Below are 72,089 nucleotides of genomic sequence, written 5' to 3'. Positions count from 1 at the left end.
CTGGCATCACCATTTGGCAAGTTTCTGTTGACCATTAACATGGATGCAAAAAATGGAATCAAGGATGAAAAGGAACAAGGTGTTGCTTGAAATCACACTCTCTTGGTTTTATGACTTCTTTGCTGCTAAATTGCAGGTTTTTGTTGTAGCTGCATGATAATATAAGTTGTGGTAAGATAACTAAGCTTAGCTTTCTTGAACCTATTGTAAATTTAGAAAATAAAGTGACTTTTTACTATCCCAGAAAATTCTCAAGAAAAGATTGATCTGCTTAGTACAAAAGGTTTCCAGCCTTAAATTAAAATATGATGAAAACATGCGACAACTTACTCGATTACTTAGTATCATCAATTATCTTTCTCCTTATCCAATGAGATATGATTATGTTGTTTTTTTTTTAAACTCCAATTTTACAGTTGCACACCTATAGAATCTTGCCCCAACTACCAATAATTGCTTGCACCTTGAAAATGATAGTTCAGAAATATGACGAGCAAAACTAAGAAAAGAAAACTCTCACAAATTATCAAGCAAATCCAACATTTTTCTAACATAGTTAGTGCTAAACATCATCCATATGGTTTCATGACATGCAGAGCAAGGGAATAATGAAAATAGCTCTTTACATTTGTATTCTCACCAATTGTCATTTTCCTAAAATAAATAGGCATGCTCATAACACAACCCAAACCAAGATGTTTAAACTTTGATAAACGGCATCTTGGTTTCAAGAATTGACAAAGCCACAATAATCATAGATTATCGAGAGGCATGCCCTCCAAAGAGGTACCTTTAAGCTGATGACCAGATTTAGTCTAAATAAAGAACTTGTCATATTGCCAATGGTATTATAATTTAGTAGCATGCAAGCTCTCCTATAAGTGAGAGGTCGTAGGTTTGATCTCACTTATAATTTTAGGTTATTAGTGCTTGCCTTTCTAATTTAAAAAAAATTGTGATGTTGAATCTTCTATTAAAAAAAACAGCAATAAAAAGAAGAATTAAATTAGGAATACTTTTCCTTTAAGTTTGAGGTATTCAAAGCCCAATTTATTTGAGCCCAGGATAATTTTAGTTACAAAAATCTTCATCATGCCCAGTTTAGTCACTTCCTAGTGTGCACAAGGTCAGGACAAACTTGTTGCCTCACTTTGTTTGATATGGTTATATAATTGATTCAAATTCAAATATTATCATACCCAATTAAAAATAGTTCTCCCAAGACTCTCTTGGGTTGCTTTTTTTTTTACTATCTTTTTTTTGTTATGATAACTTGTTATATGATTTTCTATTTAAATCAAATTTAAATATTATCAAGCCCAATTGAAGATAACTTCTTTAAAACAATTTCTGCATTTACACCAACTCAATTTTAAGACCTCATGCATAAGCAGCCATAGTCCCTTTCACTATGCCCTATGCCTGTTGGTTTTTTGCATTACTTTATTTTATATAATTTTTCTGCGTTACTTTTGTATGAAAGCTTAGCTTTCCTTTTCGAATTTAAAAAGAAAGGAAGGAAGGAAGGAAAGCCCAAATAAATTCCGGTAAGTAAACGCCCAAATGAATATGGGAATTTGTCTTTCGCGTGCAAAAGGGTGTGATGGACATTTCCTTCCTATTTGTCAACATACATTAACTGGCAATCATCAGCATCGCAGCTTCCGATTTTCCACCTTCTTCGCAATTACTATGTATGTTCATGAGTTTAAATAATAATTACACAAACATCACCCATATTTAGGAAGAAAGTGACGGACATTAATGTTGTAATTTTGATTTAGAGTACTAATAATATGATTCATACTATAAGATAAAGTTAACAAACCTTATAAAAAATATTAGTTATAATTTTAAAATTACGAAAAGATAATTTGTAACTTTTCAATTTTACCCTTGTAACTTTTCAATTTTACCCTTCTTTAAAATTAATGACAATAATAAATTATTGTTTATGAATTCAAATAATAATAAATAAATAAGAGGTAAAATTAAAAAAGCATTAATTATTCTAACTTTATTTTATATTGCGCACAAAATAAGCTTTCTAACTTTGTTTTATTGAAGGATTGTTAGAGGGAGTATGTTATTAATTATATTTTTGACATATAGTTTGCATTCTCGTGCATGCAAACCTACAGAGATTTTAAACCAAAATATCGCAAAAAACACGGTTTGAAATGGAAGATTAAGAAGGTGAGTAAATATCACGTTTAAAAGAAGAAAATAGATGTCGTTAAATCTTAATGGACACGTCTCTCCTAATGAAATATCTTTTAGAATGTTAATCTTGATCACATCTCAAGTTTGAAATATTATATGGTTTGTATTAATTATATTATTATTTTATTTTATTTTATTATTTTGCTAAGGGGACGGCTTCATTCTCTCTTCTTCTTCTTCTTCTTGTTTTTTTTTTTCTTTTTTCTACTTTTTTGACGACTTCATTCTCCGACGTCCATGAATGCTCTTACAAATATTTAAAAAAAAAAGAGGCAAGATTTAAGGTTGGCTTCTATTCCCACTTTATGTTTTTAAAAACTATTTTATAATAAAATTTTTAAAATTGTGTCAAAACAAAATAAAAGAAATATATATTTGATTGTGTTAATTTAAAAAAATTTAGAAAAAAAAATCAATGGATACTGATAACTAAGAACGCCCAATAGTGGTGGCCTTATAATAATTAATGCTTAAAGTAATTATAATTTTTAATAATCAAATATGATATATTTTGAAAATAAAAATAAAAGAAAACAGATTTAAGAAGTTTTCTTTTTTTGAAAAAATAAAAAAACTGTTTTTGAAAACAGAAACAAAGCAAGCTTTGAAGAATTTAGTTTTATATACTTAATATACTCTTATTTAATCAAATCAAATTAAAATAGGTGTGGATTTTAATATTTTAATAATATTAATAGCAAGAGTTTGTTGAAAAGTAAATGCTATATAAAATATACACATGTATTAATTTAACTGAAAATAAGCATTTTAAATATATAAAGTTAAGCATATAAGTTTTTTTTTTATTGATATTGGTGTGATTTTAACAAGGTTCATGGTGGTTTCAGGCTTTCAGCAATGGCGGGAGGAGAGAGGAGAGTCGCAGGGCCTATGGAAAGAAATTTAAAATAAGGATATTTTGGTAAATCTCTAATGAAAATTAATTACAATTAAAGTCTTGGGGACTTTAATTTGGAGTCATTTGGGCATTCCACGAGACTTATTAGTAATTAAAATTTATGATTGGGACTTCTGCGTGATTTTTCTTATTACTTACTCCCTCTCTCATACTTCTTTTGATTCTATTTATAAGTCATTTTTATTATATTTTATCAAAATTAAGAAAACCTTAAACTTTATTAAGTTTGCCTTAAATTTAACAAGTTTTTATTTTTACACCTAATAAATATTTTTAGATCTGATTACTGATATTTTTATTGAAAACATTTAATAAGAGTAAAAATTTAAAGAGAAGTTTTGAAAATTAAAAAATAATTTATGAATAATATCAATTTTTTTCTTCTTTCTCTATCCCATAAATAGGACTAGAAGAGTAAATCATAAACCATGACACTTTTTTGAAGAAAAACTCACATCACAATAAATATCATTAAATATATCTAACAATTTTATTCTTTAAAATAAAAATATAAATTTTTAAAAATACTTTTCATTAATGTGTTGAAAAAAAAGAGGGATGCATGGGAATTAAACATAAAAGAGAATAGTTTTGCAATAAGCCCGTTTAATAAAACTTTAATTTTTTTTAAAATATCTTATATTTTAATACTCCAAATCTCCTATAATTTGTGATAGAAGGAGTATGTTCTACTCCTTCCGTTCAAAATTGTAAGACATTTTTAATTAAATTTTATCTTCTAATAAAGTAGTTATTTACTTTTTAACTAACCATATCTTTCCATATTTATCCATATTAAACACATTACAATAAATGTAAAATTATTATTAATAGGAACACTTTTAAAAAAAGACAATAATTGTACTTAAAAGACTAAAAATATTTTATATTTTTTAATATCCAACTCCTTAAAAAATGCTTTATATTTTTAAATGGAGGGAGTATAATTAAACGTGCTAGCTCCAATTTTCAAAAATGAAACAAAACTTGAAAATTTTTTTTGTCCTTAATATAAAATGAAGTTAGAGTAATTAATAACTTTTTTTTCAAATTAAAGCTCTCATTTATTTATTATTTTTAACATTTAGATAACAATTTATTATAATTATTAATTATAAAGAGGGGTAAAATTAGAAATTTTATTTTTATATAATTTTAAGGTTATAACTAAATTTTCTTAATAAACAAAAGATTAATTAACTTTGTCTCATATTAAGGATCAAAGAAAGTATTTAACTAATTGATGAGGAAAGTTGGTTAAGTTGATTATTTGTCATTATTAGGTAAAAAAATTCGTTACTTTACTAGTTTCTTCAAATAACCCTTTTTAATGAGGATATTAAATGTTTGAGAATAAAAAAAGAATGAGGAAAACTACAACATTAATGAGTTTAATTTAAAAAAAAATTTATATACTTAACATTATATACTTAAGTATCTATTTTTAATAAAATATCATTTATAGATTATTTATTGTATAATAAATTCTTGTTATTAATATATTAACACATTAAAGTTAATTTATTTGATTGATTAAATATAAGTATATTAATGATGTGTCTAGCTTGTAGGGGAAAATAAGAAAGAAAGGAAATGAAGGAAAGAAAAGAGAAAACTAGATGAATATAATTTTCTCTTCTTGTGCTTTGGCTGAGGAAGAGAAAATTTGTTAATTTTATAAAAACAATAATAACACTGTCATTTATAAAAATATTAATATATAATAAAATATAATATTTTAACTTAATATTTATTTATATAATAATATCTATCACATATTATTGATTGAATAAAATATAATTACAAAATATAATAATTTCATTTAAAGTTCCCGAGTTCGACACCAAAAATATGATAACAAAATTATTTTATTTAATTTAAAATTTTCTTTATTAAATTATTAAATATATAATACTCTTAAAACTTGATAGAAAATAAAAGGATCCTAGCTTATACATGTGTTCGAGACAAAAAGCTCATGCATGAATGAAATGATACCCAACAGTTATACTTCTGTTGTAGAGAGAAAGTTATAATAAGACTGGAGGAAGAGGAAGCAACGAAAAAATTAGTGATAAATTTTAAAATAATTTATTTTGTAAATCTTCCTATATTTAAAGAAAAAATTTAAAGGGTAAAAATACGTAAATCTCATTTATTATTTTCCTTTCATTTTTCCTTTCTTTCACTTTTTTCTCCTTAGATAAAGAAAAATGACATTTTTTTCCCACCTTTTCTTTTCACTTTTCTTTTCCCTCACTAATCTCCCATGTCGAGCACAATTTAAGCATATAAAACTAAATACTTAAGTTTTTCTTTAAAAAAATATTAAATAAACGATACAGAGAATATTGAAATAATATTATTAAAAACAGCAGTTAATATTTACTGTTTCCCGAACGAACATTCCATTTCGCTGGTTGCCTTGAGAAACATTAGACAAGTTCGATCCACCAACCGAACAAATTAAGAACGTATCAACACATTAATCAAATACTCTCTCCTGTCCCCGGTCCCTGTTATAGATACTCCGTGCCGCTTTAAAATATAAACGGATTTAAATAATAACGTGTATTAATAAAATTCTAATTCTCATGTGGATATATATATATATATATATATTATCTTTGGTTTCAATTTATGATGAGTGTGAAAAAAGTCATGAATTCACAAATACCAAAATCTAAATTAATAAATACAAGGGATAAAATAAGAAAATATTTTTTTATAAATACTTAGTTACTTATATTTTGAATTAAAATTGATTGAGAGAAAAATACACACGTTTTGAATTGAAGGAAATAAAAAGCACATGACTTACAAACATAAAAACACATGAAAGATTATTTGTTTTCAATTTTTTTTTGTTTTACCCTTATTCTCAATTTATCGTATATTATCGATTTCTTTCTTCGTATTATTAATAGTGGTAAAGTTAAATTTTTTTATTTTAAAGCGTGTTTAATGATTAATGGTTTTTTGATTCTAGTGAAATAAATAAAAATGCCTTATAACAAACACTCAAGGGAGAATTAATTAATTTGTTTTTGACCAGCTAATTAATCTGTTTTTAACCCAGTGACGTATAGTACCATACTCAACTTATTGTAGCGGCAGAATAGATAATTAATGAAGTCATGTTATGGAGGGGGGAAATACTTTCTCCTCCATTTTATATAAAGTGCTTTTAATTGGGTCACACACATCAATGAAAATTTATTACTTAGTTAAGAGAAAATATAATCTTTGATTCTTATAATTTTCCGAGCTTTACTTTTAATTCCTATAATTTTTTAAATATTTTTAATTTTTATAATAGAGCTGGCAAAATGAGCCGGCCCATTTAAATTCAAAAATAATTAGGATTAAGCAGCTAAATTAGAGGATATAAATAAATTTTGGGCTTAAAAAAGGCTGGCTCTTTGTGAAAAAAATTATTTGGATACCAATATCACGTCTCATAATTTAAAAAAAGTTAGATGTTGGACCGGTGAAAAAATGATCAACATTAATTTTCAATTCTTTCAAGAATGGCTGTTGATATTTTTAGTATTTCAATCACTACTATAACTAGTGAATCAGTTTTTAATATTAGTTTACATGTTTTAACAAGAAATTAAAGCTCTTTTTTTTTCAAATAACGTTAAACCTATTGTTTATACTCATAACTAGTTGGATGATTTTGATAATGTTGCTATGGTATTAAATTTGAATGTTTAAACTTTATAAATTTATTGTGGACTTATTTAAATTTATTTTTTAGACTTAATTTTATTTGTAATATCCTCTTTTGGAATCATAAGTGTTAGGCTTTTAAATTTAAAAACAATATTATCCTACAACCCTAAGGGCCAAGGCCAAGCTTGGAAATCATGAGTCCTAAAGCAATTTTAGACTTTTCAGATCCATCCCTTTTAAGTCCTAATCCTTTAAAGGCCACCTCTAATTGCCAACTTTACCTTGCAAGGACAAACAATATTACAAAAATTAAAATTATAGGGATCTGTAAAATAAACATAACCCAACCTTTTTAAAATTATAGAAATTAAAAATATTAAGAAAAATAAGAGGATTAAAATTAAAACTTGATGAAACTATAAAAATTGATGATTGTGTTTTCCTTCTTAATCAAAATCTCATTAAATTACAATAATTTTTTAATTTTACACCTATAATGTCAATTAATAGCATGGTGGTGATAGGTAAAATTCATACTTGATATATTTTCTTTTTTTTAGGATAAGAGTAAAATTATTTAAAAATATCACTTCCTATATTTAAGAATAAAACCAGAGTAGGAATCGACGAAAAATAAACTTTTACTATTTTAAACCAACACTACAATTTACAACATCAAGGAGTCCTTACGTCTATATTCTGTTTGCTTGACCAGTTACACGGTGACGGTGATACCCACACAAACAGACACATCGCACTGACACTTCTCTTATATTCTTATTATCTCCCTGTCTCCTCAAACTCATGCACTCTTCTTTTCTTTTGTATTCTTTGTCGCCGCACAGACGACAACACGCTTCTCCTCAAGTCGGTGATGTCTTTTAACCCTCCTCTCACCGACTAATTAATCTTTCCACTTTTTTAATTTTTTAACCTTCTAAATGACTTTTTGAATTTTTTTTTAATAATCAACATCATGTTGATGGGAAAACTTGCGTGTAACCAGCTTTGCCTTGTGCTTTGAAACATTCTTTTTGTCCATATCCTCTCGGAAGCCTTGGCTGCCTAGCCATCGAATCCATATCCAATGTTTCATGCTTGTTACATCATTCCATTGTAAAATAATTTAATTTTTAAAAAATAATTCTTTCACGATTCATTTCACCACCTTTAAAATATATTCTTTATGATAATGATTGAAACTGAGTTTTTTATTTTTTATTTTCAAAACTTGTCCTAAAAAAATTTACTTAGCTAGATTTTTGTTCAACAAATCATGTCAGAGTTTGAACAAGTTAGATTATAGATCTCTTCAAACCTACTTAAAAAAAATCTATAGAATAGGCTTGTGGGAATTTACAATATAGTTTATTTAAACTCTAACATGATATATTTAACAAAAATTTGTATAAAAAAAATATGCAAAGTAACTTTTTAAAATAAATTCTAAAAATAAAAAATTAAAAAATAATTTAAGTCATTATTATAAAAAATAAATCTAAAGTTGTGAAATAAAGTGTGACAAAATTATTTTTTAAAATTAAAATATTTAATAACATGACGAGACATGTAACATTGGATATAGTTTGAATATTTTGAATGGGGCATTACTGAGGCACGTTAAAATAGAGGAATATGAAAAGATCTTTATTTGTATTTTATCTCACCACCCAACTTTTATGACACTTTACATGGCTATACCCACACTAGAGCCAGGCAAATTGGCTTAACCCAATAGGCCAGCTTATTAGCCTGTCATTTTTGTTGTTCGAGTTAGCAAAATGAACTTGTTTTAGAAAATGAATTGGGTTGGTCTAAACCATGGAATTATGTGGGTTACTAACTTGCTTTAATTTTTTTTTTCCACATACATTTGCTACACACTGCTCGCTAGTCGACAAACAAGTGACAACGCCATGGTCCACACACACTGGTCCAATGAGTTGAGATTGAGATGAGAGTCCAACATCACTAATGAGTGATGACCCAATCCAGTTGAGACAAAGTACAGCCACCCACAAAGGCTAAAACGCACAACACAAAATGCTAAAACCCTATTCCATGACAAAGCACATTGCCTTTGCCTCAGTCTCTCTTTCTTAGTCAGCTGCTCAAGCTTAGGTTTACCTTTCTAGTTTAATCTCTTTGCCTTATTCTCTCATAGTCTCATTCTCAGTTAGTTACTCAAGCTCAGGCTTAGCTCTTTGGTTTGGTCTCGTCTCTAGTTCTCTGGTATGCTCAATGCCTCAACAAGATCGCAAATCGCTATACGCTGCTCAGCTACTCAAGCTCTTCTCACTCTTCCATCTTTGTTTAGCTCACTATTGCTATTTGCCTGACTTCACTTCTTTGCCTAAGCTCTCAGCTCGTCCTTGTTGTTCAAGTCTTCACCTTCGTTCTTGCCATCTCTTGCTCTTGCAATCTCGTTGACTCAATTTCGTTCCCTCTTCCTCCCTTTTCTCACACTCAAGTAGGCTACTCGATTGCATCTAATTCTTCCTTAGTTCAATTGTTTTCTTTAATTAGTGAACCATAGTCTATAGACACTTAACGTATATGGAGATTTTTGATTTTTTATTTATATTTTTTTAGATAAAATGTCCGTTACATCTAAAAGGATTGATTCCATGGACAATGAGTTAGACTTTAAAGTCTTTGAAATTGATGATGAGCTAGAGTTAAAAATTTTGTTATTTAAAAAAAATAGAATTTTGGTGCATTTATGCGGGCTAGCCGGCTGGAAAATGAATTGGGTTGGATTTCTCAACTTGTTTTAATAGATGGACTAGCCCAACCTAACTTGCAAAAATGCTAGCTCCTGTTGGCTAACTTGCAACTTGTTTGCCTAATGCTAACGCATATACTACTCTTATTTTCTCTTCCTCTCATCGCACTCGCACTCTCATTTTTTTTCTTCTTCCTTGGTGCAATACTTTACTCTGCTATCTCAAATCGATTTCTTTTCCCACATCATTTTAGAATTTTACTTCATTGGTCTTATGTTAGAGGAATTTTACTGTCTCAAAATATAAAATAATTTAGCAAAAATAATTTTTTATTAATGATACTTTTTTTTACATTACACCTCATGTAGAGAGAAAATTAAAATGATTATAGATTTAAAATCATATTAAATGAAGAGTATTTTTAAAAGTTTATAGTCGTTATTAAATTTTATTGATATGAATTTTCTTTCATCCACCATCTTATAACAGTGGACAGTGGTTGATAAAAATAGCAAAGAATTTTTTTTTACTACTCCCTGTGTCAAAAAAGGTAAGGTATTTTTAACTAAATTTTATCTCAATAAAATAGTTACTTGTCTTTAAACTAATCATATTTTTTATATTTATCCCTATTTAGTATAGTGTTTCACTTAAAAATAAATATAAAATAATTTATTTAATAAAAATATTTAAAAATAATAATAATTACACTTTAAAATATTAAAAATATATTATATTTTTTAATATCTAACCTATCAAAAAAATACTTCATATATTTTAAGGGATGTTTAATTTGTTGGTGATATTTTTTTGATAATTTCAACAACAGGAGGTCACAAAGTCAATCCCACGAGAGGCAAGTAGGGTTCTTACATGGTACTCCTTTCGTCCTAAACTAAAAGACATTTTTAGGTAAAATCTCACATACTAATAAAGCTTATTAAATACACTTTACAACCTTATTTTTTTAAGATAAAATATAAACTTTTAAAAATATCTTTCATTTAATACTTCACTGATAAAAGAATAATGGAGAGAGAGAATACGTGATAAATATAATATTGAAAAAGTATAATTAATAAAACTTTATTTCTATAAAATGTCTTATATTTTGAGATGATAAATCTTTCCTAAAAGTGTTTTATAATTTGGGATTGAGGGAGTATTTTTTTTTGGCAATTTCTTATCTTATCTCTTTCTAAATGCATTATTATAAAAATCCATAAATTGATTCCATTGGAAAATTATATACAATTACTAATTAAAAACTAAACAATCATAATAGGCTTTAATTTAGTCCATGCATGCAATATATTATAGCTGTCTTCCTTTTTGCGGCCTGTTCAAATGGCTCGAAGAAAAAAAAAATAAAATAAAAAATACAAGGACTGTATGTACACCATTGCACTGTGAAGTTATTTATTGGGTGGGTATGCAAATTTTTTGTGTAAAGAAAATTTAAATATTCTCCTAACTTGATATACTTTCTCTGTTAAAAAATGTAAGGTATTTTTTAAGGAGTTGAATGTTAAAAAATATAAAATATTTTTAATTTTTCGAGGCGTAATTATTACCTTTTTTTTCAAAAGTGCCCCTATTGATAATGACTTTATATTTATTATAGGGTGTTTAATAGAGGTGAATATGAAAAGATATGGTTAGTTTAAAAGTAAATAACTACTTTATTGGGAGTGAGATTCAGTAAAAACATGCCTTATTTTTTTAACGGAAGGAGTATCAAGTTTTGTATTGGAAAAGAAATACTCCAGCTTCCTTAAAAAATATAAGTCATTTTTAATCAAACCTCACCCCAATAAAATAGTTATTTATTTTTAAACTATTACAATCTTTCTATATTTACTCCAAATTATTTAAAATATTTTACTCTAAAATAAATATAATGTGATTTATTTATTGAGTATTTTTTAAAGAAAAATAATGCTTATACCTTAAAACACTAAATATGGTTTATATTTTTTAATGAATAAGTCCTTAATTCTCCATAATGGTCCTTAACTGAAATTCGGGGGGATCTTTCACGTTCCGGTTAAATTAATAAGGATAACCATTATCACTGGTCTCCCATTTGGAAACATCATCGAAAGACAATGATAAGTACACATTTTATAGGTAAATAGATATGGATTTTAGAATATTTGATTATATTTATTAATTATTAATATTTCATATCTATTTAACCAATTTTTTTATATATTTTCCCTTAATTAGATTTTCTTCCAAATCTACACATGTTAGTCTTTTTTCTAATGAAAAAATCTTATATAATTGGCCTTATATACTTAAAGTGCTTCTTTCCAATTAAATTAAGACATGTAGATTATGAAAACAAACTCTTATTATTAATATTATTAATATATTAAAATTCAATTAACTTAATTTGAATGGATAAAAGTATATTTAATGTATAAGGCTAAGTATATTTTGTTTTCATTTTATTGTGCAGGGAAGATTTGAAAAAAGAAATTAGAGAATAGAAGAAGAATCAAAAGATGATGTTTTAAATATATAGAGCAAAATACAACAACCTTTCATCCATTTCACCTTAATTACAGAGACATTCGTTCAATTTTTTAAAATAATATAAACCTCCTTTGAAATTAAAATTTACATAGCACATACATCTCCTCTATTTTAAAGATCTCATTTTTATCTATCCAACCATTAATTAACTATTAAATTATATATTTCGAAATAAAATACCATTCTTTAACATAAATGTTATTTAAGAGCATTTAAGTTTTCAAACAATAATTATAATATGAAAGTTGACAACAGAAATTTAAATTTAAATATTTTTTAAAAAATATATAAGTTTAAGAGTAATTTATGTAAGCATATTTATAATTTTTTTAAATTTTAAATATATAAGTTGACAAAAATAATATTTCAAACATATAAAAATAAAAATTTATTTTATTTGAAAATTTTTGGCAAAAAATTAATATAATAAGAGATGATTAACTAATATAATTTATTTTTAGTTTATTAATTTTAATATTTTGTAAAATTTTTATGTAAATATGACCATAACATTTTTAAAATATGAGGAAAGAGAAGGCATTATGAGGGAAAATTAATAATCTTAATTTTTTTACAGATTTTAATTAATATAATAACACATTTTAGAACTTAAATAGAATATTTTAAAAATATTAAAATGTGTGTGCGCACGCGCGCGCATGCGCGCGTGTGTGTGAGAGAGAGGGATGAGAAAAACTTGTATAATTAGTTTTATATACTAAAGGGGCTTGTTTATAATTAAGGAAAAATTACTATGAGGTCTTATAGAAACATTTAAAATACCCTAAAGTCTCATGAAATTATCAAACCAAGTCTCTAGAGACTTAAGGGTAAATAAGCTTAAAGATGCAATTATTAATTTGCCCCTTGGAATTAAAATAAATTTTTTCCTATGCAAATGTCTCACATAATTCATAATCAACGATACTAAAGATCAAGGTACGTAAAACCGGACCGGTCATTAAACCGGTCATGGCACTGGGTCACGGGTTAGTGGTTCAATCAGGGTTGAACCGGGGGTTGAACCGGTGGCAAACCGGTCATGATTAAAATAATACAATTTAAATAAAAAGACATTAATTATAAAAACATTCAACCAAATCCAACCACTCAAAAGTCTAACAATAATAAAATACTATATTTTTGGACTTAGCATACTCTATCTCTAATTTTTTATTTTTTGACTTTAATTTTACTTTTTTTTGTTATTTTTTTCCGAACTCAGAGCTGTGAAAAATTAAAAATGAAAAAAAAAAATCAAAAACGACGTCGTTTTGGGGTAAAAGTCTGAAAAAATATTAACCCGGTTAACCCAGTCAACCCACCAGGTTATCCGGGTTATACCGGGTTGAACCCGGGTTGACCGGGTTACACCGGTTCACTCCTTCACCGGGTTAAGTGCAAACCCAGACCGGACAGGGGACCGGTTCACCGGTTTCCGGGTTGACCCGGCCGGTCCGGTCCGGTTTTCAATACTATGCTAAAGATTGTTATATAACCACAATTACTAAATATCCATTATTGTTGATCAGAGTAAGGTAATTTTCACTTCCTCATATCCAAGACTACTACCTTTGTCTTCATTTGAGCGACTTAGGCATCTGCCATCTGCTATTGCAAGACTTCATTGAGAGAAAAAGTACAGTGATTGATGAACTGGTAGATAACTCTTTTGCATTAATGAATGACTCTTGTACATTAATGATTTCATTATTGTTTGAGGGTGGAATAATGACTTCATGAGTGTTCATTCGTTTTGCATAGCTAATACGTATAGAAAAATCTAGTGCAACATTGATCTGTTGAAAAATATGTGATATGAAATTACACTACGTGTTCTCAATAATGTATGCTTGTGTTATTATTGTGCTATAGATAGTTATCAATACACTATGTTGTGTAGGTTAACCTATAAGATGGAAAATTCTTCTGAAAAACATACATTATGTTATGGTTTTCGTTTTCTCATATAGGGGGACATTTTATAGATGATGTCTAAGCATTTGGTGTAAGATTGATTTGTTGAAAAATATTTGTTATAAAATAACACTGCGAGTTATCAATAGTGTATGCTAGTGTTGTCATTATGCTATGTGTATTTGTCAATACACTGTGTGCGGTGCATGATGGAATTAATAAGTATAGGTTATCACAATAAGAACAATCGCATAAGATAGTGATTTATCATAGTAATTGATATTGTTGTTGTACCTTATAAGGCTGATTTGTGATGCAAGATGACCTCCATAAAAAGAAGATAGAATACTTGTGGTGGCTACTGGATCATCAAAATTATGTGAAGGAGTGCAAAGCCATGTCCTTGTTAGCAAGATCTCGAGAAAGCAAGAAGAGGAAATTGAAGGGCTAATTAATTCATGAATTGATTGTAGAATAGAACTTGATTGATGATTATGTACTTGTGTATAGTTAACTTAGTAAATACTATTATGAATGTTGATTTCAAATTTATAAATGTGGCTAATAGTTTGTTTTATTAATCACATGTTAACATGTGGCCAAGAGTGATTGATAAGTGGCCAATGGTTATTAACAAGTTATGTGTATCAATTTATTAGGTTGTAAAATTTTACAAGTTATAATACTCATTGACAACTTTTCATTAGCCATTGACTATAAGGAAATGACCATTGATAAGTGCGAATATATTAGATGTAATAGTTTTCTTTAAAATGAATAAGTTATAATACTCCATTGACATCTTGCCAATGAATATTGACTGCAGAGAAATTGCTATTGACAAGTGAGACATTGGTCATTGACAAGAACAAATATATCAAGTTCAAAAATTCCCTTTAAAGAACAAGTTATGAGAATCTATTGACAACTTGCCAAAGGCCGTTAACTATAAGGAAATGAATATTGATAAGTGAGACATTGGCCATTAATAAATGATAAAGTTCTTAGTATATGAATTTCTTTCCAAAGTGCACAAGTTAATTGATGTTGATATTGACAACAAGTTAGCTCGTATTGACAACATATAAATTGGCAATAACAATGTTTCATAGCAAAAAATATGAATGAATGGACATGCACCGAAAAAAAAGTTCCATGTGCATTAAAAAAAAAATACACTTGTCTCTAACATTCACTAGCATGGAATATTAAATGGTTCTTGCAAGTTTTGGAAGTATGGCCAGTCTCATAGTATCTTCTATAATAATAAATCTTTTTTTTTTTGAATTTGAGATTCCCTTCTTTTATCCCTTGGGAGGTCTTCTAGTTATTGAGCCTCCAAGAAAGTTTGGGTCAACAAATTTGTCATTATCAATGCTCTTGGACTTGGACAATCATGTGTGGCTATTGCATATGCTACAATATTTGATGAACATCCCTTAACCTTGCAATTCATAATGATCTTGTCTATATTATTCTTCATAAACTTATATGAAAACTTGTGTAAAATGTTGTGCTTGTATAATGCTTGCCTAAAGTCCCCACCATTGGAAAAAGTTTGCCCTTTACCTGTAAACAAATTCCTTTCATTTCATATAATTTATTTCAAGTATTGGTGTAGATACCATTTCAAGTTTTCCCTTCACCTTAAAACAAATCTTTCCTATAATTAATGGTATCATTCTTTTAAACTCTTCTATGTTGTCCCTTCTTTTATTGTTCTTGTTCTTATACCTCCCACATTTTGCATATTTTCTTGGTAGGCATCATCTAGAAAATGTCCCCTTATATGAAAAAACATAATAGATTTTTTCTAAAAGACTTTCTATCTTACAGGTCAACCTGCACCACACACTGTGTATTAACAATTATCCATAGATAATGACAACAAATGCATAAATTATTGACAACACGTAGTGTTATTTTACAATAAATATTTTTCAACAAATAATTCTCACACTAGATTCTTGGGCATCATTTAGAAAATATCCTCCTATATGAAAAAAAAACATAATATATGTTTTCCAAAAGAATTTTCCATCTTATAAGTTAATTTACACTACACATAGTGTATTGACAATTACCATAACATAATGACAATACAAACATAAATTATTGACAACACATAGTGTTCTTTCATAACAAAGATTTTTTAACACATACATCTTGCACCACAATCCTTCCATACCTATTAACTATGTGAAATAGACTTGCATAGCTATGCGAAAATTAACCAAAATCATATAGGTTAGATTGCCTTGAACCAATGAACACCCACAACATGCATACCCACGAGGAGAGAAACAGACATGCGAAACCTCATTATTCTACCCTCAAACAATAATAACCCAATTGAAATCATTAACAGGGGACATATTCAGCACAAGTTAGTTACTCGATTTAGCAGTCATTGATCAAAATGGCAATGCTCTTCTTTTTTTTTCTGAACAAAATCCTATAGTCATGAACACCTAATTTACTTAGATGATTGAAATAGCAGCAATCATAGATACGAGGAAGTGAGAATTACCCTACCTTGATCATTGATTATGAATATGCAGCAACCATCGAAAATGATCAATAGTCATGAATCATGGATCATGTGACATGTGTGCATAAAATCTCCTTTAACTTAAGAGGGGTAAATTGATCATTACCTTTTAAAACTTATTCACTCCTGAGTGAGAGAGAGAGAGAGAGAGTCGTACCACGATAGAGGAGAATTGATATTGATAATGGATTAATAAGAGGCGCGGACGCATGTGATGAGGGGGCGAGAAGAATATATCGTGAAGACAGTAAAAACTAAAATGAGATTTCAAATCAAATAAAGTCCAAAGAAAAATAATACTCCCTTCGTCTTAAATTATAAGATACTTTTAAATAAAATCTCACATATCAATAAACTTATTAAATATACTTTATAACCTTACTTTTTCAAAATAAAAATATAAACTTTTAAAAATACCCTTCATTTAATACTCTATTGATAGAAGGATATCGAAGAGAGAGAATATATGAAAAGGATAATAATAAAAAAGTATAATTAATAAAATCTTATTTTTATCAAAGTGTCTTATATTTTGATATGCTTAAGCTTCCCTTAAAATTATCTTATAATTTGATGTGGAGGGTGTATAATGATATTTTAGATTATTAGAAAGATTAGGAAATATTGTGTACAAAATATTATAAATAAGAGTTTCAAAGGCTGTTCAAATGGATCCAATCACTTATATATGTATCTTTTTAAGTATTTTTTTCAAGATATTTAAAGAACTCATAAAAACATCTTGAAAGCTGAAAACAACATTATTGAGGAATTTTTTATATTATAATTATTTCTTTTTTATTTCTTAATTTTTTTTGTGATCATCTATCATGATTGGAGAATGATATTATTTATTAATTTTATTTTATGTTTCTAAAATACTCAATTAAGGTTGGGATGTAGCCAACTAAAGAGCTTGTTTCCACTTTTTTTTGATTATATGCATTTATATTTATACATATATTTTTATTTTTTTAATTATATCTACTTCTCTATTTAATCAAATTACAGGTAATCTTTATGAATAGGGAGGTGATGAACAGAGAACTTAAATTTATAAAAATAGACATAAATAATTAGGTTAGGGATAGTTATAAAAATTTGTGATGAATTAAAAGTTAAAACTATAAATTCATGGTTTAATTAGTTGATAGGGCATTATTGTAAGAACAAATTCAACACTAGCTAAAAAATGATTAATAATTTGGGATAATATTATGATATTTTAAGAATAGCTACCATTATAATTTATTAAAGAATCAATTTAAATAGTAGAAAGTAGTGACTGGTCGGCTTTCCTTGTCTTTATTTTTCCCTTATTTTTATTTTTTATACATTTTATCGAATAATTTATTTCATTCATTTCACCTATTTGAATTGGTAAAAGCACAATCTCAATCTCTCAGGGAGACTTAAAATATTCTGAGCAATTAATTATTGTGATCCCTATGCTTACGGGAATGATCAAGAGACTTAATTAAAAGGTCGGCCACAAAGCACATGAAAACATTGGAAAAGCATATCTTATTATTAATTTGATTAGATGTACTTATTATGTCATAGTTTATAAGACACTTTTTAAATAAAAATTAACATATCAATAAAATTGATTAAACGCTAGTCAAAAAAATAAAATTTATTAAATACTCTTATTTGAAATCTTATTCTTTTAAAACACAAATATAAATTTTCTAAAATATTATTCATTTAATATAACTTTATATATGAAATACTGCTAAATAGAAAGAGAGAATGCAATAAAAAGGAAAGGATAATATTTAAACAATTATAATTAATACAACCTTATTTTTAATCAAACTACCTTTTTTTTAACCAAGGATAATATCTTATTAATATATACACCAGTATTCAAAAGGCCAATTCCTGCTCAGCTTCTTGGCACATTCAAGCCCCTCCTCTGGTCGTTTTGGAAATATTGGATTTGAGAATCTAGAAATGGAGTAGGTCCGCACACACAAACGTTTGGTAGGACTTTTCACCTGGATTAGGTACTTTCATGTAATTAATCAAGTGCCACGCATCGAATTACCATCCTTAATTATTTGTAGAGGGCTCAGAAATTCTGATATATCTTGCCTTTTTCCTCGGTCACATTTAACTCTCTTAAGACGCTTTTTTAAAAAAAAAAAATTATGATAACTCTCTTAAGACTCTTACCGTAGACTAAAATGAAGACTTTTTTCCAAAGAGATAATCATCACTACTATAAATTAGAGAAATCGTTCGAGCATATTGACGCATACATAGATTGAATATGATGAACCTCCAGATTTATTACTCTCTCATTCTTCTTCTGTACATAATCCATTCATCCACCTCTACATCCACACACATGCCATCTCTTGATAACTACTTGATTGCTTGCGGTTCTTCTCAAAACATTACTCATCATGGTCGAACTTTTCTTCCTGATTCTCAACATCCCTCTGTTAGATCTGATTATGAACATTCTGATTCTCTATCTAATTCTTCTATCTCTGTCTCTCCGATTTACCAATCTGCAAGAACTTTCACAGCCTCAGCTTCTTACAACTTTGACGTCAACCACAAGGGCTGGCATTTCATCCGACTCTACTTTCATCCTCTTTCTGAACGGTTAGCTTCTGTCTCATTCAGTGTCGTCACTGAAACCCACGTTCTTCTTGATAGCTTTAGATTCAACACTTCTGATAATAAATCTTACTCATCGTTCAGGGAGTATGCGATATATGTGAATACTAACCTTTTAATCCTCACTTTTGTTCCTTCTAGCGATTCCGATATTGCATTTGTGAATGCCATTGAGGTTCTTTCTGTCCCAGACGAGGTATTCTCTTTTAATCATACCTTATCTTTCCCAATGTTCAAAGATGTTTCTCTTGAAACCATGTACCGCTTGAACATGGGAGGTCCCTCTTTTGTCCCTTGTCAAAATGACACTCTTTTCAGAGTTTGGGAAGAGGACGATAAGTACCTCAAGCACAATCCTTCAGCTCTTAATCTTTCTGTGAACCCACACTCCGCAAAAGCCTTTCAAAAAAACATGTCAAGCGCGTCCAATTTGACTTGGGTCTTCCCTGTCAATCCAAAGTTCAAATACATTCTGAGAATTCATTTCTGCGATATGATTAGCAAGTCCAGAAACAGCTTGTTTTTCAACGTGTACGTAAATTCTGATCTTGTCATGAAAAATCTAAATCTATCAGCATTTACTCATGATGTTGGCGTTCCATACGTCATCGACTGTGTCACCAATATCACTTCTGAAGATTCAGATACATTATTGAGTGTCACTGCCGAAGCTAGCGGCTTTGATCATCAGAGCCTTAAAGCTACGTTGAACGGGCTAGAGATTATGAAGATGAGAAACGCCATGAGAAGCTTGGATGAGCTGTCCTCTCATGATAATAATATAACTCCAAAAAAGTCAGCTTTGAAAATCCCAAAAGTAGCAATAATCCTCTTGAGCAGTTGCATGGCTGCTGCTTCTTTGTTCGTAGGTGCTTTTTATTATTGTCGATGCCTAAGAGCTGGTAGTTCCAAATCCAATAACGGAAATGTAAGACTCAGAATATTCACTTTCCAGGAGATTCAAGAAGCAACCAACAATTTCGATGAGAGATATCATATCGGAAATGGTGGTTTTGGGAAAGTGTTCATGGGACATCTCAAAGATGGTACGAAGGTTGCGATCAAGAGAGCAAACCCTCAATCCAATCAAGGCATTGCCGAGTTCCAGAACGAGATCAAATTCTTATCGAAACTTCGTCACCAAAATCTCGTCTCTCTTCTCGGATACTGCTACGAGGATAAGCAAATGGCTCTGGTTTATGCCTACATGGCAGGTGGGTCTCTCAACAGCCATCTCCACGGGGAAAACGTCGTCGTTCCACTGACATGGAAGCAAAGGCTTGAGATTTGCATAGGAGCTGCAAGAGGGCTTCATTATCTTCACACTGGAGCTTCTCAAAGCATAATCCACAGAGACGTGAAGTCAGCGAATATTCTGTTGGATGAGAACTTTGTTGCCAAAGTTTCAGACTTTGGGATCTCACGGAACGGCCCATCTTCTGATAAGTCCCACGTGAGCACTATTGTGAAGGGAAGCTTTGGCTACTTAGATCCTGAGTACTTCAGAACGCAGCATTTAACAGAGAAATCAGATGTGTTTTCATTTGGAATGGTGCTTCTGGAAGTTCTATGTGGGAGGCCTGCTCTGAATTGTTCTCTGCCAGACGAAGAAAAAAATTTGGCAAGCTGGGCATTAAGCAAAGTCGAAAACGACGAGTCGTCGCTGCAAGAGATAATAGAGCCGAGTCTAATTGGGAAGGCGAATCATGAATCTTTGAAGGTGGTGTGGGAATTGGCTAACATGTGCTTGGAGCGAAGGATCAACAGACCAACAATGGGATACATCATGTTATGCTTGCAAGATGCTCTTTACCTTCATCTCAGTACAGAAAATGAAGCCTAGCTAGTAGCTACTGAAGAAATTGAATTCGTCTTCGTTAATAGTCCAGTTAATTAAATATTGTTGTTCCAGTACGAGTGTGTTTGTGTAGGGTTGGTCATTGATTTGAATTTTTAAATATGGGATGGCCGGTCAGTTGGTTAATTGATAATGTTCATGCATGCATGTACAGAAGGTGTATATAACTTCCTTAATTACTGGTTGCGTCTTTTAAATTAGCAACCATGTGTGAGTGCTGTTAATATGTGATGTTTAACTTGTAATTAATGGTAAAAAAAGTCAATTTTATGTTCTCTAATCCCATTTACCGGATGCATCTTATTATCTGATATATATATATATATATTGAATCTTGTAAATATATATGAAGAGCATTAATTTATATATGATTAGAAAACTATATTACTTTTTAAATATGCATGATTTAGAAATGATATATGATCATGTAAACAACTTCAATTAGTTATTAAATAAAAATGAATTAATATATCAATATATTATACAAAAATAAATTAAATGACAGTATATATTATTGTTGGAGTAAATTGGCTCAATGGTCATGGAAAATACAATTTTCATAAATTATGAATGAGGTTTTTGAATATTTTAAAATATAACTCATTCACTAAATTAATTAGAGGTTTTTTTTTTATTCACAGAACAAATACATTATTAAAATGCTTTACATAAATTGATTCATGAATATATTTCTCATAACTAAGTAAATGATTTTAACTCTGAATTAACTAAATCAAATTCTTGTACACACATTCATCATATTTCTCTCCTTTTCACAATAATTCTTTCCCTTTCTTGGTGGGCGGAGGAACCAAGGTGATATTTATATGTTGCTTTCTCATTGTCACACTCTTTTGCAAGAGATATCCCCAACATGACTAGTTCAATTTTGTGCCTCTGTAAGTGAGTCTCATTACTAGGCTTCCTTGTGTGAAAATGAATATAAGCCTAAAACTTTCATTATAGAGAGGTATTTGATTTTCTGTGATAATTTAAGATGTCTAGAATTTTTTACAGCCCATATTTGATCTGTTTTGAGCAAATGATTTTTTTTTTTTTGAGTTTTTGATCCACAATATTTTATCAATAATATACAAATAAACCATATTAGTGAAAAATTATCAACACTATTTAATCTTATAAATATGAAAATGCTTAATCTCATCATTTCTTATGATAAAAAATGAGATTTATTAGTTTAAGTATTTAATTTTTTATGGTAAGCGAAGATGTCCAAGATGTCCAAGATTTTTTTACTAACCGTGTTTAATCTATTTTGGATAAATAATTATGTTTTTTTTATGTTTCTGACTTACAATAGTATATCAGTGATATATAATTGTATATTACTAATAAACCATATTAGGAAAAAATTATCAATATCATTTAATTTTGTAAATACAAATATGCTTAATCTTGTTATTTTTTTTTTGAAAGATGGTCAAATACAGCTCTCTTTCATCTTTAAGTATTTAAAAGAAGGTTTTTGTCCAAAAAATATATTTAAAAGAAGGTCATATTATTTGCAAAGAGGATAATTTTATCATATAAAGCTCAACTAAATATGAAAATGATTATAACATAAAATATAACAAATGTTAGGTAATTTATTAGGTTTGGTTTATAACATGAATTATACATGTGAAAGCTCTTTTGTTGTTGGTCAGCACGGATCCTGCGTTTGTATGGGGCTGATCAAAAAATAATAATAAATCACCGGTAGTATTCCAAATTTAAACTTAAACTTAAGGAGGGTTACACTTTACAGTTAATTTGCAAATCCAATAAATTTCAGTTTGTGCCCAATAATTTTGTTTCCCGATCATTTTGTGCAATTTCGTCCACTAATTAACTCCGCACGTCTGAGATGTTAAAATGTTATTTCTGTTACGTTTGAACAGCTTTCAATATTTTAAAAAAATATATCTGACAATGGTCAATATCTACATAATAGCTCAATTAAGTTGGGATATTTACTTCTACCAAAAAAGAAAATTGGGACATTTACCGATTCTGTCAAAAAATAATCAATTAGAACATTATTTAAAATACGTGTCAAGCTAAGTTAATTGAGTTTTACTGAGTCAAGTAATTAATTATTTTTGGACAAAGAAAAATAGTCAAATAACTGTTAAATCCCTAATAAATTTGGAGTTTTAGTTAGCCCAGATGAAAAGGTTTAGCTGCCTCCACCAAAACGTGAAACCAAACAACCGCAAATATATATCAAAGCTATTGGTCCAATTATATATACTATATAGATTAATATGCTAACTCCAGGTTATGCAAATTAAAAAATAAAAGATATAATAAATTGAATATAAATCTCAAAGTAAATAATTTAACTTTTCTTAGGATATTGTAATTGATAAATTAAATGAGTTAATCCACTTTTAACAAGAAAAATCATCTATAATATCCCATAAAAAAGATAATTACAAAGCCATCTAAAACTAGCTCAGAAGATTAAGGTGAGGTGAGAGGTGGGTAAAAGTAAGAGGTTGCGTTCTTTGTTAGTGTATCAAAAGAACGAGTTAAACAATAAATGAGTCCATAAATTTTAAATTTAGAAATGTAAGTTTGCAATCTTAGGCTCTTTTTTTATACAATATTTTTTTTTAATTTTAAAAATAGTGCAATCTAACTTATACCCTTAATAAATATTAATTTTAACGATTAGTTGATAAAAAAATTACATAAAATAACATCAAAAATTACAAAAAAAATCCAAAATATACAGAAAATTACCACAAAAATTACCCACAAGGACAAAGAAATTTTTTGTTTTGGCTTATTTTTTGTAATTTTATAGTTAATTAATAGTCAAAGTTAATATTTATTAACGATAAAGATTAAATTGCACTGTTTTCAAAAGTTGAAGGAAAACATATATAAAAAAAGAGGCTAATTAACTATTTATCCTTGAAAGAAGAGATAATTTACATGTAGGTTCATCAACATTAATGAGATATAATAATTTTGTTTTAATTTGTGGTTTTCCTTTCCTTAGTTAATTTCTCGGTACTTTCATGCCTCGTTTTGGTCTTGTTTGGTTTGTAAAATCAGGAATATAAAATGCGAGGAGATATACATTTTAGTTTGACTTTTTAGGATATCTATCACATATTCAAATTGCTTTCACTTTGAGTTTGAAATAATGACCATTCAAGCCTACTTGAGCCGCCCCGCCACCCCTCCACCCCCATCTTTTCTTTTCCCCCTCCCCTTCACGTTCGGACAATACATGACTTTGGCTTGATCTAAACTCTGATCTCTTCTATAAAAAAGATTAGATAACTCATAATTTGGTTTAGTTTAAGTTTAATTTAAAGTTGAATAAGATCAAACTTGATTCATAAAAGTTGAAGACTAATCTTGATAGTCTAGTACTCTATTTTACATTTTTTTCTCTTTTGCTCTATAAGAGGAAATAATTCATTTCAACTTGATAAATTCAATTAAAATAACAAAAATACTTATACTTATAATCATATAAAATTTATTACAAAGCATTGACAGCTAATTATTATAAATCAATTTATTTTATCACACTATAATTATAATTATATTAAAGCAGCTATTACTATATTAAAATAATTATATGAAATCGGACCAAATCAAGTGGTCTGAAAGTTCAATCTTTTGTTCAGTCCAATCCAAAAATAAAGTCTAATCTTATTGGATTTTTAGTCCTTTGGGTCAATTTTTTTATAAGACTCGACTAGATTTGATTTGTTTAGGTTTGATCAAGTTGTACAAGACTATAAGACTTTTGCACAACATAACCTTCACATGTGTCTCTCCATTTTCTACATTTATCAAATTTTGGTGCATTCATTTTTTGTGCGTATTTTATCAAATATTTTTAAAAAAATTTCTCCTGAACTATTCATATCATGCATTTTTTATTTGCTAAAAGTTCATTTGGTGAAAGTTTGTCTAACAAAAGTCAATTGTTGTAATGAAATTTATATTTAAATATATTTTTTAAGTATTTAAAAAATGTGATTAAGATTTTAAATAACATAAAATTCAATCTATAATACTAAAAACTTGATATCTAGTCATCTATACCTTTTTAATTTGTAATTTTAAAAAATATGATAAAAATTTGTAATTTTTATTATACATTAATGCTAAAAATTAACATAATTAATTATTCAATTTATAATGCTAAAAACTTGATACCTAATATTATTATTAAAATGATAATTATAATTTTAATGAATTAACTATTTTTTAAATAAAAGAATAAGAGATTAAATTTGAAGTAGTATAGTCAAATAACATCCCACTTTTCAAAAGTTTTAAATAGTTACATTTTTCAGATCTACTTCCAGCCGCTGTTTAGTTGTGCTTTTAGAATGTAATTTTTTACAAAATATTTTACCCAAATAATATAATTTTTAACATCCTAAAAATAAAATATTGCTCTCTGAATGTGAAAAGTAAGATTTTCAAATGGACCCGTCGTTGAAAAGCTTTTTTTTATTTGGGAAACCTCAAGTTAAGGTCTAATCTTAGGTTTGTCATCATTTTTGATATGTAAACTTTACTCTAGATGATTTTTTTAAATAAGAATATTTATGTGAATATATTTTAAATTTCAATTTCATTAAAGCCCCTCGAAACTTACATGATATATTTTATCTAATTCAAGGAACTTTACTTAAATGAATTTCCTCACATGGAACTATTTAACGTCATTCTCTTTTTTTAAGGGTAAATAAGTAAACCATCTCTTAAACTTTAGGTCCAATAGCACTATAGATTTCAAACTTATTTGTTATGTAAATTATTTTTTTAATTTTGAAAAACGATGCAATCTGGCCTAGCCATTAATTAAATTTAATTTTAACTGTCAGTTAATCATAAAATAATAAAAAATAACTTCAAAAATTATAGAAAAGAACAAAAAGAATAAAATAAAGGATCCAAAAAAATTACAAAAAATAATCCAATTTTTTTTGTTGCTTTTATGTAATTTTTCAAATCTTTTTTTTATCATTTTTAAGTAATTAATGATTAAAGTTAACTTTATTAATGACAGGGCCAAAATATATCATTTTCAAAAGCCAATTTAAAGATGATATTATTGGATCTAAAATTTAAAGATGTTTACTTACCCAATTTTTAATATTCTTGGTCTGTTTTTTGGTTACAATAAAGCAGCAGGCTGAAAGCTCAACCTTTGAAAGGCCTCTTGGGCTTGATGGACTTAGAAAATGGAAATAACATTGACTGGATCCAGGCTCAGGCCCATTTCTTCGTTTTTCGGTTTTGAGTTTCACGCGCTCAACAGTCAACAGAACGGCATATAATCTTTCCCTCTTGATTCTTGAACCTTGGTTTTGTTGACCTCTTTACCCTTCACGAGTTCGCCTCTTGCTTGCTTCTAACCCGGAAATAAAATAAATAAATAAATAAATAATAAAATAGAGTTCGCCGGTCGGGTTAGAGAACGTTCGCATCCAATGACTGTAAGCCCTCTTCTCGTTGTCGCATTCCTGGTTTTCTTTCTCTTTTCAACTGTCTTCGTATGATTTCTCAGTGGTTCAACTGTGCCCATTGAATGTTTGTTTGATCTGTTCTTGCGGGGAGGAATTTAGGATACTGTGATCGGTTTCTGCAGAAAAATGCTGAAAAAGATATGCGCATTTAATTACGCAGTGATGAGTTAAAAGTTGGTTTTGTTCGTTTGGTGGACTGAGAATACAACTTCGACTTTTGGTGGATTTTCTTTTGCTGACATCTAGTTTAGGATGGATTGGTAGAATTTTAAAGGGTTGTGAAGTTAAGCACGTCACTAGGGCAGGAACTGTGGTTCTTTTCATTTCTTTTTTGGAAACCTAGATTGGAATTATGGAAACTCCATCTTCTCAGGGATCCATTTCAAAGCGGGCTTTAAGAAGGAAATCTAATTTGCGGAACTATGATGAGAATCTGATGGATGAATTGTTTGAAAAAGAGTTAGGCGGTGGTTTGAAAAAGAAGAGTAGGACTAAAGAAGATATAGAGAAGGAGACTGAAACTGAGGCCATGATTGCTTTTTCTCTTGGGTTTCCAATCGATGCGCTTCTTGAGGACGAGATTAAAGCTGGGGTTGTGAGACAATTGGGTGGAAAGGAGCAGAATGATTATATCGTTATAAGGAATCATATATTAGCTAGATGGAGAAGTAATGTAAGGACGTGGTTAGCCAAAGGGCAGATAAGAGAAACTGTTAGCAGTGAGTGTGAACATTTGATAAACTCTGCTTATAATTTTCTTTTGTATAATGGGTACATAAATTTTGGAGTTTCACAGTCAATCATTTCTCAGATTCCTGAGGCATCCGAAGGGTCTGTAATTATTGTAGGTGCTGGTCTTGCTGGGTTAGCAGCAGCAAGGCAGCTCATGTCATTTGGTTACAAGGTAGTAGTACTAGAAGGTAGGAACCGGCCTGGTGGAAGAGTATATACTCAAAAGGTGGGACTTGAGGACAAAGTTGCTGCCATGGATCTTGGTGGGAGTGTTATTACTGGCATTCACGCAAATCCTCTTGGAGTTTTGGCTCGGCAGCTTTCTATACCACTTCATAAGGTCAGAGACAATTGCCCTTTGTACAAGCCAGATGGAGCACCAGTTGACAGGGCAATGGATTCAAGTGTTGAATTCATTTTCAATAAATTGCTAGACAAAGTTATGGAATTGAGGCAAATTATGGGTGGATTTGCTAACGATGTCTCTCTAGGATCAGTCCTGGAGACACTCAAAATGCTGTATGCTGTGGCCCGAAGTACTGAGGAGAGGCAACTATTGGATTGGCATCTGGCAAATTTAGAGTATGCAAATGCTGGATGTCTGTCAAATCTGTCAGCTGCCTATTGGGATCAGGATGATCCTTATGAGATGGGTGGTGATCACTGCTTTCTTGCCGGTGGTAATTGGAGACTGGTAAAAGCTCTATGTGAAGGAGTTCCTATTTTTTATGGAAAGATTGTCAATGGTATTAAATATGGAAATGACAGTGTTGAGGTTATTGCGGGGGGCCAAACCTTTCAAGCAGATATGGTGTTATGCACTGTGCCTCTTGGAGTTCTAAAAAAGAAGACCATCATTTTTGAACCTGAATTACCAGCAAGAAAGCTGGCAGCTATAGAGAGGCTGGGGTTTGGGCTTCTGAACAAAGTTGCAATGGTTTTTCCTTATGTGTTTTGGGGGGAAGATCTAGACACATTTGGGCATCTCAATGAGCATAGTCATCAACGGGGAGAATTCTTCTTATTTTACAGTTACCATACTGTTTCTGGAGGTGCAGCACTCATTGCACTGGTGGCTGGCGAAGCTGCACAAGCCTTTGAATTTACAAATCCATCCATTTTGCTCCATCGTGTTTTGACCATCCTCAGAGGTATCATAAATTATAATGCTTTATGGCTCAGCAACAAAAGATTAGATGCCCCTTTGTACCACCTCTTTATTTATTGAATTTTTTGGATTTTAGAGTTTTTACTCAGTCTTCCTTATCAATTCACGTGTTTTATCTGTTTCTGCAGGTATATATAGTCCTAAAGGTGTCATTGTGCCTGATCCGATACAGACAATTTGTACAAGATGGGGCAGCGATCCTTTTTCTTATGGTTCATACTCTCATGTCAGCGTGCACTCATCTGGCAATGATTATGATATACTCGCTGAAAGTGTTGGAAACCGGCTGTTCTTTGCTGGTGAGGCCACAAGTAGGCAATATCCAGCCACAATGCATGGTGCTTTCTTGAGTGGCTTGAGAGAAGCATCTCGCATTTACCAAGCAACTCATTTTCGACAGAATAATTCTAGAAAATACATGTCGAAGAATATTGGACCGCACAATGATATATTGGTAGATCTATTCAAGAAGCCTGATCTGGAGTTTGGGAAGTTTTCTGTATTATTTGATCCTTCATCAGAAAACCCTCAGTCAAAGGGGCTTATGCAAATCACTTTTGGGAATGCTGGAGAGAATTACAAGGATGAGTTACCAAGTTACTATCTGAATACCACAAAGCTGCCAGTGCAACTTTATACTATTGTATCTCGTGAACAGGCATACCACCTTCAGATAATTACTGGAGGGGATGAAAATAGGTTGTCATATTTGATGAAAAGCCTTGGCTTGAAGCTTATGGGGTCCCATGCTTTAATTAATGATTGCAACTCTTTGGTAGCTACTATTGCTAGCTCCCGAAGAGGCAGGGGAAGGAATCGCTAACTTAAGTGGGCCACACCATATCCTTCAGTGATTTTAGTTTCTGCATGCGAGCATGCCAGATGATTTTCTTGTGCCAGGCCTATATAAGATTCACCAAGTAGGTTATTGGTTTGTTATGGGAGATATAAGTTTTTGCAAAGGTTTTGACCAGAGATGATTTTATGCCTGAGGGCAGTCTTGGGTCTCGTTGACTTGTTAGCTGTATCATATAGCCATAGCATAGATCAATTATGTAACTGTAAGAGAATTTTGAGTCTGTTGAAGGCTTTTTACTAGCAGTTTATTGTGACAGGAGGGATGGTTCAGTACACTGGAGTGGTACTGGACCAAACCATTGTATCATTTATCAAATTCTTGAGCTCAAATCAGATAGACATTAATATACACCCCAACACTGTATTGCTCAAAATTCTATGTTCATGTGTGCATGCATCTTACGTCTTTCTTTAATTCTATGGTTTTAAAAAATTGGATAGGACCAGCTGATTTGACCAGAAAACTGATGAATAAGTGCTTAGTTAGGTCCAAAATTACTTGGAGATCGAGATTTTTTTTTTCCTTTCAAATACCCGTCTCTACTATTCATCATTTGAACCAGCCATTTTGTGGGGGAACTTTTATATATATTTTTAGACTTAAACCAAGTTTCTAAACCATGTTTTGTATATCTAAGCTTTATACAGGCAATAAGAAAGAAAAGCTGGTAAGCAAATGGTAATAAGTTTGTATGTATAAAATCATAAATTATAAAACAAGTACATGCTAAAATGGTGAATCGTGCTTGGTATGATCTGAAATCGAGGTAAAATTAGGGACTAGTTTAGAAGTGGTTAAAAATTTAAACTATATTTCCAAGCTGTGTTTTCTATATGCCTATAGCTTATATAGTAAAGAAGAAAAGTTGAATTGATAAGCAAATAAGCAAGAAATATGTATATATATTATAAAATTGTAATAAATTATATAATGAATATATGCATTACAAATATATTTTAAGTGAATCCCCTGAGCACTACTAAGCAGCAAACATTACACCAAAGCATAATCTTTCAATATCAGTTCCACGGAAGAGGTTTTTGTATATCTACAGAAAGATTCTTGAGAAAGTTCAGCAATTCACGAAAGGGGACAACATGAAAAAAACAAAGATACAAAAAAGTAATAATAATAAATCAGATAGTTCAGTACTTCAGCTCTTCTGCTTCTATAGGAAAATCAGATTTTGCATGATCAAGAGCCTAAGGCTTTCCTTCGTTCATAAGTCAGTGCACTCTCTGCAATTGCAGTTCAAAAATCGGCACTTGAGACAGCCAGTACAGTTACAATACTTGCAGCCGGGGCACTGCTTGACAAGCGGACAACCTCGGTACATCTTTCGATTGTCTCGCTCTTCCTCATCCTCACAGGTTATTCTAAAACACGAGAAATTCTTATATCTATCAGCAAGCATAAATGCATACGAAGTATCGATTTGGTCTTTTAGAGTCTTGTTATTGATATAGCTATGAGTGTGAAGTCAAAACTGTGTGACAGACATCACGCATCGAAACATAAAATGATGTAATAACCTAATAAGGTAGACACATTTTTACCTCCTTGTCATGTAATTTTTCTGGTGGTCCCATGTTTAAAATAGCACACGTATTACAAAACTGATAGTCTCTGTTACCCCCAGTATATTGTCGCTGTTGAATAAAAGGGATGACAAAAACCATACAAATAAAGGACGCAAACAGAGAATGAATGAATGATACTCTGTTTGTCAAGTTCAATCAACCTTATAACAATACAAAGGTGGTTTATATAAATACAGAATTTGTCCTTCTGTGAGCACTGTTAGCGAGCCACCAATTTGCACATCTATTAAGTTCTCGGTATATATTACCGAAGCTTGACGTTCCAATCTGAAGCTATCAGATTATATTCCTAATTTCATCAGTCATATGTATGCTGATATGTTTAAATCACTATAAACATTAGTAATGGTAGCTAGATATCGCACAATATATAATTAGCTAATAGTAAATTGTTATTCAGCTAACAAATAACCACTAACTACGTATTATATTCATGTAACATAACAAGTGCAAGGGATGCTTCTAATTGAGCTTTACTGTTTATTCTAACAAGCTTACGTGATTGTGGAAGTTGAGAGATATACATGTCAGATGAGATGCGGAACCTGAATAGCTTGTTAATGCCATACAACCAGCTTGTTTCTTATCTTCTCTCTCTGGCTCTCTCCCTTTGGCCGGGGGAGCATCCTTAAGGGGAGAAGAACACAGCTGGCTACCCAATGGTTTCAATTTTCAAGTTGAATTTATGGGTCTTTTCTACTAATATATCTCTTATCCAACTCAACTCCATCTAACGTGGATTTTTTTTTTTTTTTTTCAGTACCAAGCAAGTGAACTCACACTTCGGCATCCCAACATTTCTCTCTATAAAACCTATTACATGATCATGGAGATGAGAGAGATAAATTAAACTTACTTATCATAGGGCCAAAGAGAGCATTCCCAAGTAGTGTTGTTCACGGCATCATGGTAGTCCTTAATCTGCTTCATGGTGCGACGACGAAACCTGCGTTGTTTGTGGCAGTTGGAACAGCGAATGAAGAGATCATTATGGAACTTGTTGTTGCGACTCGCATGCTTGATCCAGTTAGCCGCATTGGCCTTGTGATTGTAGTATTTCATTACTTTCGACTTTCCCAGAGCCAGCCTCTCTCCTGTGTCTTCCACTTGAACCCATATGCTGCTTGTCCACTTCCTCCCCTTCACTTCCTTCATCCCACCATGCTTCTCAAATTCCTTTGGAGTCACATCCACTGCAATATTCACACCAACTTTTTGGATTATTCTTCAGTACACAGACAATTAAACGATGAAACATGCAAGCATGCATTTCCCACAATGTTTTCTGTTCATTCATGCATGAAAAGCTGATATATACTTCATGCACATTCGGGAACCTCACATATATAATAGGAGAGGTTTATGAGTCCGATGTAATATGTATTATCAAAATTTCACCAGAAAAAGGATGTTTATAAGCATGTCAATCTTTTAGAATATGTTTTTCTTTTAGACTTGTGCCTATAACATGAATATTTTCATTGAGAGATCAGGAGAAGAACATTGACATGAGTTGTCCCATGTTGGGAGCCTCACGAAGAGAGTGGACTTTATAATGAGTCCATGTATCTGTATATGTGATTAGTTTTTAATTTACCAAAAGTCCATTTCTCAAGTAAAAGTCAATTTTTATAAGTTCATTTATGAAAAGTTTATTTGCATTTGAATATATTTTTTAAAAGCCATTTTGAAAAATTGAAAGTTATTTGAATAAAAGAATCAGATTGAAATTAGCTCCTAATCTGGCTACATTGCAAAAGTTATTGGCTTTTCAGAGTTAATGGATTTTCAATTGGATCTCAAATGTACTTTCAAATCAACATAGTAAATACCCCAAACAACATTTATGTTCAAATGACCTGTTAGTACCTTTTAAATGAAAAAAAGTTATATCTAAACATTTCCTATCTAAGCAAATAAAGTTATAAATATCCTTATAAGTATTATATGAACTTTGATAAGTTTTTGAAATTTAACTCATCTAAAAAATTTCTCTGATTTTTAGAGAGGGAAAATGAGAAAAAGGGTGGGGTGGGGGAATTATTGCCTTTTTCGCAGCCTTGATGACATTGACAAGTGATCAAGAATTGACCATTGGCTTCGATTCTAAGTTTGCCACCAAAGTCTCCATATTTCTTGTTGGTGAAGCCACATCCAACTTCCACATAATTCAATCCTTTCTCATATCCTCTTATACCTTTCAGCTCTTCTTCATTGAATCTCTTTCTTTTACTCTTCCCCACCGTTCTATTTCCCTTTCCTGTTCATTTCATTAATTCACAAGTTAACCAAAAAAAACATAAAATAATAAAGAAAATTGTGCTATATAATGTTTTTGGCTATGATGTTTAAAGTTTTGAGATACCAAAGTGATGATTAATTAATTAGTGGCTAGGTATTAAAAATTAAAATTGCTCCCTTACAAATGATATGAGGTGTCTAGCTAACTTCTAAATTATTAATTTGCTAAAAATAATTATGATTATGATATTTATTATACAGGAGACAATATCCAACCTACAGATTTTCTCTGCACAAATGAAAGGAATTAAACGATACAACAATTTGAAAAAAATGTGTCTTGCATCAACATAAAACATATATCACTAACTAGAAATTTCAGATCTAGAAGTATTAAGGGAGAAAGATACGCATAACATTAGATCGCAGGCAATTATATGAAATATAGGGTCCGAAAAATGTGTATCACCTCAAAATTGTTTAAACTTTAGGGGAGAGAAGAAAGGAATAAGTCGATCTACATGATAATAAGTAAAAATTAATGAATAAAAAAAAATTTATTCATACGGTAATCGTACAGTGCTGAAAGTTATAAGCTTATCAATTATATACATGACATGTCACTCTTTAGTTGAAATTGTGTTAGAAACCATGAAGAAAATAAGTCGAAAAGGAGTCCAAATCACCTCGCAACATTTCAATATTATTGAGCTGTTTTAAGAATCTCTTCTATCTCTTATCCTTATCGATTCATTCATTTTTTTCCCAAATACTCCATTTTAGGGATTCGATGGATTCGGTTCTTACAAATTGAGAGCTTAAACTAAGCAGTCGCACCGTTCCTTTTAAATGAAAATAATATTAATTTATTTATGAAATTATACATGTCTATTAACATTTTCATTTTTAAATAATAATTAATAATTTTTGTTACATTACTTATGTGTTAAAGCCACGTGTCAAAAGAGAATATCAAAATTAGATATTTTTTGTAATAACTATGCTGGATATTTTACTTGGATAACATTGTATAGTGTATAATTTCATACTCTCTTAATAATATTAATTACTCTAGGACTTAATCAATTACTCCCTTCGTTAAAAAATATAAGATATTTTTTAAAGAGTTGGATGTTAAAAAATATAAAGTATTTTTAGTTTTTTGAGGTGTAATCATTGACTTTTTTTCAAAAGTGTCTCTATTGATGAATAACTTTATATTTATTGTAAAGTATTTAATAGGAGTAAATATAAAAAAATGAGATTAGTTAAAAAGTAGGTAAGTATTTTATTGAGAGTGTGATTTAGTTAAAAATACCTTACATTTTTTAATAGATGTAGTAATATTTTAAAATCAAATCATTCATTTCATTTGACTCGAAAACACCCGCAATAAAAAAGTACTTAAGATATAAATGTGAATGTTCATTAATTTTTATTTGATGGTACATTAATGAATTAACTAGTTTAATATGTTAGAATTTTTATATTAAATATGCTTAAAGATAGTATATTTTATCAAAATAACTTAAGTTATTTAATTAATACTTCTTAAATTTATATGTTTATTATTTATTTTTTAATATTTAGATGTGAGACTTTCTTTTATCTTTTTATATAACATTTGGCCAAATATATATATATATATATATATATGGGGTCAGTAGCCGATCTTGCCATACATTCTTTGACATTAAATTGAAATAAATCAATACATAAATAAACATACAATGTTTGACATTAAGATGAATTTCTTTTTTAATTTCATTACCGGGTGAAAAACTTGAAGGTATTAATATCTCTCATCTAAACTAATCCAAACTCTTATCATGTGAGATTGTTAATAGTAACAGTGGTCTCACAGTACTTTCAGATGTCTTTAACATATTTATTTAATATTAAAATTAATTTTAAGCAATATTCCATATACAACAAGAACAAGAGACAGCAGTACAACAATATTAACTAGCGTTGAAAATTAAACCTAATGATTAAAAAAGAGTAAGGGGAGAGTAAGAGAAGGACTTGGATCGATATTTAAGTGATTAAAATTTAATATTTTATTAAAAAATTTTATTTTTTATTACAAATATAATATGCTCTACTAGTAGTTTGAATTTATTTTTCTATTTTATTATAATTTAGCATTTATTAGTAGTGAAAAATTAATATCAATATTATTATTTTTTTAGGTGAAAACTAGATATTTCATTCAATAAAAAATGTGTACAAAAGAATATATAGCTACATATAAACTAAAAAGCAAAAACCAGAAGCCACCTCAATCAAGTTATGGGATGTTAGTCATATAAATTAAAATAATTAGTAAGACTAAAAGCTAACTTAGCTAGGTAATCAGCCATCCTATTATCATCTCTAAACAAACAATGAAATTGGACATCTCGATCCCTATTCAAAAGTTAATTTTTTGGTTGAATTAATAATATGTTGAAAAGAATAATAATTACAGTTATCGCTTGTGATTATAGAAATGACATTTGCACACCCACAAAAAGCCTCCACAATCTCAAAACATTTCTTCCAACAAATTTTAAGACCTTTGCTTTGAGAATATCACAAGTTTCAAAAATAGTAGACGACAGTTTACCTAATTTGCAATTAAAACTCAAAATCCAATCTCTAGTAGTATCTTTCAGAACATCTCCATGAGCATTATTCCAATTGGAAAGAGTTGAACCATTTGTTTCTAGTCGAATAGCGCAAGAATTCTTGCGAAGCTAATGATTAACCTGCCTTAAATGAGTATGTGAAGGTAATACTTGTTTCAAATTCATATTAGCTACTACTTTGAAAAAAGTAGTTAGGTTACCCAAATATCTCCCTCTTGAAAAATATATCTACACCGATCTTTCTAGATGTCCCAACATATGTAAGCAAAGAGGTTGTCCCAATGTACATTTTGAACAAAAGATTTGCCTGTAAATGTCCCAACATATGTAACCAATCTAAAATTTGTCCCATAAATCTGGTGATGAACTCTCTCCACTAATGTTTGGCATGTCTGCAATCTTGAAAGAGATGCATCGTGTCCTCCATCTCCCTACATCCAAACGGACAAGTTTTTGTGAATGACATTCCTCTTCTTTCCCTTTGTAAATGACATTCCTCTTCTTCCCTGTAGAGCTGTTGTATAGACTCTCTCGTGTGCTGTCAACCAAGTGAGTGTCTATTTCCACACCCAACCCTTCCTTAACTCTTGGTTCCAGACTCAAAAAGTTTCCATCAGCTTTAGCTGCAGTAACCGGCTCTAGTTATAATACCAGCTCTAAGCTCCTTACATGCGGCTTCTGACATGGCTCCTGTCAACTTCAGTATTGTGATTGGGAACCTTGAGTATGAAGGAGTGGGTAACAATGCAAAACTTCCTTCTCCCTGCTTCTTTGTTAATATTTTAAATTTGAATAGTTTGAATTTGAATTTCAAATTGAACCGCCGGCATCAGAAATCGTGTCTTCACTCTCAAATACCACGGCTTAATTTATTATCCTACCATTGATCCCAGACTTCTTTCATTCATGATTCATGCTATGCAAGGCTGTGTGAAGTTAGAGATCAGCCCAATATCACATCCAAAGTTAAATGGTATTAGCGTTCAATCTTCCGGGAGTACGTCTTTTCGGTTGAGATGACCATTGGTTCTTAGTGCCGATTCTTAGTCATCTTCCTCATCCTCGTCTGCGTTGTCTTCATCCTTTCTTCTCTTCGTTTCTGAGTAATTTTTTTTTATTGTAATTTCCCTTCCCTTTCCTTTCCTCTTTCTAATAGTGGTGCCAGGACTTTGGGTGAGGGTTAATATTTTTAAAATTGATAATTTAAAAATAATTTAATAAATTTTCTTAAAAAGCATTTATGAATTTTATTATTATATTTTGCGTGACTTTATGTTTCGGAATTGTAGAGCAATTATCTCATTATCAATACTAACGAAAATATCTTTTTTAATATGAGTCACGAAATAATTATTTATCAATAGATCTTCTATATAATTCTACAATTAATTTTTTACAAACTTCATAATCGAAAATACTCTTTCCACCATTATTGTGACGATCAGTAATATAATTACTAACTTTAAGAGATCATAAATCAAGGGATAAATTATATGTCTTTTGGTTTCCACAATTTTTTTTTTTGCAAGACTACCAATTATTTTTAATGATACAAATTCAATGTTGCTTTGCAAGACTATTAATAATGTAAGTCTCAAATTAATTATCAAGTATTATTAAATTAAAGGAAGAAAACTTACATGAATAGAACTTGGAAAAATTCAATTAACCTCTCCTAATCAAAATTTTGGGTTCAAATTTTTTTTTTGGCCTCTAGTAGAACACATTTAAAATTTTTTTGGAACCCAATCTTTTTAAAGTTAGGTTAAAAGGTGTAAAATATTTAAACCCAAAGGTGCAAAGTAATGAAACAAATGACCATTCCTTATAGGCTCATAATTTTATTTGCCCCCCGAACACAACTCAGCGCCGCCCAAGCTTCCTTCCTCGAGTGCTTCACCGATGGCTGCAAGGCGTCCCTTCTCATCACCAAAATGAAGAACTCCCTCAATCTCACTTACCAGACCAGCAGGGAGCTGGTAAAGATGGGTGGGGGTCCTTACTATGACGTCGCATCGTGGCAGAAGGACGGCCTGCTGTCCAACATCTCCAAGCCAGCGAAGAGGCTTCTGGAGATGGACATGTCTATGAAGTAGATCATGTTCCAGTTCACTTCTGAACGAGCTGGGCTTGCTGTTGATGAACTACTTGATTTCTTAGTTGTTTATGATCTATAGGCATGGAGCATTAGACGATTTTTTCTCCATTTCTGGTTGGCATTGGTGCTAGTGCTAGACGTCCAACTTGAAATTTGGTTGGCTACAGGTGATGCTTCACAACTTCTAATTATATCATAATTTTTGTGCTCTTCATCTCCAGTCTTATTGTCATTACCATCCCTTTTTTTATCAGCTCCTCTCCCGTCATATTCATTTTTTTCCCCCGGAAAAATCACAATCAAGGATTGCTGAAAAAAATTAATTGCGTTGCAGGACTAAATAATTTTGATATTATTTTATATAACTAAAGGACTTAGATGTAATTAAAATTATTATCTTTTATGTATATTTGTTGTGAAGGGGAATTGATTGTTGTCAAACTGAAAATAAATTTTTTTTTTTGAATGGAGATTTATTTACTAAATTACAGCAATTTCTCTATATTAAGTTGATATTTTGTAATTGTTAATGAAGGACTTGATTATTGTTAGAATAGAAATGAAACTTTTTTTTTTTTAATAGGGACTCGTTCATCAAATCACAATACTTAATTTTTTCTATTATCAACTTAATCTTTTGGAATTATTAATAAGAAATTAATTGTTGCTAAAATGAATATGAAATTTGTTCTTTTTTTTTTTTTAATGGGGAGTTGTTAAGAGTGTGTGTGTGTGAAGGGTTTGTCCTTTCACACAAAATTTTAATTCAATTTTGGTCCATTGGTTCTACAAAATAATATCAAAATTATTTGGTCCTACATTATAATTAATTATCTCCAATAATTCTTAATTCTTATTTTTACCTTTTTTTTTCTTTGTCAATCCTTTTTGCCCCCTTTTTTTTTTTTGTCTTCTGTTCTTTCTCCATTTCTTCTTCATCTCCCGCTCATATGCATCCACGACCTTTCCGCTATTTGTCTTCTTACTGGATATGTTTTATTCTCTCAATTTGTTCTTCTCGCTATTTGTGGGTTGTTCTGATGGGCACCATGACTCATAACACAAAAGTTCCTCTTCAGCAATGTCCGGTGATAGAAATAGGGAGGCTGCTTTCTATGAGCCATTGATTGGTATGCATTCGCATCGTGGAAAAAAAAAAAAAAAAGATGAGAAAGACTAGGATATGCTGTGGGAGTATGGTGGCTATGCTATTCTCTATTAAAATAATATATTTTTTATTTTATTCCTATCAAATATTTGAACATGCCATATCACTTAATTTAAATTTATAAAAAGATTATTCATGCAGGAAGTTTAAGTGAAATCAAACTATTTTCTATTGAAATATAAAATAATAATTAAATATTTAATTTGAAAGCGTTTTATATGATAAGTATTATTCTTTCCGTTTAAAAATATAAAATATTTTTTAAAGTGTTATATATTAAAAATATATAATATTTTAAATCTTTTAAAGTGCAATAATTACTTTTTTTTTAAACGTCTCTATTAAATAGATTACTTTTTATTTTTTTTAAGGTAAAATATTTTATTAAATATAAAAAAATGAGATTAATTTAAAGATAAGTAACTATCTTATTGAGAATGGAATTTGATAAAAAAGGTCACATATTTTTTAACAAAGAAATATTTTAATAACTTTTTTAGTAAATTGCACTGCCTTTTATTATAAAAAATCTTAAAACAAGTTAACCTTGAGAAAAAAAAATCCCCGATTCTTTTACATGATTGCTATCATGAAATTTTAATTTTATTTCCAAATTTATGGGTTCTAAATTGATTGGTGTAGAAAAACAAGAATCTCTACAAATTAATAGAGTAACCATACATAGGTGTAAGTTTATATTTAATGCCCATACGCACAATGATTTTTTCTGGAGTAAATTGCAAATTTAAAGGGGTAAGTGCAATTTTAACCCAAAAAAAAATAAGTGAAAATTTTGCTGATTGGTATGAGACTGAAAATTTTGTGTAAAGAAGACAAGATGTTAAGTGAAATTATTAATATAGTGCATGAAGGAATTTTTCAGAATTTCCAACTGTCCAATCTTTTGAGTTGTTTGGCATAAAAAAATTCATATATTCTATCATTAATTAACATTTTTGAATTATAAAACATTGCTTCGCAATCATTAATTTCGTTTATTTTTTTGTGTTCAAATATATAATCCGTACAAACGCACAGGATTGTGGCTAGTTACAGGGAAAAAGAAATCGAAATCCCAGCGACCACTCAATCCAGTCTCTGCTCTCCCTTCCCGCTCCCGCCTCGAAGATGTTGGTCTCATCCTGCGCCATGTCTGCTCATCCTACACTTCCCACCAGAGCTTCCACATCATTGTCTTCCACTCGCCTTTCTGTTCCTACCGGTCTTCATTTTCGTTGCGACAGTCCCTTTGTCCCGGAGGTGCTTGTGCTTTCATTTTATGCTTTCATTATGAAGTTTCCCAGAACTCTCTCTTCTTACCGCATCATCTGATTGCTTGGAAAGAGTTTGAAGCTGAAAAGTCTATGTTTAGATGCGAAAGTTAAAATATTCTCGGTTATCTTTTTCTTCCTTTATTCATTTGCTCAAATACAAATTTGCATTTGCTGACTGGTCGGTTCTTGTAGTACCTGAAAATTATGCGAATAAAGATAGTACCGAATTTGGAAAATGCTCATTTTTTGTTTGGGCCATCTCAGAAGTTATTTCAACGTTTCCTTAAGTATTGGAAAAGTTAAATAGATGAATAGAACATGAATTCTTTAGAATTTTTGATATCATTGTATCTGTGACATAATGTAAATATAAATCTTTTGTTCAAATGTCTGAAAGTGCCTCTAGACTTTAAAGTTTTATTTAAAAAAAAAAAAAAGAGGTAGAAGGCATAGCGTATGCGTTTTGTTTCAAAGCCTTCAAAACCTTTGTTGGGCAACAAAATCTAGTTCCCTTTGAAATTCAAAGTTAAAGGAAATGTCCTGCTTTGCTGCAAGCATTGGACTAGCTAGAGCGTCTGGTATATCTTCTAGCATGCCAAGAGCTTCATGGACTCAGCAATATTACTAATGGTTTTATTTTCGTGCTGCGCAGGTTGTGGAAGCAGTAAATGTCTTGCATCCTGAGTTCAGAGCTGTTGATAATTTGGTAGCATGCAATACCAACCGTGTTCTTAAAGCTTTCCAAAATGCTCGAGTTGGATCTCATGTAAGCATGTATTTGTGCATAGATAATCATTCTGCTAATTTTTTCTAGGATATGTTTGGTTTCCCAAGTTATTTTGGGTCTTGCCTATGGATTTAAGGCCAATAATCTTCAATATATTGGTTGGAAGTGATGCTATTTCAGGACTTGGTTTCGTTCCACTCTGTTTTCTTCACTATAATTCTTCATAAGCCACTTCCACAATTTTATCCATTGAGTTGATGCCATTGTATGTTGCATTTTGAGCTGAAAATTGCCGACAAGTTATGATGGCATGGTTGACAAGTTGGAAAAAATAATTTCTACTGATGTAAATGCATATGAATGTATCATTGTTTTTGTTGTGTAATCCTTGAGTTTTATACAGATTGAAGTTCTTTAAATTAATGCATGCCAAGATATCAAAGAAATAGGGAACAAACACTGTTCTCATGCCCACCACCATGACAATAAAGGTGACAGGAATGTATAATCCCATATAAAAGTTCCTCACTTCATTTGAATATCCATTTTGTTTTCCTTTTTCTATAAAGTTCTGTAAATGCATTATTTTGGGTTCTTTGCTCTAAACTTGGTACTTACGAGTTTGGGTGTGTTGGGCCATGTTTAATAGTTGATGTATTTGTTTGGATATAAATCACTGTTCTGTTTAAATTGTGTGGCTCATGCGATCTGGAAGTAGTTGTTTTTTGCCTGTTCACATTTTTCCCCTTCAACTCATCGACTATATTTGCTTTATGATGCCTATGGTTGCTATTAGCATTTTGGTGGTAGCACTGGTTATGGCCATGAAGAAGCTGGGGGACGAGAGGCCCTTGACCAAGCTTTTTCAGATATTGTCGGGGCTGAGTCAGCCATAGTTCGCTCTCAGGTTTTTACTTTTCCTTAAATACCTCTTGTTACATGTACTCCTTAACGAAATGAATAATATGAAACATTAGTAAATGTAATGTTTTCTTCTATCTTCAGTTCTTCTCAGGTACCCATGCTATCACTTGTGCTTTGTTTGCTGTTTTAAGGCCTGGGGATGAGGTAACACATTGTTGTTAGTTGCATAGTTTCTGAGAGTCTTATAATATTCTCTAGTCCAATTCTAATTTATTACTGCAGTACTGGAATAGGATTTAGACTGATATAGCTGTCAGCTTTTGGCAGTTGCCGGTGCTCCCTATGACACCTTAGAGGAAGTAATTGGAAAGAGGGACTCTGGGGGACTGGGTTCTCTTCAAGATTTTGGGGTGAAATATCGAGAAGTTCCGGTATGATGCTGGTATGATACTGGTTATTTATTTCTGGTTATAATTTATGAAGCTCCTGAGCTTTTGTTTTCCAGCTTGCTGAGGACGGTGGGCTTGACTGGAATGCCTTGATGGTTGCTGTCAAACCAATAACGAAATGTGCACTGATACAGAGGTCATGTGGATATTCATGGCGTCGGAGTTTGAGTGTTAATGAAATAGGGAGGGCAATAAAGATAATTAAAGTAAGGTTCTATGTAGTTATTAACTCAATAGTAGATCGACATGCACAGCTGCCCTGTAACTTGTCTGCCCATGAAATCTTCACTTCATGAAATGCTCTCTTTTGAATGTACAGGAAGTAAAGATATAGTGTAACACAACCTTAGTAGTTGATTAATATGTAATTCTCCTGTAACCTTTTCATTTAGCATTTTCACCCATGCAAATCCTTGAGCACACAGTAGAAGATTTTACCCGCGGAATTAGTTAGTCCTTTTAATTTGAACATTTTACTCATGGTTTCTTTGCTCTGTGACATACCAGTGGAATTCTTGATTTATTTTGCATCTCACAATGACACTATTAAAAACAACCTTAGCACTATGCCTATAAATAGTTATTCCCATTGCTTGTAAATGCATTCAGGAAAAAAAAAAAAAATTCTCCTAAGCTCATTCCTTGATACCCTCTCATTTTTATTTGCACAGATGCAGAATCCCGACTGCTTAGTCATGGTTGACAATTGCTATGGTGAATTTGTGGAAAGCATTGAACCTCCCATGGTGGTATGTGACAGAATGAAACACTTTGCAATTCTTCATCTAAGACTGTATGATATTGAATTGTCCATTGGTATTCAGGGTGCAGATCTGATTGCAGGAAGTTTGATCAAGAATCCAGGGGGAACAATTGCACCATGTGGTGGATATGTTGCTGGGAAAAGAAAATGGGTTGAAGCAGCTGGTGCTCGTCTTTCTGCACCCGGGCTTGGTGTAGACTGTGGCTCAACACCTGGCAATATAATGCGGTCTTTTTTCCAGGGATTGTTTCTTTCACCTCAAATGGTTGGGGAGGCAATCAAGGTACCAAATTCTGCATTTTGATGGGAGAGTTATTACCTTTCTTCCTTGTATCTCTTTGTGAGAGTTTTTGTACCCTGTAAGGGTTCCTTCCTGGTTGCTGAAGTCATGGCATCTAAAGGGTATAAAGTGCAGCCACTCCCACGTGTGCCCCGATATGATACAGTGCAGGTTTTTCTACTAAGTCTGTTCTTTTTTACTAGCTGGAAATAAAAACTTAATATTTATCTCCAACTCGATGCTTTTTAGGCCGTACAGCTTGGAAGCCGGGAGCGTCTGCTTGCTTATTGTGGGGCTGTTCAGAGAAGCTCCCCTGTTAGTTCATATACCAAACCAGTTGCTGGTACAACTCCTGGTTATGCATCAGAGGTCTCTCCAAATTATTCTCCATACACAAATTTAGGATCTTTCTGAATGCCAATGATGTCTTTGTGTTTCCTAACAGCCATTGACATTGGTTTTGACATCAATCTTAGGTGATCTTTGCTGATGGAACCTTCATTGATGGAAGTACTAGTGAGCTTTCATGTGATGGGCCACTTAGAGAGCCATTTGCTGTATTTTGTCAGGTTTGTGCCTTTGTTTATTGTAGCGCTGCCCATGATTATCCATCGGATGTTGTTGTCAGGTTCTCCAATGGGTGATAATTTCTTACAACTCAGTTTAACGCCACATGATTGTTTCTTACAAAAAAGTGAGAAACTTAATAGCAACATAGGAATTTAGTGCCACATGCTTATTTTTATTTCATTTTCCAAGTGCAGGGTGGCACCCATTGGACTCAATGGGGGCTAGTTCTTGGAGAAATTTTGAAGTCTATATGATCCTTAGGAAGACAAGAAGATTAAGATTGGTTCAGAAAATTATTTCCCATTGTTGCTTCACATACGTAGCCTACAAAAATGATTTGCCTATGAGAAAATCATGGTGTTGTGCTGCACACCGAACTCAAACTGCTTATGGAGGCTTGCTAGCTCTGCTGATTAGGGGAAAAAGTGGTGAAATTTTGGGTAAAAGGGTTATTAGTTGTCATGTTTGTGCATTTTAATTAAACATCGACGGGTTCGAGCTTCAAAGAAAATTTTTCTCTTCCTTGGGAAGCTTATTGTGATGTGGAGACTGTAATGTTTTCTTTTTGCACATTGAAGATACGATGGATTATCCAATTCTTAATATTAATAGAGCTGACCTGGCTTCAGCTCTTCCAGCAAGGTCCATGCCTCGCCATAATCTTCAATTAATATTTTTAACCTGTTCAAATTGATCCCACTTGTTCAAACGACCTTGAAAATATTAATCATAAATTATCGCAAGAAGTCAGGTCTGCTGCCAGAGCCAGAGCCAAGCTTGTTCCATTGACAATAAAAAGTTGGATAGTCCATCGCACCTTCAATGTGTTAAAAATAAAAACGTTATAGCATCTACATTATAATAAGTTCTCCATGAGAGAAATTATCCCCGAAAATAGAACTCATCAATGTTCAATTAAAATTTGTGTGTTGTTAATTCACCTCTAGTCTGGTAGTCCAATCGGAAAAAAATATTGAAAAGCCAATTGATTTCTTAAGATTTTAACAAGAGCATGCATCTTTTCTCAACAAGGTTCTCTCTACTTTCTGTTTTGATCATGTTTCAAGCTAGTAATGGCAAAGCTAGAAGCCTGGGCTTTGTAATATAATGTCACAAGGTTATTACTCTCTTTTTAAAAGATTAATCCAATGGAATGTACAGCTCATCTGCTCATTATAGTTAAAAATCTTCCTCAAGTTCCTTTAATGTGAGATATAATAACTTCCCAAGTCTCTTAGATTAAGATTGCGCGTAATAGCTCCATCATGGGTGCTCCATCATGGGTGGCCCGTCAAAGGAGCCTTACAAATGAACAAACTCAAGTCTAACTCTAATATTACTTTGTTATAAGGTCATTATTCTCCCTCAAAAGGTTAACCTAATAGAGTGTACATTGCATCTGTTTATATAGTCAAAATTCTTCTCAAATACCTCCTATGTGGTACGTAAGAATAAGCTACTGTTCAATGAAGCAAATGCATGCATAATGAAAAATTTAGAATCGCAACATACAAATTTTATACAACTTTAGAACCACAACTTCTATTTGATGCATAGATTGAGAAGAATTCAACTACAAAGAATCACTCTAGCCATATTAGTACAAGGTGTGACGTGAGAAACATCACTGTCAAAACATAATATTACAATTGCAATGCTACTCTGGTCATCATACTTTCTGGAGAATGTGTTCCACGTGAAATTGCAAGACGCAGAAACTTTCTGAATTGCAGACCAGCAAGCGTCTTCGAGGTTATTCATCCTGAAAATGGATATAAAGTCCATAAAAGAATTTAGGCTATATTTGGATTTAAGAGAGTGGAGGAGGATAAAAATGAAGAGGAAACTTCTTGTTTAAATCTAAAAGAAAATGTCCAAATCAAACCTTCCTTATATTTTTTCTCCGTTTTTCTCAACCAGTGAGTTGAGTGTTGTTCATACTGCTGAATATTTATATCATGTTTATCAGAGACCAAGAGCAGGTACTCATGTATGAGCAAATTGCTAGGAAAATATCAAACCTAAAAGTTCTACATATGCAATGACTTGTTATAGCCAAAATCCAGACCCCTGGGCATGATACCCTTCATTATGATTTTACATCAAGTTTTTCACTTATGCACACTCTAAGATGTCTACCAACATACACAACTTGTTATTCTGTTTTTTTGTTTTTTTTTTTTTTAATTTGGCAAACGTCAAAAAGTTTACGAGTGCTGGTTGAACTGCGATTTGAGCATCACAAGAATGCCTTAGTGCCACTTGAACCGAAGGTTCTTGGCACTTGTTATTCTGTTATCATAATAAAATTATTACCCTATATCATAAAACTTGAATTGCTCCACTTTTTGAGCCCGAAGCTTTCCTTGAATCATAAGTATGGCGATTCTAAGGTCAAAATATGATGATGAACTACTTTGCAAATTGCAAAGCAAGAGTTTTGTTAGTATATTTAACTTGACACAAGCTAGAAAGCAGCAAGAATGACATGGAGAACATGATTAATAGCCTAGGCAACTCTGCTCATCCCAACAGTATTTCTGGTTTCCTTGAAAATATTTCACTGGTCATGTATTTGAGTAAACGGTCTAACAAAAATCAACAAGAAGTTACAATTTTGAGTGGTAAGACCTACCAATTTGCCGCTCAGAGGATTCAATCTACATCTTTTATTTCGGCTTCAACATCGATTGCTCTAATAGAATCTTTTTCTGTCATGACAGAAACAAAGGCACACAACAAAAATTGAGAAACTCCAGGATAAGGAATAGAGTTACATTTGAACAAAATTGTACTTGAAGGACAAGAGAATAAGCTTAATAAAGATTACCATTTCTAGAACTAGAGTTGTTATTAAATGCCTGTCCAAATGTTGTAGGTTGGTTGGAAAACTTCACAGATTCCTTTACAAACTCATCGCCCACAACTGTTATCAAAGTAAATTTCAAGCAGTAAGAAGCATGCACAAGCATGAATTATTTAATGCAGAAATATTTACTACTTTCAAAATCATGGAACGTCTTTTAAGTATCACAAGCATTCGTTGAGGTATCTTTATGAATCAAAAAGTGGTTATAAGTGCTTAACATTTAGGCAGATAAACCATGCAGATCAATAATAATTAAGACAAATGAAATGAAACAACAGCTGGTACTTGGAAATATATTTTTGCTGAGCTTGTTTGGTTTGTGGAATGGAATAGAATGAAAAAGGAAATGTAATAAAAAAGTGATTTCTTAGATATGTCATGTGATACATGTCCCCAGATAAAAATTAACAATAATAAAAAATAGTTGTTATTAAGTAATCGATCATGTGATGGAAAAGGACTACTTTTCCTTTGTGCTAATGAAAGGAGGCCAATGTTTCTATTTCGGAGTTGCATGTCTGTTGCAACTTTAGATTTTCCCTTGCTTTGACCAAAACTAGAAGAACTTATCATAAGTTTACAGAATACAAAATGCACAAGATTCACACTTCGACACGCTTAAAGACCATTAGAGAAATTAGGTTTTTGCACACTTGAAGAAATACACAGATGTTAGTGTTAGGCAGCTAAATTATACTTCAGAAGTAATGGAGGAAGAGCATGCCAATTGCAGGGGAACCAAAGGAGAATTCACTAAAATGCCTCAGAAGCCACAGAGAACTGAAGTGCCAATGCTCAAGCAAATATGATACTCATAAAAATATTACTCCAAGGACAAATCATGAACAACCACCAATTTAAAAGTAGAGTACTATAAGCATGTAAAGAATAATGTAATATACTCGCTCACCACCTAGCATGCAGGGCATCCTTTAAATCTTAGTTTACAATGGAACTTAGAGAAAGAAAATGACAGCACACATTAGTCAATCACTCTTCTAAGAAACAAAGAAAATTACAAATATGATTTTCTAGAAAAGGATAAATAATAAACAAAATTTGGAAATGAAATCATTTAAACATTGCTGGGAAGAGGTATACAAGAGCATAGACAACAACAGCTGGTTTTAAGATTTGCCATAAACAGCTGACCACACTATCATACTGAATAAAACAACAACAACAATAACAACAAAAAGCCAAGACCGTAGGGAAAATTATAGGACATAAAAGCTAAGGAAACCTAGAGGCCAAGACCAGGCTCTTACCAGAAAAAGGCAGACCACAAAAGGGGCACAGCTGCAAATCATCATTTAGAGACCTGAAAAAGATAACTGGAATTAAAAGGTAACCAATTGGAAGGAACTATTAAAAAAAATCATTTTTAAATTTCCTTATTAACATGTTTTAGACAAAACTTACTTGAAAACCTGAAATGCGTTTCCGCAATTGGGGCACTGCATATAGAACAAAGGATCACCAATAAATGAAGGTACAAGTCACTTTAAGATAGACTAATACTACTAATCTGAACATTTATAATAACAGAATAGTGACATAATGACACAAGAACTTTACAATTATAATTGCCTCCAATTTTGATCATAAATCTAATTGCCAACAACTTCCCACTGGAAAAGAATAAATTCAATGGTAGAAAGCACTACCTTTCAATGGATTCAAAGGACAAGAAATGTAGGGGAAGAGAACGTGGCCCCAAGATTTACAAAGTCAAGATCATTTTTTTCCTCATCCAATATGCAGAGTGACTAAATTTTCCTTTCAATCTTATGTATTATCCATATTTTTCTCTTTATCCAGGCGTTTTCTCAATATAGGTTTTTCTTCACTGTAAATATGTGTTCTACTTTCGTATTGTTTTTTTTTTCCCCCAACTTGAGAGGTACTTTTCCCTTTAAATTTTTCCTTTAATAAACAATAAATTGAGATGAAGAGAGAGAGAGAGAGTTCCTTTTAATTCAAAGTTTGAACCCAAAAAGAAATCTCATATGAAGAATAGAAATTAATTAATTATATTTAAGATAAACTAACAATTTATATAAATCGTTAAAAGAAATCAGATGCGAATAAAAGATCAGGAAGAAGACACCAAATAAAGCCCAAGGCAGCAACTCCTGAAACAAAAAATTGCAATCTGAAACTATGGCTCTAGGCAGAAATAAGATCTGCAGGAACCCAGCAAAACAATAATAAAAATGATCAAACCATCTAACTATCAACTGATCCAGAGGAATTTCATAGTGGAGAATTAAAGCCTCACACTGCCTTGCATGATATCTCGTCCAGCCCACCAAAGGAAAGCACCGAGGCCTACTATTGGTACTAACACAGCAAAGATCTGCATATAGGGGGAAAAAGACCAATCAGAAAGAACTTGGACACTGGATCACTCTATGGACTAAAACAAGAAGCTCTATTGTTTTCACTGGCAGATACTAGCAATGTGAGATTAATCTATAAAGTTAACCACCTCTTGAGCAGGTAAAGTATAAGTTAAGAAAAAAATATTGATTGCCAGAAATAAAAATACACCAAGTTCTTCTCTACACAACTATAAATTATTATGTTTGCAGGATAAACAGTTAAACACATTTTACTCGGATGGCTGCCTATTCTGAGCAGTCAGACACAGACAGCTTAATTGCTAGGGTATGAAGATCTTAGTTCTTGCTTGTTTAGATATGTTAGATGACACCAGGATTTGTTAAAAAAAAAAAAATTGCATTGGAGCATACAGAGACTGGACTGTAGTACCTGTGAGCCTGTAACGGGTGAAAAACTGTAACGATGGAGAGCTTACTAAAATAACCTAGTGTATTGACCTTCAGTTTAACCAGCCTCTGCCATGGGAAGTTATATAGGACAAAGGTTGGATACTCTCATATTTGACTATGCAGTCTTAAAGTGGGGTGCTCCTACGTGAAAAATATTAAATAATGCTTGTTATATTCTAAGAATCATATGCAAAATTTAGTCTAAAGCTTATGGATTGTTTGCTATATTCAAAAAATTATATACCAATTTTACAAGTCTTAATTCAGTGTATTGGGTAGTTTTCCCATGGAATGTTATACTGACTCCTTAATATCCATTTTCAATCTTTCATGATAATTACGACTAAGTATAAGCTCATTAGTTATCATCACTACACGATATGGCAGGCCAAAAGGCAGAGAGTTAATACCCAAATGGAGACAATTGCATCCAAAATCCAGCCAAGCTGTCCAGTCGTTGTTAGATAAGCTAATCCAATGGCTAGGGCAAGATTCCCCAAAATATTAGCAGAAGCACCGTTCTCAGTGTCGTCTCCATCGTTGAAGCCAAAACCCTGATTACTCTTCACCAAAACTATTCTCTTATTTGCCTTCCCTTTGCACCCCTTCTGATTCAACAAGACCCCATTTCTAAACCCACTGCCTCCAAAGAAAGACAAAGTCTCCCTGCATGCTCTCAACTTGAAACTCCTCTCGCGAAAACAATCACCTCTAGTTTCCAATGGAACGAAAGAGAGAGCTCGTCTCCTGAATATGTCGGCATGGAAGGAAGTGGGGTCGGAAGTTGAGAATTTGATCCTGGAGAATTGCGAAAGTGTGGTGTGCATGGGAAAACTTAGTGCAGAAGATCTTAGAACGTAACCTGGAGATTTCCACATGACCACCGCAACATTCGTCGAGGAGAAGAATTCTTCCGCAGCTGTTTGAGCTTCCTCACTCGTCTAGGCCTCGCTGCTGCCCGGCCACGTTGGATTCTAATTTCTAGACACTACTCCTATTTTGGATAGGGAATCAATCGGTTGGAATTTAGATATTTGTTCGTTAATATTCCCCCAAAAAAAATATTTGTTGTTAATTGACTGGCTTAGTTTAACAAACTATCCCATTTTGGATGGAGATTAGCAATTTATTTGTGAACGCATATTCAGTGCAAATTCAACATGGATTAAATTTAAGAAAAAATAACAAAGAAATTCCAAAAAAATAATTAATTTAAATTAAATTTTAAGTGTTAAATTTTAAAAATTTACAATTCAATCTCTCAATTTTTTCATTGTATTAAATTTATAATTTATTTTTTAAATTAATATAGTTAAAGAGTAAAAAAAATTATTTTTTTCATTAAATTTGAAATATAAATTATAAATTTATTACAATAAAATTACAAAATTAAAAGATAGAATTGTAAATTTTTAAAATTTAACACTTAAAACCTAACTTGAATTAATTGATACTTTTAAAATCCCCCTATTATTTTTCCTCAATTTAACTAGGGTGACTGTATTGAGTTTAAACCCCATCTGAAACGGGTTCAAGAAATGAGATTTTTGTTCTTTAGTTTTTTTTTTAGCAACTTTTATATTTATACAATAAATAATTTTTATTTTTTTTAACTAGAACATAAAAATTCTTATTTACTTTTCAAATTTTACTTCTTTACTTTTTACACCTTGATGAATGGAAAACTTCTTGAAACCACTTTGAAAGAGTTATCTAATAAGAGAAAAATGAAGCCCATAGGATCAAGCATGCCAATTAGGACAAGAAAACAGTTAAAGCTGAAATATAAGTTATGACCATTACTATACATGCAAGACCAAATTGTATCTAAGAACCTCACATATTTCCCTCTTAAGTTGCCAGAGTGTTCGAGACAGGGATCAACTTTCAACACGGGCAGATCAGTTGTTATGTCTTTCCCATTATACTGTTGAGGGGGGGAAGAAGAAACATACTACACAGATTTTGTTTGCATTAACCTTCCACATTAAACCACTGAATTCTCATATTGAAAATCTAATTTACAGCCGTGACCTAATAAATACTCTTCTTCCATTCTTCTTCATAATATCTATTTTCCTGAGGTCATCATCTGATGATATCTTTGGAGGCTGTGATCCATCCACACGGTTGGGTGATGTTTCGTACCCCTGCTTAAGATTATTCACATGTTCCTCCACTTCCTGCATCTTCACTTGAAACGGAATGTGGTTTGCAACTTTAACATCAGGTATTTTCTTGGCCTTTGATGGTGTTGACAAGGGTATATCTATTACTCGTTGCACTGTCTTGCTTGCATACTTCTTACCTGCAATACTCAACAAAGTGAGAAAACGGACTTTAGACATCAAAGCTGCTACACCCACTTGTCGATAAACTAGCATAACAAATTTTCTACGGTCAGTCAACTACGAGCTCTCATACCATTACTAGAGTAAATAAGGATGAAAATAAACATATGCACGAATTAGATACACCAATTTAAGATCTCCTATTCACCTATAACCCAAGATAAAAGATCACTACATCCTTTACCACTTGTGCTGTTGTAATGTCACCAAAAGGATATAACAGGATTCGCCGGACAGATAGATAACAAGACTCGGCCAACCAGTGAATTATTGACCAGAAAAAATGTTAACGGCCACATACAACCTTCTTTTTCATTGAGAAATCTATATTCAAATACAGATCTTTTTGTGTAGTTGCTTCATCCTCAACTTGCACTCCCTTTGAAGGTGCAGGGTAGTACGTGGAAAACTCAAGGTGATCATTCATAATTGAAAATTCGCCCTTCTGACTTTGACATTAGCAATTTAAAGACTGGAGAGGGAGACTCAAATTTTCACACGGCTCAAAATGCTCAAATGAGAGGGTTAATAAATTATATTATCAGAAATTTCTAAAATATCATTCAAGAGGCAAAGTGAGAAATCGTACCATTGGTTTGCCCACCATGATGATTTACTAAAAGTCAAGTTGTAAGAAAATAATACATCATTAAAGTATTAAACAATTAAGGCGAAAAGAGAACCACACACTGAACTCCACACCCATATCCTCAATTTTATTTGCAGGCACTGAAATACCATGGATGTCCTCGTGTGCATTATAACACATAACACAAAGCAACCACGAATCATGAAGAAGGCACTACCCTTTCCCTCGCCGATGTCAGCAAATAATATAGAAAGAAATGCACATTCGACAATTTAGTGCCTGAATCTTGCCCTTACGGCCTCGACATAATTAAGGCTCCAAAAGATTTGCACTATTGCTATTTGTTAGTTGCCTAGTAAGTAAGAACATGGCAATTATACATATTCCCGAACTAAGAGTACTAAGTCAAAAAAAAATTTAGCCATTAAATCATGAAAGAGGGCGATTCATGGTGCAATGGCGCATATGATTAGGGCAAAGATCTTCCTTCATCCCAAAAAGCTCACTTCCTCCATAATTCAATGTGTTCCGATAAAATAAATTTATGATTACTGTCCAACTTCTCATTCTCCAGCAACCTACCTTCCCATGCATCAACAATATCGGAAATTTTAAGAAATCGTATCATGATATTGATAAGCGCGAGTTCAAAAAAAAATGAAATAATTAAATATCAGAGGAAGGGACCGACCGGGGATGAGCATACGAGAGCCGTCGACTGCGGAATCCGCGGCAAACTTGACAAGGGATGCCAAGATTTGGCTTACCTTGTAGCGGAGATCAAAATCAGGCAACCCGATGCGTGCTCCGTTAATTCTAATGGCATCAGCCATTCTAGCGGCAGTGGTTTCAAACCGGAATATTGTGGATTCCGATCGGCGCCCAATGAATGAGGCAGTGGAGTCGGTGAATTTGAAGGTAGCGGAAAGCCCACGACGAGAGCACTAACTCTTACCGGATATCTGCGAAGATAGTCCCTACCGAATGTATGTAAGAACTAGGGCCCTGGTACGTAGACTTTAATCTAAAAGGATTGAAATTGAGATTAATATTGAGATTGAAAATAAAATTTTAAAATTATATTTGATATGAGATAATACTTATTAAAAATATTTATTTTTATTGTATTTTATAATTAAATATAAATTATTAAAAGATTATAATACTCTTTCAAATAAAAAAAATTGTGACTAATCCTCCTTCACCTTCTCGACAAGCGACCATGGCTACACACTCAATCACCCTTTCACTGTGAGATCTAAAGGCTAGTGGTTGCGGGATTGGAGAAGAAGAAAGCAATGGCGCTTGCAAGACCTAGAGGTCAGTGGCTGCAAGATCGAACGAGGCAATAGTGGCGGTGGCAGCAACATTTGCAAGACCCAAAGGCCAATGGGTGCGAGATTGGAGAAGAAGGAGAATGCATTGAAGTTGAAGTGGAGATGAAAGTGGGAGACTAGACATATGCGACAAATCCAAGCAAATTGAAGAAGATGATGACCAATATGAGCAAACACAGCGACGAAGATTGTCCTTTAAAACTAGATCTGGAATCTCTTAAACTGAAGACGACAGCTGCAAATCTAAGACTAAAGATGTTGGATTTGGACACTTGAACCAGTAAAGGAAGAAGATGAATTGCACGAGACGCAAGGTAAAGGCATTTTAGCATTTACAAAAATCAATCTCAAGTTTGATTTTGCAATACCAGGGGTGGTGATACTAAACAATCCCACCTAGGTGGAATTGGGATTGGCTATAAAATGTTCATTCTCACATACCAAACATAAAAGCTTGAGATTAGTTTGTCCCAATCCTAGTACCACTCCCTCATTCCCCCATACCAAACATAGCCTAAAAACTGTATTATGGATATAATTAATAAATAATTAGTTCGTACTAACCTCACTTCACTAAACACAATTAACTAATAAGACTAAAGGTGATCGAAAAATTAGTACAAAAAAGTGATTATCAAGTTTTAGTTCAACTTAAGGGATCTCCATTTTTTTAAATTAAAAAAAGTTTAAATCTATCAAAATCTCTTATATCAAAGTAAATATAGGTTACGAAAGCATAGAATACCTCAAAGAAGTAAAAAAGAATGAAAACAATTCACATGTGCCGTGGCTCGTGCATGCTGCATTGCAACGTATTGCTCTCTGTACCACGCACCGTGGCGTGTTACACGAAATATCAGCAGATTTTGCTGTCATTTAATAGCAAAATTGGTGAACTTTTGATGTGTTCCGATTCTCCATGCCACGTCCAAATGATGTGATCTAAGTGTCTATGAAAAGCTCTTTTCACGAACTAGCTAATGGCATGAGTTTTACTTCTAAAATAAGTCACACAAAAAAGTTGGACACCCAGACACATTTTGATTACTTTTCACAACTTTCACTGAAAGGGTGTCTAAAACCCTCAACAAGTGCCACAAGCTTTTTTTAACACTTGAACCATGTTTATTAGACCTAGGACTATTAATACAACATGTCTCATGCACTAGAACATAAGTATAGCATAAATTCACTCTTCAACCCCTTTTAACCAAAAACAAAGGGGGAAGTAAATATCCATTACATTGCATCAAAAATCATTGTAACATGTCTAAAACATCATTTCTACACTTGCACTAATATTTTGATCCTATAAATATATATATATATATATATATATCTCACCATACACAATTACTCATGGCCCAAAATACAAATTAGACATTTTCAATAATAAAATAGTACAAGTGTGATGGCATGCAATATAGAATTAGCAATCATATAATATTACACAAAATAAAACTAAGCTAAAGGCATACAATAGGAATGTACTAATTCCTAACCTCTTGAGCCTTCTCCCTCTCTGCACCAGAGCTAAAGCTTGAAAAGTATTAAATAAAAAGGGTGAATTTAGTCATTCAATAACCAAGGTAAAACCTAACCTATGTAATTATATATCAATTGTAAATCAAACATACACATATGAAACCAAGTATTTAAAACATGCTTTAACACATATATTTACATAGGCAATGATCAACCAATCTTATACTCTCTTTATTTTCTCAAACTAAAACTGTGAGCTATAACACTGAATAAGACTCTGTTTGTCTGATTGAACTACCCAAGCTCACCAATTGTGAGATATGACTCGTCCAAAGATCACATGCCTCATTCTGGGGCCACAGCTTCCCCCACTATCGAATCTCTAAGGCATCTCAACCCTAGGCTATTCTTCTTATTGAACTGATGGACATAGTTAGATTCTAATGCCTATACCCTCGTGCACTGGAGGGTAGCCTAAATACCATATGAATTTTTTTCTTTATTCCCAATCCTTAAGCAAACTCCTACTCACTAATCATGCCATAAACGATATTCACTCGTTTTTACATTTTCATTTGTTATTTATCACATTCACATGTTGGGTTCATAATTACATGCTACCTAAGTGAGCATCCAATAACATTTCCTCACATTTTCCTTACTTATCACACTAATTCATTTCTTCATTAACACACATTTACCTTAATATACATCATATTCATCTTTCCAAAGTCATATACATGTTCATAGTTCAAAACCATCTTGATTTCACATTTTTCCTTTCAAGCCAAAAATAGCATTACACACATTCAAATTTTCATACACTTATTGAAGGTAATATATGCTTTCACATTGAAAATCATTCCATGCATGCAACATTCACAATTTATAATTAGCAATTAATTAACATATAACTACCCGAAATAAGTTTTTCCCAATTACCTCAAACCTTTAAGAGGTTCAAAGTTTACCCCTCAATGTTATAGCTTCCAAGCTTGAATTTTCAAGCCAAATGGGTGACCAAGAGTTCAATCTACAATTTACCAAATTAACTTTCATTAACATTACCAATCTCACACATTCAACTCTAATTTTTTCTTTTTTAGATTACTCAATACCTACATTACTTACATTTGGACCTATCCATTAGGTTTATTAACTATCTTTAACATCATATAGCTTTATTAAACATCCACATTGCCATTAATACATCAACAATCACAATAATGACAAATTTAATGTCCATTTTTTGACATTAATAGAGCCCATCATCTAATAACTACCAAAATCATTAATACTAAGTTTAAATACTCTAAATAACTCTCATTAACTCTATTTGAGCTAATAAATTCATACCCATAAACTATATGGATCAAAAATCTTCTTCTATTTCAAACCCTAATTCAAATCCTTGAAAAAATTGAAGAGAAAAGGAGAAGAATGGTTTAAGGATCTTACCTTAGATGATTTGGAGCTTCAAACCTTTTCAATCCCTCCCTCATGTTATGCCCTAACAGAGCAAATGTGATCTCCTCTGTTCCTCTACACGCGCCACGACATGTGGCACAAAGGCTTTTTAGCTTTTTTTTTCCATTTTTTGGTCCCCAAGTAACCCAATTTCACTTTGAACTTAAATTATACTTGAAATTTCAACTAAAAATACTTATTATTCTCCTTTGACCACACACTACATTAATTCACTCAATTATCCTAATTAAGTTTAGTTAATCAGGGGATAAAAATTGGGATGTTACACAATTAGCTAAAATATACTTTTAGTCCTCTAATTTTATACAAGATTTTAATTTAATCTTTTAATTTTACAAAATATCTTTTTAATCATTTAACTCTACTATCATTTGTTTCAAATGATTTTTCTTGTGTCAATCATTGTTATTTTAAAAAATTAAACTTAATACATCAACATTTAATAATATTTTTTCCATATTTAAAAGTTCAATACAAAAATTTGTTGAAATAAAACTAACAATATTATAATTAAAGAACTAAAAGGACACTTTATAAAGTTAAGAAATTAAAATGAAATATTATCTAAAGTTAAAGGACGAAATATATACTTTAACCTAATCAATTTTAAATGTATGTTAACATAAAACATAATTTAAAGTTCAGAAAATAAAACTACATATTTTCTTTTTGTTTAAGAATAAATTATATTTATAAAGGCAAAAAAAAGTCCTAATGCTTCTTGGACGTGGGATAGTATTCTTACTGGACGGGCTTTTCCTAAAAAAAATTATGTTGGCAAGTTGGCATTGGCCATTATATTGACATGTGGAAGGATCCATGGGAGCCGAAATTTCTAAATTCTTATTGCCAAAAATAGAGGATGCTGTCATCAATAATGACATGGTGGTGGCGGAACTTATTCATGATTGTCAATGGAATTTGCAACCAGTGCAACATGTTGTGGAGGCCCCTTTTCTCCAACTCATTCAGACTATACCCCTGTCTAGACACAGGAGGGATGACAGATTAATCTGCGCAAGGCCTAAAAATGGAAAGTACACTGTAAGCCTAGGCTATCAGGAAGCTCTAAGGGTGTATGACTACTGATGCTCTCTGCCAGACGAGCTCTTTTAAGTTCTACAGATAAGCTAATTTAGAAAGCAGCATGGGGCTTGCATGTGATGCCAAAAATCAGATCCTTTATATGGAGGGCCCTGCATAATGCTCTAGCTACGAGAGAAAACTTATACCAACGAACCTGTGCTGCAAACCCACTCTGCTCTATCTGTTGGGAAAAGGTGGAAACTATTGAACATCAGTAGTTAAAGGGTGGATAGAAAATGCACAAGCTAATTCACCATTCCATGCTGAACTAATTGCACTCCACAAATCTATACGTCTGTTTGAGGAATGGGGCCTTGCCAACACGATCATTGAAATGGATTGTAGTGATCCATTTAAAGCAGTAACTATGCAAGATTTCTCACACTGTCCTTGGCAATACCAAATCTGGCTGATGTGTTTGACTTGTTGATGGATCGAAGAATGATATCTTTCTCTCTCATTCCCCGTTCGGGTAATGTTGCCACCAACTTCTTGGGTGCTATAGCTTCAAGGGAGATGGGACCTGCAAGTCTGGCTTTACCACCTCCATCTCCTCGAGCGTCAATCATTCTTCGCCAAGCAGACGGTGCAAGCATATCTTGTGAGGACCATCTCGTTGTAGAGGCAAATAGGAAAGGAATTGGTTGAGAACACATGTTGCTTTGGGATCTTTTTTACTAGTTGTTATTTGTTAATTTGGTTTGCCTTTTGTTATTGTCGAACTTGGTTTTTTCTGCCTGGATGCCTCTTTATTGGTAAAAAAGAAAAAGAATAAATTATATTTCTAAATTAAAAAACTTGTAACCTTTTGTTTCCTGTTAAAAAAATGAAAGGAAAAGAAAGAAAAAATTGTAACGCTTTTTGCGCACCAAAGATTTTTTTTTTTTTTACCAACATAACAATAATAAAGATTAGAACAAAAATTTAAGGGATAATTACTTTGAGATCGCCACAACATATTTAAATACCACAATCATTTTGCTTTACCAAGTTGTGTCAATAAATTTAGAGTATTTAAATATTCCCTCCATTCAAAAATGTAAGGCATTTTTAATCGAATCTCACCTCCAATAAAATAATTACCTCTTTTCAAACTAACTCTATTTTTTCATATCTACCCTTATTGAACACCCTACAATAAATATAAAGTCATTATCAATAGGAGCACTTTTAAAAAAAATGACAATGATTACATCTCAAAAGATTAAAAATATTTTACATCTTTTAACATTCAACTTTTCAAAAAATGCCTTACACTTTGAAACGGATGAAGTATATTGTATGAGACTTATGTCTAATTATCTTATAATTTAACTTGAAAAATAAAAGATAAGCAAACAGTTTTAATATTTCTGAATAAATATGTAGAGTAGTAGTATAAAAAGCGGTAGTAGATATTCATAACATTAGGCTCATTTCAACATTTGAGAGGTCATGGATCGACATGGTATTAAAAAAATTGCCCAAAAGAAAGCTCAAGTATTCTCTCTTCAACCAACTAGACGACTAGGCACAAAGTTATGAAAAGAACGTGTGTTTAAAAAGGTTAATAAGCACGCAGATTGATTTGCACAGAAAATTTCAAATGACAGCTTCGATAAAAATTTTGACAATCTGCCTTTCAAGTGCAGAAATTGTATGACTTGTAACATAATCTTAACATTTTTCCTCGCAAAGTGTCCTCTGACCTTATATTTAAAAAATATTAACAAGAATTACATTTAAAAATTTTGTAAATATAACTCATGTTATAAAACCAAATCAAATGAATACCAAATATTTATTATATTTTTCATTATAACCCATTTATTATATTTGTCAATGATATAGCATTATATATCAATAATAAATCTCTTATATATTAATAATAAATCCTATACAAATCAATATGAAGTGACCACATTTTTAAATTTTCAAAAATTTGATCCAGATTTTCTAGGTATAAGTATTTTTCCCCATTACTTTACAGTGCTCAAAGTCAGCAGATTTACGTCACTCATCAATAGAGAAATGCAATTCTGATTTAAAGCGTAAGACTCATCGCACTCACACTCACTTCCCAAGTAATGAAAGGAGTTAAAACTTATCGTTTAGCATGTTCTAGCCACTAGAAACCGTAAAGGAGCAATTCCTCTATGTACTCGACATTCTCTCAAGAGTTAAGTCGAAAAGGTGTTCAGTCCATTATAAAGTCAGGTCATAAAAAAGTCCATTCTAAAGGAATAGATAATTATTGACCGGAAAAGGCACTCAAGCACATGCATTTTATTTAAGTAAACCTAAAATACAAACACATCTATACATATGAACAGGGTTTTACTTTAACTAACACCACTTCATGATATCCATTGTCTGATGTTCTGCAGCAAAATCATCTGAATTAAACGGGAGGCCTACAAATAAAAATTTTAAGAGAAATATCGTAATAACAAATAAGAGAGACAACGTAAGCACATGGTTCTGTGGAAGACGCCATCCAATATAAATAATTAGGAAGGTTTAAATCAGCGAAAAACAACATAAATTTGAACCATGGCCCCACTCGTCCTCGCCATTAAATTGGGAGTTATCATAAAGATTTAGCCACCCTCACAAAAACAAACAAATATGATACTATTGCATCAATCAATCACCATGAAAAGTCCAAAATCATTTCTAAAGCCATCAGAGCTTATCAGGATCAGATAGCAAAACAGGTAACACCCTCCTTGGCTATGGCAAGGAATAAAGGAGCCAAAGAAGGGTAGGGGGATAAGGGGCTGCAACTAAAAAGAACAATGCTGGCATTGCCATTGCTGAAACCATATGGTAAGTGCAATTTTACTGATTAGAGGCAAACATAAGAGACCACGGCTAGATGTCAATAACTGTTTAATCTGACTTTCTAACTCTTCGGGGGGAAATAAAGGTCAAGGAAAATATACAAGGTTCAAAACAGATAAGGCGGTGTGTATGAGTAAGCCTCCGTAGGGAGGGGGAGAAATATAATTTGAAAAATTAGCAATTAATTAATATCACGTGCTGAAAGTCTGAAAGAGTGAAACTAAAATAGACAATACTGGGAGGTTCAAAATTGATATTGTGAATCTTAAAACAAGTTCAATCAAGACAACAGGAAACATCTCTAGCCAAAATAAGAAAATGGGTATAGACAGACCGCAGTGCTGATCAACAATCATTGGAAACCTAAATTCTCCCAAACCTTACCAAATGCCAAGACAAATCCTTTTATAGAGACAGCCCAGCAAAGAGCAACTCCAATTCCCGCTCCTGTTCTGCAGTTCTCTGATATATTTTTTTAAAAAAGGGGTTAAGGTAGAACACAGTTAATCACGCATTCCTAGTATATATTAGCTGTCAAATATAACCATAAACCATATCATACACTATATCACAAGAACTCTAGCCATCATGAAGACAAAACATATTCCATTTAATAAATTAACACAGAATTTAACAATATGACCTATATATCAGGTGTCAAAGTTAATTAAACCTAAAATGGAACATCAAATTGCTAGCATTTAAAATGGATAGGCAAACAAATATGTAAAATGGTATAATCTTCAGAATAAGGTACACCATACACCAATTATAAGTCAAGACATCAACAAAAATTTTCATTTATCTTGTAATTCTTGCTACATTTATTATATTCTAACCTCCATTCCGCAACCTAACAGCCTACATTAAATCTCCTTTTGAGGGTTATGAATAGCAAATTGGTAGACATTGACTTAAATCTCTATTTCTTTTCTTCTAATATAATTTGTTCACTAATCCCCTCCACCCCCCGCGTCTTTTCATTTACTGAAAATTCCAGAATTTTCCAGACTTCATATGAATACGAGAATATGACAAATGGAGACTGGTTAAAAAAACATATAATGATACCCCACATTTTTATCAAATCATGATAATCGAATGCCAAACTCAGAATCCAAATGGACTCACCTGCATTGAGATAAGTTGCAGGATTTTATTAAGAACCCTCATACGATGTGCAACATATGTACTTTTTGCAGGAAGTTGGTTCATTCTACTTATTTCTTCATGAACGGCAGCCTGCTTTTGTTCACTCCACATCTGTTTCTGTGGTGTGGGTTGGTGAGTGGCTTTGTCCTCAATCATCGGATCGAGGGTATCACAACCCATGAAGTGCTCAAAGGAATCCACTTTTACACCTAATACACCAAAGGGATAAACAAAATAATTCATTAACCACAACAATCACATCAAACAAACAAATATTTAAGAAATGCCTCTAAAAAGCAGGGAGTTTGACCACAATTAATTAGAACAGAATCAGTTAACCACAATAAACCCCACATATTGGAGAGAAAAGCACTCAGAGATTTATTACTACAAAGCGTTTCCCTCAATCAGCACGCTTGCGTCTTCACAATAATATTGATAATCAGTCTCAAAAACCAAAAGCTAAATTCATTATTCTAACGCTCTCCCAAAGAAGCTAACCAAAAGTAATACTGGCAATGCTGAGCCAGCATGACTAGTTGTAGAGTAGACCTCTGGCCACCAGATAGGATGGAAATTTTTTATTAAATTTTCAATACCATGCCCCCCTAAAAAAAAGAGGCAAAAGGATCAAGAAAGAGAATACTCCCATTGAAAAATGTAAGGCATTTTTAACCAAATCTCATCCCTTAATAAAGTAGTTATCTACTTTCAAACTAACTTTATATAATACTTATCTCTATTAAACACCTTATAATAAATACAAAGTCATTATTAATAAAATAGTTTTGAAAAAAACTACAATATTACTCTTCGAAAAGATTAAAAATACTTTATATTTTTTAATATTTAATTTCTCAAAAAATACTTTACATCTTTAAACCAAAACGTACTACAGATTACAGAAGAAAAGAATTCGTACAAGTTACAACAACAGAATATCACTGTGAACGAAACGATTTAAAAGGATCAGTACGGGAGCAGACTACATAACATTAGACCTATGAGACAATGTAAGGACATAATTGGCAGAGGTGAGAACAGGAAGGAACAGAGGGATCATGCCCCAGATTCCATAAGAATTTGAAGATGGGTCCCTGTTTTGTCCGCTACAAAATCATACAGCTAACGATTCAAAATAATAACTTGACCGTTGCTTAAGCAACTCAGATGCCACCTTCATGTTTTCTTCCCCTCTCAATTAAATCATGACAAATAAACCCAAAAAAGAAAGAGAAAGAGAGAAAAATCAAAAGTGTGTAGAACAATGAAGAGAAATTACTCAGCCAGAACCCTAGAAAACAAATTCAGAAATCTTCCGAGAGTGTTCGACCCGTGCCGGAAAGGCTTTGATGTCAGTAAACAAGGGAGGGTATTGCTAGCATGTCGCGGTGCCCCAAGGCTGCCCCAAAACCCTAAGCCCTGAGCATCTCTGAACCGGAACACGCCATCTTCGAAAACAATCCATTTTATCATAAATTTATTGTTTATTCATATTTTTGTTTTAAAAATAATATTAATATTAACCGAGATTTTTTTTTATTAATTGACCAAAAAACAATTCTTTAACCATGACCAGCCTGCATGTTTCATTCCTACCAAGTTCCCAAAGATGCTCTTAAGTATTATTTGATTCTGAATTTTTAAAATAATATACTCTTTTCATTTAAAAATGTATAATATTTTTTAAAGAATTAAATATTTAAAAATATAAAATATTTTTAATCTTTTAAGATCTATTATTATTTTTTTTAAAGTATATCTATTAATAATGACTTTATATTTATTGTAAGAGATTTATAGGGGTAAATATAAAAAAATAGAGTTAATTTAAAAGTAAATAAATATTTTATTGAGAGATGAGATTTAGTTAAAAATGACTTACATTTTTAAACGGGAGAAATATATATATACATATTCTCTAAATAATAATAATATTAATTTAAATCAATGTTGATTATTTTTACAATCATATTGATCTTAATTGAATGAATTGCATTTTTTTGCCAATAGAATTTTATTAATTAAATTCATATTGAGATCATATTTATCTTAAATGAAATAAAATATAAATATTAAATCTAAAAATAAAGGTGAAAAAATAATAACACCAAGTGTTACTATTAGACTAGGGAATTATTTGTAGCAAATTTGAAATAACACTTGTGATTTTTAATAAGATTATTTCTTTTGTAAATAGAACGGGGATATTTGCTATTTAAAATTTAGATATTAATAATTTCTTCTTAAAAAGATACCTAAAAATAATTATTAATTTACTGATTTACCATTATCTCATTTATCATATGTATATAAATATATTTAAAGTAATAATAAATATTTATTTATATTAAATATTTATATAATGCTACTAAGTAAAAATATAATATATTTCTAGACAGTCATGGCACAGGTGAAAAGGAAAATAATAAAAAATGCAAATAACAAGGTCAAATGGTGTATGGTACAAAATCACAAAGTAGACTTGTGTTTGGTTGGAGAGAGGGAGGAGGAGTGGAGGGAATGGAGGGGAAGGAAAGGAAGAGTATTTTAATGATGTCTTATTTGATTTGGAAGGAGAGGGGAGGGAAGATAGTAGTTAATTTACTATTATATTTTTATATATTATTTTATTTTTAAAAAATTGTTCCTCATATAAAATATCTTTTCACTTTAATTAAATTATAATTTTTAAATGTTGTGCGCTATCAATAAATTTTATGTTAATTATTATATATTTATATTGCTTAAATATTAGTTTTATATTATTAAGCAAACGAAGCAAAGAAATAAAGGGTAAGTTTGCCTTGGGATTGATTTATTTATTGCAATAAGAAGACTCCCAAATAGCTGTTGCTGCAAGGATGAAGATCTGGTCGGCCGATGAATGACAACAATAAGTTAGGTTTTATTTTCGATCAATCTCAATGACATAACAAGATGGGCTTGGTGGGAAAAGGTTGTGGCTATTTCATAGGTGGCTTGCTGAGTAGGGGCGGCAATCATTTTTGATAAGTTTAGCAGCGGTGGCTAAAAGTGAGAACCAAATGTTGGAAGAGAGGTTTTTTTTTTTTTTAACACGAGCATTTATGTTATACTAAAAAAAAACAGAAGGCAATATAGTAAGAAGCTTTAGCTCCTTTCCCGGAGGAATATATGCTGGGGGGGGAATTTTGAATCCCTTTCCCCTGAAAATTTTTAACCAAGTGAAAAGTTTTTTCTTTTTTTTTAAATCTTTCAACCAAACACACCTTTAAAAAAAGACTCGATTGAAGAGGTGCCAAATCTAAGCCATTTAAATTTGAATTTGAACCAGATTTTTAAATTAATTTTTTTATTTTTATAGGTTTTAAAAAAATTATATAATTTTTTATTAAAAATATAAGGTATTTTGAATCGAATCTCATTCATAATAAAGCAATTACTTGTCTTCAAACTAACAATATATTTTTATATTTATCCCTGTTTAATAAGATGTTTTACTCTAAAATAAATATAAAGTGATTTATTCAATAGGAATACATTTGAAAAAAATAATGATTACACCTTAAAAGACTAAAAATACCTTATATTTTTTAATATTCAACCTCTCAAAACATACATTACATTTTTAAATGGAGGGAATAAATTATAAATTTTTTAATAAATTTGTTTATCAACTTGAATAATTTAGATTTAATATGAATAGTTCATATTTAATTTATAAAAATCATGAAAAAAATTAATATTAAACCTGCACAGTTCAAAATGTATCTAGAAAATTAATTTATAAAAAAATTGATATTAAACATAGACATCCATATTAAATACGAACTATCTAAATGGGTGAACAGATTTATTAATTTTTTTACAATTTATATAATTTTTTATTTTAAAAATGTATAACAAAATAGACAAAATTAAATTTAAATCACCTCATTAAATCTTAAGACCATTAAAAATCACGCAAAATAACATTATAGCTCAACAATGATGAATCGCGCTTGTTGATAATATTATAGAAATTGGAGTAATCAAAGGCAAGCACGAATTCTTTGCCTCCTACGTTAAATTATCTGCATAGATCAGGGAGGGCAAAGATATGGCAGATATGAAGAAACCCTATTCACTATTGTTATTTATGCCACTAATATCCCATACTCTTCTTCACAATTACCCACCATTTGCACCAAAGATTGTCTTGATGCGAGATAGGCGCACTGTGAAGTGATATAAGATTAAGGGAAAATTAATCTTTTACTCCTTTAACTTTTAAACCACTTGTAACTCAGTCCTTCAATTATGACTCGCTGTGAGTCGACTATAACTCGTCTATAATTCAGTCCATCAACTTTTGAATCACTTACAAATTAATCCCTTAACCTTTATTAATTTTTTTCATGTTAACTTGTATCTCACATTAATGAATAAGAATAGGGTATTTTAAAATAATATATAAGCATTTTTTTATCTCTCTTATTTGATAAAAAAATTTAAAAAAATTAAAAAATAAGGACTGAATTATAGGTAAATCAAAAGTTGAGGGACTGAATTGCAGCGAATTATAATTGAGGGACTAAGTCGCAGTGAATCATAATTAAAAGACTGAGCTACAAGTAAGTTAAAAGTTGGAGGACTAAAAGATTAATTTTTTTTAAGATTAACACAATTTGTACTGCCAAAAAAAAAAGATTAACGCAATTTAGAGAAAAAAAGTTAAATTAGAGAAAGTATTTTTTATTTACATCAGTTTCAAAAGCAGTCCAGAAATAATTAAAACTGAAATTTTTATTTAAAAGATATATTTTTTAACCAACTTAAAAGGTTGACGTCAATAGTTTTGTTTTTAACCAGCGAAATGATATTAAAGAAGTTGATAGCCAATATTGTCCATGAAGAAAAATAAAATATTATTATAGTTACCCCATTATAAAAAATGTTAGCAATATTTTAATGCAGCAATGAAATTTCTGCAGCTTTGTTGGAAAGTATTCTTACGTGCCACACACTAAACTTTCAAATTGCAAGTTCAAAAAAAAAAAGTTATATATATATATATATATTCTAATGCAGACACAATTCAGGTGTTCTTAATTACTTCTTTTACATTTATCAAGTCGGATAAATTTAAAAGGAGACACAATTCTATTCTTTCCCATTTTTCTCTTTGCTGCTAGTATATACTCATTGCTTTTACTTTAATCTTCAAAAATTGTTCGATTACACCCGTACTAAATAACATATAAAAAAATTATAAACAAAATTGGGTGAAGTGCATTCCTTTTGAAGGAAGTTCAAACCAAACTGCCCGAATAAATTAAATATTATGAAAATATTACTATTATTGAACCGTTATTTTGGCATAATCATGCACATGTAATTATAATTAAAAAAATTCATCTGTCGTTACTATGTCTATACATTATTTATCTCTTATCGTAGTTTTGCCCGGCCATGCTCATTTTATTATTAATCATGGTTGCAGAACTAAAGTATAAAATAAAATAAGAGAGAAAGAGAGTTTGAGAGAAATTATTCAAAATGACAATAACTCTGGATATTAATAAATATATTAAAAAAACTTGATTATCACAGTATAAACATTGATTTCAATCTCCATTTCATAATAAAAACAAGAATCAAGAAAACAACTGATTGAAACTGGACAACGGAATCGACAATTATTGCGCGTGGTATTTCTGTTCCAGAGACTCGTGTGAATTAGGGAAGGCACCATGTGCTTGACAAGGCCCCTAGCCCCTACAAATTGATTCAATTTATAAATATTTGGTTCATATTTAAGATGTGCGTTATTAAGTTTAAATTTATTTATGGATATAATAATATTCATATTCAGTAATTCTTAAACATAAAACACCGTCTTAATGCCCAAGTTCCATCAGGGTTGCATTTGAGTACCTGTCGTTAGCCTCAGTATCTTTAGTTTAGTTTGTTGAAAGTTGATTTATCAAAATTTATTTGCTAAAAACCAACTTGGTAAAATTAAATATTATAACAGAATTTATATTTAAATTTAAATACATTTTTAAATCGGTCTAATAAACTAACATTTATTCGGAAAGTAAATCAGATCAACTTTCACCATTAAAATTTAACAAAAAGTTGTTCAAAAATTAAAAACAAACTTTTTGAAAGTAGATCAAATTGGTTTTGAACTTTCAAAAATATTACAAATGCACTTTTTGAGATAAAAAAAATTACCGAAACAAATTTTAGCTTTTGAAAATTCGTCAAAAGATTTTTTTCTTTATTTTCCGAGAGTTGTAACCAAACATGCCAAAGTCTCTCCATGTTTGTGTTTGTGTGCTTGTTTTATTTACATTAGTTATCATGTATTGTACTTTTTGAAGTTGAATTTTTATTTGAACATAAAATTAAATAAGTCTAATCAAATTGCTCAAGTTTGATTTCTATTCATAAAAGACAAACAATTAAGGTGTGTTATCATGAGACATACTAGAAACGCAGGGTCTTAAGAGGATAGAAGAACCTGACTTCTAATCAAACACAGAAAATTCGAGCTCCCTTACCACAATTCACCCGGATGTAAGAATGCAAAGTGAAGAACACTAATATAGATGTAGGAAAGTAAAGATGCATTAATTAAAGAAAAGGGTGGCAGGTTATGCTGGCCATACAACAAAAAATAAAGACTAAAGCTACATGATAAAAAGAAAAATAAAATAATATATACAGAGTCTGAGACTGGTAGTTTGTTGATGCTGATAATCATTGTTGAGAGAGAGCTTCTCTATTTATAGATGATCCTAGTTTGGTGCTCAAACCCCATGATTGTCACTTTTCTTAAATTTAAGAAACACTTCCTCCATTATATTCACTCATTATAGGTGATGGTCTTGATTTAATGGTTAAAACTTCATAAATATTTTTTTATATAATTATTTTAAAGTCAATTAAGTTGAGTTGAGTCAGAACTTCCATATTCATAATTTGGGTGTAAATAATTTTTAAAAATGAGTAATATTGATAATAAAATTTCTATTCAAAATGATCCCAACCCAACTCGGTTCAAATTAATTTGAGCCCTGTTAAAGATTTAAAGTTCTCCTGATTAGATGTGGAATAAATTCAAGATGCCAGATATACTCCGTCAAAACAGTAAACCGTTAAATTCAATTAATTTGAGCTTTAAAAGCAAAGGAAATAAGTATCCCGAATTGGGATATTACATCATAGTCACGTGGGCTTTATCTTCTAGTGACATTTGATATCATCCCACTTGGCATTAAGTGGGGAAATAGATTCGCATCTTTCCTTTCTCAAGTGTGCTGCTCATCCACAGCTGACGCCATTGATGAGTGTAAGCTCAGCCACCTGCTTCCTTTTGCTTCCACTTCGTCAAATCTTGCAAGGGTTGTGTTCAATAGTTGCATTTGCACGCAACTTAATCAATTCATTTGTCACAATGGAAACCCTTTTCTGCTTCGGCTGCGAGCTTGCAATAACACTACCCTATTTTTATTGTAACATCATATACATCATTTAAATTTGCCTTGCAACATTCAAAATTAAACATTAGAGAAAGTAAAAAAAAAAAACCATTGTTGTATTCTTGAAAATAAATAACAAGACAATGTTCAAATCTTCAAAATGTTCATATTTAATATTTCACTATACCTTAAACATGATTAGCCTTTGATAAAAAATATATATATGAACAATAAAAAAAGAAAAAAATCATTGTCGTATACTTGAGAACAAGACCGCTTCACATCTCTCTCCTCTTTTTTTTTTTTTTTGGCCAACATGTCTTTTTCCTCTTTTCAATCACATTATCTTGAAAAGTCAACCAAATGTAGGCAAGAATCAACAATTATTGTGTATTTATATTTTTTCCATCAAAATAAATATTGTCTTAATCAATATAATATATTATATTACAATTAATGATTATTTTTACAGTTCATGTATATAATTGGAAAATTTTGTATATTGTTTTTTAATTAAATTTTATCATCGAGTCGTGAGCATTTTTCTCTCTAGATTAAACATATACTTTTTTGAAATGCGCCAGAAAATGGAACTTCCTTGCGTATCTGATCCTTATTTTATAAACTAGAATATATTGTTACCATAGTTTTTCATGCAAGTTTTTAAATTATTTAGAAAGAAAATGAAAAAAAATAACGTTGAATAAGAACTTACTATCATAGATTTTTTGATAAAACAAACGTGAATTTATAATAATAAAAAATTATATACAGTAATATATAAACTACATCATTATAAGATTTAATTTAAATAGAGCGAGTCTGTATAAAAATAAATGAATAGAATGACTCACTTTAAACTTATATGAAGTAACCACAGGCTTACACTTTATTTATATTTATAAATTTATAAATATTATGTTAACAAATTACATGAAACATTTTTCATCCATATAAAACCTTGCAAACGTGTCGTTTTCTCGAATGAAATCATGATAATTGATGAGGCCAAATCTCTTATATGGATCCCACCAACAAATATAATATATCTTAGTGCAAGCATTCATCACGCCTTACAGGAAGGCAGATGCTAAAGTTAATTGTTTCCATTAGTAATTATAATCATTGTTAATCAAGAATTTTGAAGGAAATAAAGAAAATGAAAAATACTATAACCTTCCCATTATAGAATAAAAAATTCTAATATATTTTATTAAATTTAAATAAATGTTCTCATTTTAAGTGATCCACGAATAATTATGTAAATTAGGCCTGTAATAATTGAATTTTTTTTAGTAAATAATTGAAACTAGATAGAGAAATATGAATCACGTGAGTTATGATCCGTAGATGAAACAAAATGCATAATAACAAGGGAAAACAATGGTTAAGTTATAAAATATTAAATTAATAACAATTATACCTCTGACAAAATTTTTTAAAAAAATAAATTATGAATATCAATTTAAATAGTTATAAAAGAAATCTTATATATAATCTAAAAGTTACATTTGAAATATAAATGTTGTATTTACAATTTTAATCTTCTAAATTTACATTTGTTTAAATCATATTTATAACTCAATTTTTTTAATTTTGTTGGGAATTTAATTGTTATTAATCAAAAGTTTTGAGATTTAACTCTCATCCTCTCTGATAAGAAATAGATCTTTAATATAATTAACGTATCTCAAAAAAGCAAAGAACCTGCTTTTTGTTCCTTCAACAAAAAATGTCAAAGAATGATTCGGTAATGATAATGTATCGCCAATGATGATCAATTCAGGCTTCCCGTTTGGATATTTTAATTTATCTTTTAATATTTTAATTCAGGCTTCTTCAGACAAAAATACCCTCTTTTTATTTCAAAAACATTCATGTATTAGAAGTTGGTCACTCGTAACAGATTTTTCTTTATAATAAATATATATATATATATATATAGATACATATGTAGGTTGTCACTCTCTAAAATGCGTGTTTATCATATTTTAAAATGTGTTTATTTGAAAATTGAATGTTTGGATACTACATGAGCTAATGTGCTAATGATGTTCAAAAATTAAAGGGAATAAAAGGGGGTGATCAAGCTACTTTGTTAGTGACGGGGACTTTTTGTCCATTAAAATAAGTGCTTGAGATTTGACTTTTATATTATTTTTTAAAGAGTTGAATATTTAAAAATATAAAATATTTTTTAAAGAGTTGAATATTTAAAAATATAAGGTATTTTTAGTCTTTAAAATATCTTAGTCTTTAAATATGTAATCATTGTTTTTTTTAAAAATACCCCTATTAATAATGATTTTATATTTACTGTAAGGTATTTAATAGAGGTAAATATGAAAAGATAATGTTAGTTGAAAAGTAAATAACTATTTTATTGAGAGTGAGATTCGATTAAAAATACTTTACCTTTTTTAACAGAGAGAGTAACTTAAAGTTTTTAAAATAAGATAATTATTCATAACTTGTGAATAATTTAACCTGTAACTACTTGAACTAGTTCCTCTCTATGAGTAATTTTAAAATTTATACCTCATATTGACTTTTTTTAATAAAGCAAACAAAAAATGATTTATGAATGCATACAAATGTGTCAAAAAAATAATCCAATGTAACTTTGGTTTTTCTACCCTATTTGACAAGAATTAATCAAAATTTAATGTAACTATTAAAATGGTT

General features: G+C 31.1%; 7 protein-coding genes across 11 annotated transcripts in view; 3 read left to right on the top strand and 4 right to left on the bottom strand.

Annotated features, from left to right (window-relative positions):
- Positions 1 to 18,908: 18,908 nt before the first annotated feature.
- Positions 18,909 to 21,029, top strand: LOC129313295 (receptor-like protein kinase THESEUS 1). Its single transcript, XM_054956255.1, has one exon. It carries the CDS (start codon positions 18,909 to 18,911, stop codon positions 21,027 to 21,029), a length of 2,121 nt encoding a protein of 706 aa, XP_054812230.1.
- Positions 21,030 to 26,454: 5,425 nt separating this feature from the next.
- Positions 26,455 to 29,661, top strand: LOC129312517 (lysine-specific histone demethylase 1 homolog 2). Its single transcript, XM_054955162.1, has 2 exons — positions 26,455 to 28,437; positions 28,583 to 29,661. The coding sequence occupies exons 1-2, from the start codon at positions 26,907 to 26,909 to the stop codon at positions 29,275 to 29,277; spliced, it is 2,226 nt and encodes a 741-aa protein (XP_054811137.1). The 5' UTR covers positions 26,455 to 26,906; the 3' UTR covers positions 29,278 to 29,661.
- An 871-nt stretch (positions 29,662 to 30,532) lies between these two features.
- Positions 30,533 to 36,470, bottom strand: LOC129313294 (protein ULTRAPETALA 2-like). Its single transcript, XM_054956254.1, has 4 exons — positions 36,437 to 36,470; positions 33,007 to 33,174; positions 31,771 to 32,107; positions 30,533 to 30,779 (listed from the first exon to the last, which is right to left on the bottom strand). The coding sequence occupies exons 1-4, from the start codon at positions 36,468 to 36,470 to the stop codon at positions 30,533 to 30,535; spliced, it is 786 nt and encodes a 261-aa protein (XP_054812229.1).
- Positions 36,471 to 40,091: 3,621 nt separating this feature from the next.
- Positions 40,092 to 45,174, top strand: LOC129313366 (uncharacterized). Of its 3 annotated transcripts, none has more exons than XR_008593902.1 (12): positions 40,092 to 40,311; positions 40,978 to 41,091; positions 41,849 to 41,959; positions 42,058 to 42,120; positions 42,234 to 42,347; positions 42,422 to 42,571; positions 43,037 to 43,114; positions 43,190 to 43,411; positions 43,515 to 43,579; positions 43,658 to 43,777; positions 43,885 to 43,977; positions 44,173 to 44,217. XR_008593902.1 is itself a non-coding variant. In XM_054956390.1 (12 exons), exons 1-12 carry the CDS (start codon positions 40,180 to 40,182, stop codon positions 44,230 to 44,232), a joined length of 1,344 nt encoding a protein of 447 aa, XP_054812365.1. In that variant the 5' UTR covers positions 40,093 to 40,179; the 3' UTR covers positions 44,233 to 45,174. The 3 variants fall into 3 exon arrangements, 2 of the variants coding, with proteins under 2 accessions (XP_054812365.1, XP_054812366.1); XM_054956390.1 differs by having other exon boundaries at positions 40,093 to 40,311; positions 43,493 to 43,579; positions 44,173 to 45,174; XM_054956391.1 differs by lacking the exon at positions 43,515 to 43,579 and having other exon boundaries at positions 40,093 to 40,311; positions 44,173 to 45,174.
- Positions 45,175 to 45,472: 298 nt separating this feature from the next.
- On the bottom strand, positions 45,473 to 50,634 carry LOC129313367 (uncharacterized). Its single transcript, XM_054956392.1, has 7 exons — positions 50,053 to 50,634; positions 49,129 to 49,206; positions 48,270 to 48,304; positions 48,116 to 48,168; positions 46,809 to 46,904; positions 46,614 to 46,689; positions 45,473 to 45,740 (listed from the first exon to the last, which is right to left on the bottom strand). The coding sequence occupies exons 1-6, from the start codon at positions 50,518 to 50,520 to the stop codon at positions 46,634 to 46,636; spliced, it is 786 nt and encodes a 261-aa protein (XP_054812367.1). The 5' UTR covers positions 50,521 to 50,634; the 3' UTR covers positions 45,473 to 45,740; positions 46,614 to 46,633.
- A 780-nt stretch (positions 50,635 to 51,414) lies between these two features.
- Positions 51,415 to 53,581, bottom strand: LOC129313674 (uncharacterized). Its single transcript, XM_054956971.1, has 2 exons — positions 53,274 to 53,581; positions 51,415 to 51,950 (listed from the first exon to the last, which is right to left on the bottom strand). The coding sequence occupies exons 1-2, from the start codon at positions 53,413 to 53,415 to the stop codon at positions 51,664 to 51,666; spliced, it is 429 nt and encodes a 142-aa protein (XP_054812946.1). The 5' UTR covers positions 53,416 to 53,581; the 3' UTR covers positions 51,415 to 51,663.
- A 6,556-nt stretch (positions 53,582 to 60,137) lies between these two features.
- Positions 60,138 to 72,089, bottom strand: part of LOC129312732 (uncharacterized) — a 23,767-nt gene continuing 11,815 nt past the window's right edge. Inside the window, exons 1-4 of one of the 3 annotated variants that reach the window (XM_054955418.1) lie at positions 63,293 to 63,417; positions 61,933 to 62,162; positions 61,186 to 61,263; positions 60,138 to 60,371 (exon numbers count right to left, since the gene is read on the bottom strand). In XM_054955418.1, coding sequence (XP_054811393.1) covers positions 61,207 to 61,263; positions 61,933 to 62,133 — 258 coding nt within the window. In that variant the 5' untranslated portion in view covers positions 62,134 to 62,162; positions 63,293 to 63,417 and the 3' untranslated portion in view covers positions 60,138 to 60,371; positions 61,186 to 61,206. Of the gene's footprint in view, positions 60,372 to 61,185; positions 61,264 to 61,932; positions 62,163 to 63,235; positions 63,418 to 72,089 lie in introns of those variants that run through there. The other 2 variants (XM_054955417.1, XM_054955419.1) reach the window with 2 other exon arrangements.

This window comes from Prosopis cineraria, unplaced genomic scaffold (assembly GCF_029017545.1).
Source record: "Prosopis cineraria cultivar Desert tree isolate PC_DT_omini unplaced genomic scaffold, ASM2901754v1 PC6, whole genome shotgun sequence".
NCBI lineage: Eukaryota > Viridiplantae > Streptophyta > Magnoliopsida > Fabales > Fabaceae > Prosopis > Prosopis cineraria.
This window is presented reverse-complemented; position numbering and strand designations above follow the sequence as displayed.

What these genes read in the sequence shown, in the direction of transcription:
- LOC129313367 (XM_054956392.1), bottom strand. Translation starts at nt 50,520, where the DNA reads ATGTGGAAATCTCCAGGTTACGTTCTAAGATCTTCTGCACTAAGTTTT. An exon ending in AACGCATTTCAGGTTTTCAA is followed by an intron (nt 48,169 to 48,269) that starts GTAAGTTTTGTC and finishes TATCTTTTTCAG; the next exon opens with GTCTCTAAATGATGATTTGC. An exon ending in TTGTGGTCTGCCTTTTTCTG is followed by an intron (nt 46,905 to 48,115) that starts GTAAGAGCCTGG and finishes CTTTGATAACAG; the next exon opens with TTGTGGGCGATGAGTTTGTA.
- LOC129313674 (XM_054956971.1), bottom strand. Translation starts at nt 53,415, where the DNA reads ATGGCTGATGCCATTAGAATTAACGGAGCACGCATCGGGTTGCCTGAT. An exon ending in CTCTCGTATGCTCATCCCCG is followed by an intron (nt 51,951 to 53,273) that starts GTCGGTCCCTTC and finishes TGAGTATTGCAG; the next exon opens with GTAAGAAGTATGCAAGCAAG.
- LOC129313366 (XM_054956390.1), top strand. Translation starts at nt 40,180, where the DNA reads ATGTTGGTCTCATCCTGCGCCATGTCTGCTCATCCTACACTTCCCACC. An exon ending in TGAAATATCGAGAAGTTCCG is followed by an intron (nt 42,348 to 42,421) that starts GTATGATGCTGG and finishes TTTGTTTTCCAG; the next exon opens with CTTGCTGAGGACGGTGGGCT. An exon ending in GGGCAATAAAGATAATTAAA is followed by an intron (nt 42,572 to 43,036) that starts GTAAGGTTCTAT and finishes TTATTTGCACAG; the next exon opens with ATGCAGAATCCCGACTGCTT.
- LOC129312517 (XM_054955162.1), top strand. Translation starts at nt 26,907, where the DNA reads ATGGAAACTCCATCTTCTCAGGGATCCATTTCAAAGCGGGCTTTAAGA. An exon ending in TGTTTTGACCATCCTCAGAG is followed by an intron (nt 28,438 to 28,582) that starts GTATCATAAATT and finishes CTGTTTCTGCAG; the next exon opens with GTATATATAGTCCTAAAGGT.
- LOC129313295 (XM_054956255.1), top strand. Translation starts at nt 18,909, where the DNA reads ATGCCATCTCTTGATAACTACTTGATTGCTTGCGGTTCTTCTCAAAAC.
- LOC129313294 (XM_054956254.1), bottom strand. Translation starts at nt 36,470, where the DNA reads ATGTCAGAAGCCGCATGTAAGGAGCTTAGAGCTG. An exon ending in ATGTAAGGAGCTTAGAGCTG is followed by an intron (nt 33,175 to 36,436) that starts GTATTATAACTA and finishes TGAAATGAACAG; the next exon opens with GAAAGGGAAATAGAACGGTG. An exon ending in TCTCTTTGGCCCTATGATAA is followed by an intron (nt 30,780 to 31,770) that starts GTAAGTTTAATT and finishes TCACACTCATAG; the next exon opens with CTATATCAATAACAAGACTC.